Source organism: Bidens hawaiensis, unplaced genomic scaffold, assembly GCF_021521415.1.
Source record: "Bidens hawaiensis isolate Kalapana, Puna unplaced genomic scaffold, B.hawaiensis_p1.1 tig00004282_1, whole genome shotgun sequence".
Taxonomy (NCBI): domain Eukaryota; kingdom Viridiplantae; phylum Streptophyta; class Magnoliopsida; order Asterales; family Asteraceae; genus Bidens; species Bidens hawaiensis.
The window spans coordinates 656,063-728,151 of NW_027491257.1; the positions used below are offsets into that span (position 1 = coordinate 656,063).

General features: G+C 36.1%; 4 protein-coding genes and 3 pseudogenes across 7 annotated transcripts; 6 read left to right on the forward strand and 1 right to left on the reverse strand.

The window, feature by feature from the left end:
• The first annotated feature begins 3,732 nt into the window (after positions 1 to 3,732).
• LOC143626000 (disease resistance protein Roq1-like) lies at positions 3,733 to 4,872 on the forward strand. Its single transcript, XM_077096201.1, has 2 exons — positions 3,733 to 3,791; positions 3,943 to 4,872. Exons 1-2 carry the CDS (start codon positions 3,754 to 3,756, stop codon positions 4,802 to 4,804), a joined length of 900 nt encoding a protein of 299 aa, XP_076952316.1. The 5' UTR covers positions 3,733 to 3,753; the 3' UTR covers positions 4,805 to 4,872.
• A 6,782-nt stretch (positions 4,873 to 11,654) lies between these two features.
• LOC143626050 (cysteine-rich receptor-like protein kinase 44 pseudogene) lies at positions 11,655 to 12,011 on the forward strand (annotated as a pseudogene).
• A 5,311-nt stretch (positions 12,012 to 17,322) lies between these two features.
• On the forward strand, positions 17,323 to 17,850 carry LOC143626051 (toll/interleukin-1 receptor-like protein pseudogene; annotated as a pseudogene).
• Positions 17,851 to 20,644: 2,794 nt separating this feature from the next.
• LOC143626052 (TMV resistance protein N-like) lies at positions 20,645 to 21,202 on the forward strand. The gene has a single exon (XM_077096234.1). It carries the CDS (start codon positions 20,645 to 20,647, stop codon positions 21,200 to 21,202), a length of 558 nt encoding a protein of 185 aa, XP_076952349.1.
• Positions 21,203 to 25,180: 3,978 nt separating this feature from the next.
• On the forward strand, positions 25,181 to 35,634 carry LOC143626105 (toll/interleukin-1 receptor-like protein). 2 transcript variants are annotated; one of them, XM_077096271.1, is made up of 4 exons: positions 25,181 to 26,293; positions 26,374 to 26,441; positions 26,775 to 27,254; positions 35,557 to 35,634. In XM_077096271.1, the coding sequence occupies exons 1-4, from the start codon at positions 26,246 to 26,248 to the stop codon at positions 35,615 to 35,617; spliced, it is 657 nt and encodes a 218-aa protein (XP_076952386.1). In that variant the 5' UTR covers positions 25,181 to 26,245; the 3' UTR covers positions 35,618 to 35,634. Both variants share the same exon structure in this region; 1 of them encodes a protein (XP_076952386.1).
• Positions 35,635 to 56,787: 21,153 nt separating this feature from the next.
• On the forward strand, positions 56,788 to 58,024 carry LOC143626053 (receptor-like protein kinase ANXUR2 pseudogene; annotated as a pseudogene). The gene is made up of 2 exons (XR_013152365.1): positions 56,788 to 57,842; positions 57,947 to 58,024. The product of XR_013152365.1 is annotated as a receptor-like protein kinase ANXUR2 pseudogene (transcript).
• A 5,817-nt stretch (positions 58,025 to 63,841) lies between these two features.
• Positions 63,842 to 68,889, reverse strand: LOC143626103 (uncharacterized). 2 transcript variants are annotated; one of them, XM_077096268.1, is made up of 5 exons: positions 68,731 to 68,889; positions 68,236 to 68,285; positions 66,702 to 66,940; positions 66,005 to 66,641; positions 63,842 to 65,493 (listed from the first exon to the last, which is right to left on the reverse strand). In XM_077096268.1, exons 3-5 carry the CDS (start codon positions 66,936 to 66,938, stop codon positions 63,869 to 63,871), a joined length of 2,499 nt encoding a protein of 832 aa, XP_076952383.1. In that variant the 5' UTR covers positions 66,939 to 66,940; positions 68,236 to 68,285; positions 68,731 to 68,889; the 3' UTR covers positions 63,842 to 63,868. The 2 variants fall into 2 exon arrangements, with proteins under 2 accessions (XP_076952383.1, XP_076952384.1); XM_077096269.1 differs by lacking the exons at positions 68,236 to 68,285; positions 68,731 to 68,889 and adding an exon at positions 68,082 to 68,169.
• Between the last annotated feature and the right edge of the window lie 3,200 nt (positions 68,890 to 72,089).

A 72,089-nucleotide genomic window follows, 5' to 3' on the forward strand; every position in this document is an offset into this window, starting at 1 on the left:
ACGTTAAATACAAAATAAAGCCTTGTTGACTATTTATTTAGCTAATAGAATATATATATCATTGCTCTTCAGCTTCAAAACCATCATCATCATCATCATCATCATCATCATCATCATCATCATCATCATCATCATCATCATCATCATCATCATCTCTTTTAAGCTTTCAATTGCTGTTAGCATTTTTTTTGTTTCAGATTTACATCATATTTAAATAAAAGCATTAATGTCTACCAAACGAGAAGCGGATCTCTTGCAGATTCCTTTTCAAGAACTATCGGATGCAACTAACAAATTTTCGTATGAGAATGTCGTTGCAGAGGGTGGATTCGGGAAAGTCTACAAAGGCGAATCTGTGAAGTATGGCAAAACCGCCATAAAGATGTTGGATCCTCGGCTAGGTCAAGGAGATCACGAATTTAGAACAGAGATTGCTTTACTTTCGGTTTATAAACATGAAAACATTGTCTCCTTATTGGATTCTGCGATGAAGATGGCCAGAAGATACTTGTTTACAAGTATGAAAGCAATGGCAGCCTCGACGATCATTTAAAGCGGAAAGATCTAACGTGGATCCAACGACTTCATATTTGCCTAGATGCTGGTCGTGGATTACAGTATCTTCATGACGATGTTGAACCTCATCATAGAATTCTCCACCGTGACATCAAAAGTTCCAACATTCTTTTGGATGAAAACTTGAAAGCCAAAATTGCTGATTTTGGATTGTCCAAAATAGGCCCTGCAAATATGGAGTCTACATTTCTTATCTCAAATGTTTGCGGCACACTTGGATATGTTGATCCAGAATACTATCATACCGGTTATCTTACACAAAAATTGGATGTTTACTCTTTTGGGATTGTATTGTTTGAAGTTCTATGTGGAAGGCTTTCACGGGTTGTAGCCTATAACGACGAGCGTCAATTTCTAACTAATTTGGTCAAAATACAATGGGGAAGGAAAAGATTTGAGGAGATCATTTTCTCGGATCTACAGAAACAGATAAACACAGCTTCCTTCCTTACGTTTTCAAGCATTGCCTACCAATGTTTAATGAGCGTAAATGAACGCCCAACAATGAAGAAGGTCGTGGAACAGCTGCAGAAAGCTCTGGATAATCAAGTAGTAGGTTGCTCTATTTTTAATTTTGTGTTAATTAGCTTTAAAGCCTTTACTAATCACTTTTTATTATAACAAATTCAACTTAAAAAATTCCCTAAGACTAACCTCCGGAATGGAATCCTTTTGTCTGGTTGTATGTCATAGGCATCAAGTGGTCGGTGGTCGGATTATCTCGACTTTGCTGCTCATCACCAAGGACAATCTGCAGGGTATTTTCTGAATCTGATTTAGATATTTATTAATAAGTAGATTTATAAGTTTTGAACAAAGGAAGTTTATTAATAGAAAATAAAAGTATCTAATTACAATAGAGAGGCATGTAAGCGGGACAACAAGCTGCGCCGCCATCCCCTTTTGAATGACAAAGTGTAAATGAAAATCTAACTTATATATTAAAGCAAAACCAATTTGTCCACTTGTCCACCTAATGTTCCACGTCATTCACTTTCTGTGCTTATAATTTCCACTTAATTAATCAATTAATTTTAATCCTAATGCTAATTAACATTTGAACCAATATATAACACAACCATTGGTCAAACTTAACATTTAAAGTTTTGAATTTATAACTTAACATTTACTTTCATTTTATTACATCTAATCTAATCTAAGTAATATATTAAACCAAAACCATTTTGTCCACCTGTCATTCTCCTAAGGTGTCCACCTGATGTTCCATGTCATCCACTTTCCGTGCTTATAATTTCCACATAATTAATCAATTAATTTTAATCTTAATGCTAATCTTCTTACTATACTATTAAAGCAAAACAAGATATCCACATTTTCTTCAAATAGGACGTCCACATAAGCTTACAAGGTTTCCATCTATAAAATTGCCACATAATTCACTAATTAATATTTTCTAGAATCATAACCTCACTAATTAATGTTTTCTAGAATCATAACCAACTATTTCCTTTCAAATGATTTAAAAACCGATTTTGACTACAATTAATTATTTATAACTAATTTTTGCTACCTTTTTTATTATGACTATTACTTTAGCAATTCAATGATTTGTATATTTATACAATTTCTCATTCATACCATTTATATATATATTTTTCCTACATCTTGTGGTTTTACAGAGAACAATGTAAATAATTCTTATGATAGCTACATGTATGTAACATCGTTTTTTCTGTTACATGTAATATATGTTGTAACATCGTTTCTTATGTAACATCGTTTCTTATGATAGCAAAGTATAAAATGAAAACCCACTTGAGTTGTGAAAACTCACAAAAACCCTATGTAACATCATTTTTTTTGTTACATATAATATATGTTGTAACATTTAATACAAAATATCGAAACATAAAAAAAAAATTGTTTTGCTATTTTTTAACATGTAATATAGCAAAAGAAACACACCACTATCCTAGTATGAATATATGTAATATATATATATATATATATATATAGCAAATAATTGGATTGCTATTTTTTTGATTACATGTAATATATATATATATATATATATATATATATATATATATATATATATGACGTTTGAAAATTTTTCCATCCGTGTGTAACACGGGCCACTATCCTAATATGAATATATGATATTTGAAAAATATATATGTTAAGTGCACCCTTTCCATCTTAGCAAGGAAACTTAACATCGATTTAATATGTATTATTATATGATTTCCGGTTTATTGTTAAAATCCAAACCACTTAAATGTTTATATTTTTATTTGGAAAATACTAGGCAAAGGTATTCATTATGTGAATTTTTATTCTCATTAACTTCTAAACTCTTATGTCTATGCTCGGATGACTTGCAGTGTTGGACGCTTATATTGCGCTCTAGAAGTTTGTCTTGTTGCATTTCAGTTGTTGAAGGATTTATTTTATTTAGATGTGAACTGAAAATAAATAATACAGTATTGATGCATATTTAGCAGTATAATATAGTTATAAGTTACGATAACATTTTATTATTTTTTTAACAATAAATGCTACTTCTGCTCTACTTAAGACCAATAATTCTAAATTCATCTATTGCCAAGGCTTCAACTCGGGCCTCCCCTTTAAGAGAGATGTCTCTCTACCAGGCTAGCTAGCACTATTGACAACATTTTACTATTGATACATTTGTCACATCATTTTGAACCTCGTTTAAATGCATTTCTATGATACTAATTCCAGTCTACTCAACAGATCAATGGTGTCCTCTTCTCAGTCCACTCCTTCATCTTCTGGTTCGTTATGGTTCGCTGATGTCTCTATTAGTTCTAGACCAGAGATGACCAACAAGACATTTGCAGATCAACTCAACGATGCTCTTGAACGTCAACAAATCATCACCTACGAGTCCTATGGAACAAATCCTGTGGGTCCTGAGGAATCCAGTGAAGAAATTCTTGAAAACTCCAGGATAGTCATCATCGTATTCACAAAAAACTATGTTGATTCTTCTGGCTGCTTGATGAACTTATGTTTATTATGGAAAATTATAAGACTGATACCAGAGGGTCAATTGTTATACCTATTTTCCATGGGGTGGAACCCTCGGAAGTAAGATCACAAACAGGTTATTATGGAAAAGCTCTTGCCAAGCATAAGTTGAACGACAAGATAAAGAAGAAAGTTAACTCTTGGAGAAACGCACTTGCGATGGCAGCTAGCCTTTCTGGATGGGACGTGACGAATGGGTAATTTTCTTCTTTCGTTTTCTTTGAATACGTGTATATAAGATGTCTGTAATCTACAATGCAATTATATGTGTACAAAGTATTATACCTTGTTTTGAATGCTATTACGGTACTTCATGGCGTATATGCTTCTTTTTTACGCAATGTGCAGGAGCACGATGGAACACATACAAAAAATTGTTGCCTGGATTTCAAGTGAATTGCTTGGCTTAATGCAACATTCCAAACCGAGTGCTGAAACAGGCCTAATCGGTATAGATGCCCGCACGCAAGAGTTGAAATCACTTCTAGAAGTTGGTACAGTTGGTGTTCTCAAGGTTGGAATAAGTGGGATGTGGGGTAGCGGTAAGTCTACTCTCGTATCTTCCGTTTATGATAAAATAAGTTATAAGTTCGAAGGTTGCTGCTTTGTCAAAAATGTTAGAGACAGATCAAGGATGCATGGCTTGAAAATGTTACAAGAAGAAATTCTCTCTGATGTTCTGAAAGTAGAAGTGACGTTAACGAGCCTCGAACAAGGAATGGACATGATAGAGAGAAGATTAAGTCAAAACAGTGTTCTAATCGTCCTTGATGATGTAGACCACGCTGAACACCTGGAGATGCTAGTTGGATCAGACAACTGGTTTGGTGATGGAAGTCGAATAATATTCACCACTAGAAACCAAGATCTGGCGATTGCTCGCAGTTCTCTTGTGCATAATGTGAGGATGTTAGATGTTGAAGAGGCTATCGAACTCTTCAGTAGGCGCGCGTTTGGGAAAAGTGCACCTGCACAAGGTTTCGAGGATGTTTCACAAAAAATGGTTTCTAAATTTGGTGGGAATCCATCAGCACTTATACGTTTGGGTTCTTTTCTACACGGAAAAGACATGAATGAGTGGATGAGTATTTTGGATCGACTAGAAGGTAGACCAGATAATGAGATTCTGGAAGAGTTTAGAACTCCTGATGATGGACTAGCAAGAAAATTTTTTCCTCGGTTTCTTACTGAAGGCGCTGGATCAGTTTAGGTGTGAAGCTTGTGGTGTTCAGTTATTAATTAGATGTATGTGATATCCCACAATATGTTTGGGAAAGAAGTTTGTAGTGAACTGAGTCTAATAATATGGAGATGATTCCATGGCTGAAAACTCAATGTTATTTGTAGTGGAGACTTGTATTTATTCAATTATGGATCACATTTAAGGTTGTTTGTGTTGTATTTTTTACTTTGAAACATGTGTTTTAGTTGGTTTTTATGTTTTCTCTTGGAAAATTAATTTTACCCCTTAAATGGTTATTTAAATCCTACTACTGATGCACAAAGATTGGGGTAGCTAACTTTGGAACATCAATTTGACCAAGGTCAAACTCTGAGTGAAACACGGTTATTGAATGCAAAACTAGCTGATCAAAATCATTAAACAAAACAACCTTATATAGGCAACAATTACAACGGAAATAAATGACTTAGAGTCAAAATCCTAACAAACTTAAGGATAGACTTGGTAAACATGAACATGCTAAACAAAACACAAAAAATGCATAAGACTCGGACATATTATTGACTCTCCATGTAGCTTCCACGTTCACCAATGGCTTGCTTCAACGGTCACTTCTGTTTTGAATCATTCTCAACATCCTCTAGTGATTCAAACCTCCTTACTCCCAATGTTTCTCCTAGATAACAAAATTGATCACCTCTTAGTGCCTTTGTTAACGGATCTGCAAGTTTTTCTTGAGTGTGACATGATTTCAAGTCACTTGATTAGCTTCCTCCCGATTTTTAATATAGTGATACTTGGTATTACTGTTCGTTTAACGTTAAATGAATGAACACAAACAAGCTCCGTTTAAGTGTTCGTTTACAGGTCCACCAGTGGTTATAGTATTACTGTTTTCTGGACAAAAGGGTTCCAGGTCGACCCAGTCCGGCCCATTTTAAGTGCTTACGATCTGCACTTATGATTCAGGTATCGTCTGGTAAGAATGGCATTTTGACTCTTTTAGTCAAACTATGAGCATTAATCATTGTTTGAAATTGTTAATTTTCAGGAGTTTGAGCCCTTAATCCAGAAACCGTATGGTATTGTGTATTTTCACTCGGTCGCATCTTTGCAAGTGTGAGTTCTTATTTCATATAATATATTGGACTATTTAACTTGTGAATATCCATGTCGAATAAGTTTGAATGGTAGTGCAGTAACTTTAAAAAAAAATTATATTTATATACGTATTTAAAATATACGCCTCTTTATAGCAGCTACGCATTAAAAGTACTCAAGAGTTTACATATGAAGCCGCAAAAGGTTGTGAGCTCCGCTCATCTGGTTGACAGAACCTAAGGAAAAATGGTGTTTGAATTTGGTTTGTCGAAGGAGCTAGTTTGATGTGGTTTTTCGAAGCAGGGAAGTTTGATGGTACGATGTGGAGTCTCACGACACCGATCAAGGGGATAACTAGGTGTTGTAAACTGGAAACGAGGACCACTGGATAGAGTAATGGACTTGCCCAATTGAAGTGATGGTCGTTTCACGTTACGATCAATTCTAATTAGAATGCAGCGGTCTGTGTAGGCTGATGCGGATGTGCAACCATAGAAAATTATAACAAAACCTTTGGACCACAACTTTTTAAAAAATTGTACACACCTGGTTTCAATGTCATATTCCTGAAGTGTATAGCAATGGACAAATTCCACAACTTGGATTAGGCAAAGACCAAGAAGTTATTGTATTCACATGCATATAATTTGGCATTTTCAAAGTAATTGGTGGACATCATAATTTCCTTTACATTTCAATAATTAGATAAAAGTCTTGCACTACTAGAAAATACACCTTTAATGATGCGCAATGCGGTCATTAAAGGGGTATATGACACGCAGAAGCTTGTCAAGGAAGGCCATGTCATAAAAAGAAGATGACACGTATTTGTGTGTCATCTGTTTATGACACGCATTTATGACACACGTTTATGGCATACATTTTTGACATATTTTTTTGACATGCATTGTCATGGTTTTAAGTGCTTAAAAATATATTTTTTTTTATTGAATTACCATTTTCACATTAAATGACTGACGTCTCATAATACAAATAATATACATACATAGCAAAAATAAATCCATTTCATAGAATATTTTATAAAATACAAATTGCAAACATTCCTTAATGCCGATACAAAATTTCACCAAAAATTGAAGTTTGCCACTAAAAACGACCATTCTTCACGATTTTCATCCATATCAGCATCTATGTACTCTTCTTTCCTTCTCCTAACCTGAGAAAATTTTGGATTAGGGAAAACAATTAGAACTATAACTAAATAAAAGTCTAACTACTTGATTTTAATTTTTAAGCCTCAATCCCACAAGATGATATGTAGACTATTGTTAGAATTTTTCAAAATGTTTGGGTTGAAAGTTGAAGCTTAACATGTTTGACCTCTAAAGTCAAAGTACCACTATTTTCACATACAATACAATAAAAGCTTTGTAGAATACACAAGTTTATTTTGTGGACTTTTGAGGTCAAACCTACATAGAATCAAAGGCATTTCATCGAAAGCCTAGCAAGCACAACCAAAACACATAAAATCAAAGCAATTAGAAGCCAAAAAAAAAAATGAAAGAAACATCACTTACTGTTAGCAACCTCAAGGAAGCAACCAAATTACCGGCAAACAAACATAAAAAACAAACTATCCCCGGCCCGCTTTACCTAAAATAGAAGAAATTTAGAATTAGGTCGATCTACGCTGAAAAGTATAATATAAACCTACATGTCTTTTACCTGAAAATCAGGCATCACTGAAGGTCTTAAAAGTTGTTTCTTCAAAACAATCCAAAAGCATCTTTGCGTTGAACTCATTACCAAATCCACCTACACTGACTTGTGTGACAATCAGCTCTTTATCATTTCTTTCTGAACCCATTTTCTTGAAGAAATTTGAGAGAAGATTTAATTTTTAGTTTAATACCACACCTGCAACTGACTTGTACCAAACCCACAACAATTAATCGAACCTAGTGCTATAAACGAGCCAAGCTACTCAAGATTGGACTGATATGAAAAGCACAAAACCAGCCTAGCTTTATCGAGATCGAGCCGAGCTTGAGCCTCAAATAAAGTTTGTTTAGCTATCGGGCCCGAGCGCGAGCCTTGTATGGGAAGATCATTTAAGCTCGTCAAGCCTTAAAAACCTTTTGTGTTTTGAAGTTTTACATCATTTGAACTTCTATGTATTAATTTCACATGCACAGTCGAGCTCAAGCTGAGCTTTGACTCGTTTAAGGTACTACAAGAACTCGAGCCGAGCTCAGGCTCATTTCAGGTTTCCTCAATATATATATATATATATAAACTAATTAATAAATAATAATTTAGTCGATTCCGAGCCGAGCTCGAGCTTTAAACAATAACTCACAAACTAAGCTCGAGCTTTAAAACAAGAGTTCGAAACGAGTTGAGTTCGAGCCTACTATCAAAAGCCACGTGTAAAGAAACATGGAACTGTTAACCAAGTCAAACACAATGTCAAAGAACAGGCAATACAAGAATGAAACTTGTAATATTGAGATGATATAACTTACAAAGGATTAAGCTGTGATGTTCTGCAACCTGCACAAAGTAAAATGAATGCAACCTACTGGATCTCACTTAACCTGTGGAAAGTTATTGTAGATTGTAATACAATATTAACATAAAAAATGAATAACATCATAATTGAATTGAATATCAAAATGTTCAACTGATGCTCAAAGCCAATATTAAATAAACTAATTTTCTGTTATCAACAACAGTTTTAACTACTTAATAAAAGTATAAGGCATTCAAGAACAACATCATCAAAAATCATGAAATAGTCTAATTAAACATACCTCCTTAGAACCAAAAGATTACAAAATTCATATTCATAATATCAAATATACAAAATTTGGGATCAAACCACTTGTGCATTTGAGCAAACACCTGAGTTTTTCCTATCTTCCTCTGCAATTACACAAAACTAAAATACAATTAGCCAAAATCACAAGATCACAACATTTCAAATCGAATATGATTTCGACAAAACTAACCTAAATCACCTAGCTCAGTTGTTTAGTATGAAATTAACACATAGACTGACAGAAGTCCAAAAGAGCTCAAATTAAAAAAAAAATACTGGAGGCTTGATAACTAAACGAGTTTATTTGAGCCTCAAGTTTGACAAGGCTCCGCTTGTTTCGATCTTTTTATCAAACCGATACCAAGCTTTGGCTCTGCAATGTCTAATCAGCTGGATTTAGCAACAATTACAAACTGATTAGGTATTTCACATCTATGTTGTACATATCATCAATATATAGACAGCAACCAAATAAAATACCTAAATCAGAATTGACTATCTCATTTGGGAAAATGATATATTCACATAATTTCTTAAAATTTCAACAAATTAACCTACATCAACTAGCTAAATGATGATTAGAAGATGCAAAATTAATCTAATTGCGTATGTAAAACCTAAACAATAAAATTAGGGCGTCTTACAAACACACGGTTATTCATGTTCAAATTTACAGCTACGTGAAATCGAAAAAGGAATTAAACGATGATCGGATGATTAACAAGAAATCGGATCTTGTGATCATGACGAATTAAAACCATATGTACACAAACTATGTCAACAAAATCAATCTAAGGTTGAAACAGAAACGAAATCGACGATTCAATTGTAGAAATCGATGAATTGATTACCTTCCATGACAAATAAATCAACGATTTAGTTGAAGACGATTGGGGATCAATCTGATCGAAAGAATAGCCTTTGTTCCTCTAGTATTGGGGATAGATCTGAAGGAATCACCCGTTTTTGTTCTTCTTGATGCTGAACTCTGGCCTAGACTTATTGGCAATGCGGCGTTGTTTAAAAATTATAAGATGACATCCTTGAAGATGACACGCAAATATGCGTATCCCGTGCAATCTTTTTCTCTTTGTTGACGATAAAATGATGACACGCATGAATGCATGTCATCGTTTCTTCATATTTTTATAAAAGATGACGCTTTTTTATGACACGCGTTTTTATACGTCATAAAATCAGCGTGTGTCATTAAAGGTATATTTTCTAGTAGTGTTGGTAAACTGATGTCCTTACAAAGGTGGTGGGTATCTACTTAAACACAAAGAATCAATCAATGAGCCTCCAATCTAGACTTAAAACTATAGACATTTTAATTTGCTAAAAAAATAAACCATTCTTTTTTAATCTTTACTAATTACATAAATTATTCTTATGTTTAGATTTTGTCACAAATTTTATATTCTTTTAATGGTTGAACGATAAACGGTCTATAAAATCAACTAAGTATTCCTTAATCACTTTCTATGAGAAGAGGAGTTCCTATATTCTATGAAATAGTGTAACTTTTTTCTTCAATATCATTATAAAAGGTTTCGGATTCTCTAGGATCCCACAAATCTAAACTTTTTTTATATCAAAAAAGGAATTCACTAGAAAAAAAATACTACGGATGCAAGATATAATAGAGGATTGAATACTTTCTTTTTTTCCGTTTTTTCATCTGTCAATTGTTAATGAAGGAATTTTCGTCTTTTTTTTACCATGCATGGCTACTCTTATAATGTACTTAAACAATTAACAAAAACTCGCAATAAATGTAAATCAAATGTCAAATGTTTATAAATGAATATTTCATTCAATAATTAAAAAAGCGTACTTCTAGTATCCTTCGTCTCCCCAAACCTATTACATGAACTTGTTTGTTTAGCTGTAACTAATTTTCGGGAATTGGAGGTCTTCGGAATTCAATCAACCACTGTATACCACAACAGAAATTTTGGAACCTAGGTCGATTCCCAAAAGGTGGTCTTGAAACTCTCACGTGTGTCAATGTTTACCTTCTGGTATTTGATATTTTGTGGGCAAATTGGAAATAAATAATCCTAACTTTTGTGTATTTGCCGAAAATAATCCCAACTTTAAAAATCACTAATAGTGGTCCCAACTTTCAACTATTTTTGTCTCAATGGATATTCGTTAAAAAACACTTAACGCTTTCAAGTTTTTTCCGAGTTTCAAACCGATGTTTTAGGGATTTTGATCGGAAGAACGATACGATTCAACTGATGTAAAACTTATCATAAATCGGGGATCCAAGCGACGAAACAATGTTTCAATTAGGGTGTTTGAATTTCCAATTAACAAAAATCAAGTCATCTGGATCACCGTTTCGTGATAGGTTTTACATCAGTCGAATCGTATCGTTCTTCCGATCAAAAGCCCTAAAGCATCGGTTTGAAACTTGAAAAAAAAAAAACTTAACAGCGTTATGTGTTTTTTAACGGAAGTCCATAGAGATAAAAATAGTTGAAAGATGAGACCGCTGATAGTGAATTTTAAAATTAAGATTATTATCGACCAATACACAAAAATTAGGATTATTTATTTCTAATTTGCCTATTTTGTGCGAGTGATGTCTTGGTAAGTTTTGTCAATAACAAGTTTGTAATATTACAAATGTCATGCATGTTCTCTGACTGAAGTCACCATCAAATGACTATATAGTGTGGAAAGCATTTGAACCAACCAATTCATATCCATACAACCAGATTGTTTTTGTCTTATTAGTTTAAAGTTTTATGAAATAACATTGTAATAGACCAATCTAGTATATTCCAAAACGCGTTAAGGGTTATATGATAAATGTTTGATATGAATTTATGATTTATATCTATATAAAACCCGTTCATCTAATTTATTCTACCTCACCCCCATATTAAGAAAGAGTGCCCTCTCTCTTCATATTCAAAACCATCATCATCAGCTTCTTCCAAGACTTTTAAGTTTTACATCATATTTGATTCAAAGGTCATGTCTTCCATTGAAGATGTGGAGCACTTGCAAATTCCTCTCCAAGAATTATTAGATGCAACTAACGGATTCTCCAAACAGAATCTCATTGCGAAGGGTGGATTTGGGATGGTCTATAAAGGCGTATCTGTAAAACATGGAAACATAGCCATAAAGAAGTTGGATCCTTGGCAAGGTCAAGGAGATCATGAATTTAGAACAGAGATTGCTTTGCTTTCGGTTTACAAACATGAAAACATTGTCTCCCTTCTCGGATTTTGCGATGAAGGTGGAGCGAAGATGCTTGTTTATAAGTATGAAAGCAATGGCAGTCTCGACAAACATTTAAAGCGGACATATCTTACCTGGATCCAATGAAAAAAAATTTGCCTGGATGCTGCTTGTGGGCTACAATATCTTCATGATGATGTGGAACCTCAACGTAGAATTCTCCACCGTGACGTTAAGAGCTCGAACATTCTTTTGGATGAAAACTGGAAAGCGAAAATATCTGATTTTGGGTTGTCTAAAATGGGTCCAGCAAATATGCAGTCTACCTTTCTTATCTCCAGTGCTTGTGGCACAATTGGATATATTGATCAAGACTACTTGAATACCGGCTATCTTACACATAAATCTGACGTTTACTCTTTTGGGGTTGTATTGTTTGAAGTTATGTGTGGAAGGCTAACACGTGAAACAAAGTACAAGGATAAGCGTGAATTTTTAACTACTTTGGTCAAAATACATTGGGGAAAGAAAACATTGGATGAGATCATATATGCCAATCTACAGAATCAGATAGACAGGGCTTCCTTTCTTACGTTTTCAAGCATTGCGTACCAGTGTTTGATGAATGGAAATGAACGCCCAACAATGAAGAAGGTCGTGGAGCAACTGTATAAAGCTCTAGAAAATCAACTAGTAAGTTGCTGCAGTCATAAGGGTTTACATTTCTCTTTCTTATTTCTTCGTTATTATTATTATTATTTTCTTTTATTTTAGCGTTAAACCCTATATTAGTTACCTTTTATTATTATTTACAACTTCAGTTTTTCCTTACTTGATCCTATTTATTAACAACAGATTCAGATTAAAAAGTCCATTTGCCTCGGATGCTTCATGAGTCAATCCGCTCTTAGGATTGGTTTACTAAAAGCTAAATTGAGCTTACAAGAGCCCATTATTTGTACAAATAAAATAATTATATATGATAATTGTACGTACTAAATTTTTTATGCATATCACTACAATAAAAATAGTCAAATGATACATATTAAGTCATTCATATAATGTTATAGCTATATACAAAAATAATAAATAAGTAATAAATAATAAATAAGTCGAGCTCGAGCTTGAAACTTTTCTTACGAGCGAATCAAGTTTTAGATGTATAACTCAAAACGACTAAGGTGTTTTACTATTTATAACCACCCTCATCTTAGAAGTAGAGAGGAAAGTCAAAATAGATATTTTTTTTATTAGGAGATGTTTGGATGAGCTTCTAAAACTTTTTTGTTTGCAGTTTGCTTGCTGAAAAACAAAAGGTATTTTGCAAAGATCCTCCAAAAGCTTCAAATTAAAGATTTTTAAAAATGGCTTTTGTTTTTTAAATAGCAAATAAGCAAATTTAAAAGTTCATCCAACACCCCCTTAATTTCAACTTTTGTCTTGTAGCTTTAATAGATTTATAAAGTTTGATTTGAGTTTTAAACAATCCGAATGTGCTTTAAACAATAATTTGTTAATTAGCCCTAACAAAAGTTTTTGGATGCATGACTGATAGGCACCAAGGGGTTCATATGAGGGTGACTTTGCTGCTGATCATCTCCGAGGACAATCAGGGTATTTTCAGAAACTGATCTATTTCGGTCTCACTTCATGCCTAATATATTTATTATAATGCGGATTTATAAAGGGTGTTGCTAAACATACTCTCTCCCTTCTACTTTTACTAAACGTATCTCATCCTTCAGTTTCACATTAATAAGATTTATACCTTTTTGTTTAGTTTTTGTCATTTTGTTATATTTTATTTATTATCATTAGTTTAAAAAGGTTTTTTAATTATCTTTTTAAAGAAACTTTATATATATATATATATATATATATTATAAATCATTTTTAATTATTTTAAACAACCAGAAAACATTTATTTCTTCTTTAAACCATTTTTTTTCTTTTAGATTTTTTTATAAAGTGTTTTTTTATAAATAACTATATGGATAGTTAACATTGAAAAAAAGTCATATTAGTTTTTAACAAATAAAAAAATAAATAAATAACATGACTTTATCCATAAGTGTGGTTCCGTACTTAAGTGCCATATATGAATTCTCATACACATGAACCTAAAGAGAAAAATTCAAATGATTTTGATTTATTATTATTATTATTATTATTATTATTATTATTATTTTGTGTGGGGGAAGAGACATATGATAAGAAAAATATACAATAAGTTATTTTATCGTTTCTATGTCATTATTCTTTAAAAATATTTCATAAAAAAAAAAAGAAGAAACTAACTAGAGAAATATAATCAAAACGATTTTTCAACTTTTTTAAGAATGTATTTTTAAGTTTTTTTATAGTTAATTTTTTTATTTAGTTTTAAAAGCATTTTTTAATAAATTAAAAACTTTAAAGTTTTTAATTTAATATTTTAAAGTAGACTATAAAATTGGAAACAATGTTAGAGGTGAGTAATATGTCAAATAAATTGTCAAATGAAAAGGAAATAGGGAAGGGGATAAGACAAGTAGAAGAGACAGTACGTTTAGCCTAACTCATTTATAAATATTGGTCAAGTTATTTTAGAAAGGGGAAATAAAAATAGGAAGAATGAGAAGGATTTGTGGCCATACAAAAAACCTCTAAAAAAGTAACTAAAAATTAATTTAAAAAAATCATAACTCAAAATATAAATCAAAAACAAAAAAAATAAAAAAAAAAACTAAAATGTTTCATTCGTCCCCCTTGTTAAAAAAAAGAGACACAATGTTAAGGCTAAGAGATCATTGTATATTTTTATCTATCATTATGTTTTTACTTGTTTTCATCATTAATTGTGTCTTTTTCTTTTTTTTTACAATGTGTCTTTTTTCCTTAATACTATGTTATTTTACTCAATATTCAGCATTGTGTTATATTTTGCGATTTATTTATCATTGTGTTTTGTTTATTTTCGTCATTTTGTCTTTTTTGTTTGACGTTGTGTCTTTTGTTTTTCGTTTTTTTAAAGAGAAGACAGATGAAATATTTATAGTTTTTTTTACTTTTTCATTTTTTAGTTATATTTTGAAATATAATTTTTTTAGTATTTTTATTGAAAATTTTTTAAGAGGCTTATTTTAGATCACAAATCATTTTCAAATTTCTCATTTTTGTCTCCCTTTGTATTTTTCTTATATATATATATATATATAGAAAATGGTTCAAATAAGAATAAAGAGTTTCCTAGGAATTGTAAGAGTTAATATATTTTTGACATTACATATAGTAAAAGAATAATTTTAAGAAACTATTTTGGTTATAATGGTGAAAGAGTAATTATAGGAAACTATGTCAGTTTTTAGTAATTTTAAATCTCAACCCTTGGATTCCCTAATCTAATGGCCCATAATTATTCTTTCCATTCCTAGAAAACATTGTCTTTTTACAATAACCTATCCCTATATATATATATATATATATATATATATATAGGGTGGAGTTATTGTAAGAATACATTGTTTTCTAGGAATGGTAAGAATAAGTCTCAACCAATAGATTAACTCATCTAATGGATGAGATTAGAAGTTACCAAAAACCGAAATAGTTTCCTAGAATTACTCTTTCACCATTATAACCGACATAGTTTTCTAAAATTATTCTTTTAACGTATGTTTTAATGTCAAAAATCTATTGGTTCTCACCATTCCTAAGAAACTTTTTATTCTTATTTAAACCCTTTCCTATATATATATATATATATATATATATATATATATATATATATATATATATATATATATATATAATAACTTACAGATTCTAAATACCAATATGGCTTTGCTAACCATACATTAACGATATTTAAAAAAAATGTATATTCAATGCACCATTTTCATGTTGCCCAGAATGTTACATTCTATTATAGGGTCATTATTGGATCAACCAGATGAGTATGCACATGACAGCATGTGCAAGGACAAAGAAACACACACTTATTAGATGTCGCTACAAAGATGGGTATTTATACCCTTACAATTGACGTTTAAATAACCGTTTTAACTAACCTACCGAGCGTGAATTAATATCTAAACAACGTATTTTTTCTAACAAATGGTGGCCCAACAATTTTAGTGTCCTAAAGCGAATACAAAATCCGGGGCCCTATTTTTTTAAAAATGGGTTCGTACTTTTTAGATTTTTTATTTATTTCACTTCACACGTATTTATATATATAAATTAAATACAAAACCAAAATAGTTACATTTCCTTTTAGACACTATGTTTTATAGCATAACCAACTACATGACAATTTCGTATTTGTCTCTTTAAAGAAATAAAACAAAATATAAATCTGTTGAAATACGACGTTAAAATAACTTGATTAAAAGATATTGAAAAACATCTTGTGGACAAAACCACATTCAAGCTTTAGGGCCTTAAAATTTGATGGGCCTAAAACTCAAGCTTTAGTTAGTAATACATACGGGCTGGCCCTGTAGGTTCAATGCAAAAGTAAAATATTATGTAAAAAGTCAAAAGATATATGTTAGGATTCAAGGCCGGCCCGTATGTATTACTAACTAAAGTTTGGGCTTTAGGCCCACCAAATTTTAAGACCCCAATTTAAAAAATTATATATATAAATGATATATCCTATATATAAATGATTTAAGTTGATTGCAAAAAGAAGCAAAATTGATTTGTTGTAGTGGTCGAATTCCATACTTCTGCTATGGGCACCGAGGGATCGAAACTAATCCCTATTTTTACATTTATTTTTTTGGGATCTAAACCTTAAGTGGCCGATATTTACAAATCCAGTTACATTTATTTTTCAAAAGAAAAGGATTAGTTAAATAATTTTAATTAATACTTCAAATAATTTTCGACTTTTTAGATAAAAAGTTAACTTACAATAACCTGAGTATATGTAATAATTCTCAGTTACAGCCAATTTTTTTTCAAGTTTAGTATATTAAATTTCAACATGAGTTTAGTATATTAAATTTCTAACATTGTATTAACCATTACGCTCTTTGTTAAACAAAATTAGGATGGTATATGGGCATTATAGTCGTAAATGCTCATGTTGAAAATATTCAATGGATATGGTTTTGTTCGGAAGATGTTTTTCAATATCTTTTAATCAAGTTATTTTAACGACGTATTTCAATAGATTTATATTTTGTTTTATTTCTTTAAAGAGACAAATACGAAATTTTCATGTAGTTGTGTCTAAAAAGAAATGTAACTATTTGGGTTTTGTATTTAATATAAATACGTGTGAAGTGAAAGAAATAAAAAATCTAAATAAGTACGAACCCATGTTTAAAAAAATAGGCCCCCGGATTTTTTATTCGCTTTAGGCCACTAAAATTGTTGGGCCGCAACCTATATGACTTTACAAGTTACTAATCTATGTCTAACATTCTATACTACCAAGGAAACTTGCACAGACTTCTTATATACATTAATGAATTCCAAACAACTCCACAGGTTATTGCAGGCATCCTCTTCTCAGTCCAGTCATGCATATTCTTCTAAGTCGTGGAAGTATGATGTCTTTATTAGTTTTAGAAGAGAAGATACCCGCAGGCAATTTGTAGATCATCTATACTCAGCTCTTGAACAGAAAGGAATCGACACTTACAAGGACAATAAGCTACTTGCTAAGGGAAACCTCATTAGCGCAGCCCTCGCTAAAGCTATTGAAGATTCACATATAGTCATTGTTGTATTCTCCCGAAATTATGCTAGTTCTTCTTGGTGCTTGAATGAACTTGAATCTTTTATGGAAAACAAGGATAAGACAGGAAAACTCGTTCTCCCTGTATTTTATGGCGTGGAGCCATCGGAAGTGAGAACACAAACAAGGCATTATGGAGAAGCATTTTCCCGACATGAGTTTGAAAATAGGAACAAAGTTGAATCTTGGAGAAAAGCACTTATGAAGGCAGCTAATCTTTCTGAATGGGTACCTCAACACATGGCCAATGGGTAATTTCCTTCTTTCATTTCTTCAAATAAATGGTGGTTTTCGTTGGAAATTTGTTGAAAACCCATTTTCCAACGACATTCCGCTACAAAAAGTCGAGTGGGAAAAACACATTAGAAAAATCATTTCCAACAACTTTTCTTACAAAATTACTATAAAAGCATGTTGTTAAAACAATTTTCCAACAAAACCTATTTTTTTTAATATTTCTAACACAAATAATTATATATGTAACTTTTTCAATATTTTTTCAATGAAAATAATAAACATAATTAATAAATGTATTTTTTTTTGTCGGAATTTGTTTGAGAGATAGCAACAATTTTCGAACCAAAAATCGTATTGCTACTAATTTCTTGCAATACTGTAGCAAAATCAGGGCTAATTCTTTTTATTGTACATTTGCCTGAAATTTGTTGGAATTATATATTATGAATTTGTACGAAATTTTCATAGAAAAATGAGTTGTTTTCTAGTAGTGATATATGCATACACAAACTAGTCTATAACCAGTGTTGTAGAAATCGTTAGCCAGGCGGTGGGATAGGGACTAGTGATTAATCGGACCGGACTTTAATGTATAATTTCAGTTATATATATATATATATATATATATATATATATATATATATATAAGAGAACCATTGGCAAATTAAGAACTTTGAGAACCATTTTGGACCACTAAAAAACCTTCTAAAAAAATATTAAAAAAATTATAAAACAAACAAAACCGAAAATTTTAAAAAAGTAAAAAAACCAAAATTCTTATATTTCATTCCGGTTTCATTAAAAAAACCGATTTTTTTTTTCTTTTAAATTCGTATTATACCTATACACATATGTATACTTTCATTTAATCTCTAGTTACGTAATATACAAATATGTACATTATCATTTACCTTAAATTATACATATGTGTATAGAAAAAAACATGTGTGTACATATTATACATATATATGTACATTATCATTTACCTATATATATGTGTATAGGAAAAAACATGTGTGTACATATATGTACATATTATACATATATGTATGTGTATAATTTAGCTAAACCGAGAATTTTTTTTACGGTTTTTTTTAGAAACCGGGATGATAAATAGGAACTTTGGTTTTTTAACTTTTTTTATTTTTGTGTTTTTTTTTGTTTTATGATTTTTTTTATTTTTGGGTTTTTTTGTGGTCCAAAATGGTTCTCATAGTTCCCAATTCCCAAAAAGTTCTCACATGATCCTGATCCTATATATATATGCACACATATTTTTATATGTAATTTTCAGTTTTATATATACAAATACACATTTTGGCCGGAAATTGGCTGAAATCTCATTGGAAACCGCTAAATTTGGCTGAAATCTCTTCAAAAACCACCATTTTGGCCGAAACCTCGCCCGAGAACTCTAAATAAGTCTGATTAATCGAGATTTTGGCCGAATTTGACCATTGACCGATTAATTGGTCGACTATCCCAAATCTAATCTACTAACTAGTAATTAATCGAAAATTAATCAGCGCCTAGCCGAGATTTTTGCAACACTGTTTATAACAATAATATTATCTTATTTTGTCATTTGCTACTTTGAGACCCGTGTACTACACAAGTAATTCATAAAAATACATATTAATAAATAATCAATATACAATAAGTTGTATCATTATCAAACACTATTAATACACAGTTGTAGTCTTTACAACAATTTTAAAGTAAACATACACTTTTATTTCATTAAAGGTTTTTGGTCTTTAACAAATTAAATAAACCGAAAAGTAAGAAAATACCATTAGACTTTTTTTGTCAATGCACTTTCTTAGAGAAGTTATAAATAAAGAAGGTTTTAGTTTATAGAAGTATACTTTATTATTTGAATTTATCATAAGAGAACTCAAACCGTAAACCACGCAAGTTTGTTATTGACTTAATTATACCATCAAAAACATAACCGTGCGATCGTGCATAATGCTACCACTTAAAGTTAAAAATTTTATATATGACACATGGTATACATACTGTTTATAGAGTAAATGAATATATCTTGAATAGTATTTTTTTTAATAAAATAAGCGATAATTATAAATTTTAAATATTAAAAAAAAAGAAAGTAAATATTAAATTAACAATTTTTAAAAGCATGAAATTTAAGCATGGTAAATATTATTATATTATCATAAATTTATTAAAAAAGGCTGAGGCTTAGTATGAGAGTGATAAGTGACAAAATTTGTAGCCTTTTATTAGGGAAAAAAAATTTAGTATTTGCCATGGCAAGTGATCATTATAAAGCATTTACGTTATTATTATTATTATTATTATTATTATTATTATTATTTTGTCAAGTTCCGTTCTAATGAACAATCTAGGATGCATTTTGTTTTTATGTGAAGGTGCTTCTAAGCTTTGAGTGAAAGTGAAGCGCTGAAGTGTATGCTAAAGTACTTCATGGTATATATGTTAAATTTGTGTGAGGAACTAATTATCTCATTTATACAATGTGCAGGCATGAAGCACAAATCATCAAAGAAATTTGTGATTACATTTTACAACAATTGCTTAAAAATCGATTACACGTGCTGAAGCAAATGCTGGTCAAGTAAGTACCAACATAGACCTAATTGGCCTAACGAACCGCATGCAAGAGTTGAAATCATTTCTAAAAGTCGGCTCAGGTGATGTTCAGATGGTTGGAATATGTGGAATGTGGGGTAGTGGTAAGTCTACTCTCGCATCTTTTTTTTATGAAAATATATGTCATGAATTCGAAGGATGCTGCTTTGTTGAAAATGTTAGAGCCAAATCAAGAATGTATGGCTTGAAAACATTACAGGAGAAAATTCTTTCAAATGTTCTGAAATCAGAAGTGATCTTAGCGAGCATTGAACATGGAATATACATGATGGAGAAAAGATTACGTCAAAATAGTGTTCTAGTTGTCCTTGATGATGTAGACCACACTGACTTCCTAAAGATGTTTGCTGGATCCAAAAACTGGTTTGGTAAGGGGAGTCGAATAATATTCACCACTAGAAACCAAGATCTGGTGAATGCTCACGGTGCTGCCCCATATTATGTGCAGATGTTAAATGATAGAGAGGGTATTGAACTCTTCAGTATGCATGCATTCGGGGAACGTAAACCTGCACAAGGGTTTAAGGAGGCTTCACATAATATCGTTTCTAAATTTGGTGGGCATCCATCAGCACTTATATGTTTAGGCTCTTATCTGCGCGGCAAAGACATGAGTGAGTGGATGAGTATCTTAAACAGACTTGAAGCTATCTCAGTTGCTGAAACTCTTAAAAAGTTCAAAATACGTGATGATGGAGTGGAGAGAAATATTTCTGACCAGCTACCTATTTGAGGGGACAGGAGTCGTGCCATTGCAATCCTTGCGGTCCCAAGTTATTTTCATGTTGTTCTTTTCTTTTTTTTACTTTGTAACATGTTTTTTAGTTGTATAACTTTGAAAATCTGAAAGCTCAATGTAAGTATTGTGTTCTTCTAATTGTTGCATATTAAATCTTGTATGTAGGTTTTGACTAGAATCCATGCATTTGGGTCATACATGATGATGCTTAGAAAAAAAAAGCTTCATATCTTGTTTCATTGAATAAATAGGAACCATTAAATCATTAATTCAACTTCAGTTGATATGAGTAATATATCTTAAATTCTAGGGTTCTTAGTAAATTTGGGGATTTTGACCCATGATGAGTTTTGATAATTTAAAGGTTGAATTCAGTTTAGAGCATTGTTTACTACCTAAATAAATCATGTTATATGCTTTTAAACTAAAAAGGATGGGCTTGAATGAATAAAACATTATAAAAGAATAAAAGTTTAAACATGCACACCATGTTAAAATGGCACAATGAATGAATAGGTAGAAATTGGATAAATTGATACTTTGTGTTTAATGAATCCTTGCCAATATATCAATTGAATGCGAATGGATGTGATTAGATATGAACTCTTGTGTTGAATCATGTACGAACTAGTTGTAATAAATATGTTGGGTATATATCATGGCTTTTATTATAAATTAATTGGTGCAAAATTGTTATGAATTATGCTTCCTAACATGTTGTTGGTTGAAATGAATGTTGCTACCTAGGTTGAAGTTTGGAGGCGGACGAGTCAGTGTAACAATTCGAGTCCAAGTAAATCCTACGGGCTAAGGTAAGTGTATCTTACAATCACGCGTGTATTAAACGTGTATATGACAAATCAATGATCGATTATTGTTTAGTAATCCGAGTGTAAAGTTGATAGTTGGTGAGAAAAACAATAACGCTGCAAGACTATTCATTTTCCAAGCATGTATATTAATGAAATTAAGTAAAAAAAAAAGACTAAATTTCTTTTTCGCTTTAGTCTTTAGGCCTCCAAAAAGTTTGAACCGCCCTGATCATGAAATCAATATTAGTTCTCAAGCTAGATTTGGCATTTATTTATTTCAATGGGAAATTGTGACGTATGTGTTTGATGATGAACCAACTGCTTAAATTGGATGGAAGAATATATGTACCGTTGACATGACTCATGGTCTAACCAGACTTTTTAACTAGTCAAAGTCTTAAATACCTTTCAACATTGACTAATTTGGACGGCATCGATACTCAAACAGAAGCTCCAAGAAGACTTGACTGATGAAATGGTTAGTTTGTCACGACAGTTAAAGATAGTGCTTTCATGATGAATCACACCATAATGTGAAGTTTTTAATATTCACTGTTAATATTCTTTTGTTAAAAAAAGTCGTTACAAGTGAACAGGATTTCAATTGAAATATTTGGTTTGTTAAATATGCTGTTGAAGTACGTTTGATGGATAATGATGGATGTTTTATCTTTAAACTAGGACTGGCAAACGTGTCGGGGCAGTACCGGCACAATTGGTTCAGCACGAGTAATGCTACTGTTTAGCATAGTATTTGACGTGTAACGGTGCCGATTATGTGCGATGCCGATTACACACATTCCTATTTGATGAAATGAAAGGTTGGCCCTGACACATTCGGTCCTCAGACAGTTGGCAAGCCAAAGTCAATACACCAAAATGTTCTAAAATGGTGGCAAAGCAATGATGGTTGGGAGAAGATCTAATATGATTGAATGGGGGTGATTACGACAGCAGGGTTGAATAGCTCAAAAACGATGAAGAGTTAATAGTACTTAGATTCTTGTTTCCGAGAGTGTCAAGGTGGCATAAAGCCGCAAAAACTTGTGAGTTCCACTCACTAGGATGACAGAACCTAAAGGAGGATGATGTTCGAATTTTGTTTGTCAAAGAAGCAAGTTTGCTGTGGTTTGACAAAGATGAGAGTTCGACTGGTGAATATGGAGTTTCACAGCACTGATCGAAAGGATAATTTGGTGTTGTAAAATGGAAGCCATAGATCACCGGAAAAAGTAATGGATCATCGACTTATCCAAGGGAAGGGTCGCGTGGAATTGATTCAGGTGGTGAATTAATGGTCGTTGCATATTGGGATCAATTCTTATAAGAATGGAACGATCTGTGTATATATTTTTTTTCTTTTTTTAATTACAATAAAATTCTACCTTTATTTTGCACGGGCAAAGATTTAAACATACAATTTTACATTTGTGAGGACAGATAACATACCACTAAACAAATAGGTCATGAGTAATCGTATATGTATCTAAGAATCCAAAGTAAAGTATTGTTCAAAACCGGTAGGCGTGCTGCTGCGGATGCGCAACCATAGAAAATTATAACAAAACTATGGACCACAACTTTTAATAATTTTTATTTGGATCAGGCACCAACCAAGAAGTTTTCATATTCACTCACCTTACAAAGTTGGTGGGCCTCTAAAACACGGAATCAAATAATGAGCCTCCAATCTAGACTTAACACTATGGAAATTTAGTTTGCTAGAGTAAAATACACTTTTCATTCTTTAATATACAAAAATAAACCTTTTATTTTTAATCTTCACTAATTACATAAATTTTCTTATGTTTAGGGTTTGTCACACATTTTATATTCTTTTGATGGGTGAATGTAAGTGTATATCTTAATTAAATAAACCAAGTATTCCTTGATCATTTCTTATAAGAAGAGTTTCTTGAATTCTATGATTCTTTTTTTAAAGTATTTTTTCCTTCAATATCATTAAAAAAAAGGTTCAGATTTTTTTAGGGTCCCACCAGGACAAAATAGTATGGATATGCAAGATATAATAGATGATTGAATGCATATTTTGTGCCAAATTGTAGTAAGTTGTTGATCCATCATTGGCATTTTCTGTCGGTGATCTCTTGGTAAATTCTGTTAGTAGTCAGTCGGTACATCCATTACCCATGCTATGTTTTCGGACGGAACCCACCCAGGACTGACTCAAAGAATGTGGAGGCCTAAATCGAAATAAGATTTTGTGTTATTTTCATCACAATTGTTAAGAAAAAAAAGAATTGCTTATTCATATTCAGAATGTAGGAAGCATATGAAAGGTTATTGACTTTTTGTTGCTCTTTTGATTGTCTTGATAAATGTAATACTTTGTTTCAATAAGCTATAGTTTATAGTTGATTATTGCATATGAACGCATTTAAACGTTGAATACAAAAAGTGGTGGCAAGAGTCTCATGTTTAGAAATATTTAATCAAGTTTCAGATAGTGGTTTATTCACTCTCAATATGACTAGCAATTTTCACAATTTGATGTATAGTTTGGAAAAAAAAAGCCCGGTTTCAGACCCTATCCGGTGTACCAGGAACTGGTTCTACCCGGCCCGTGGGTACAAACTATGTTTCGGTTTCTTATAAAAATTTTACCCGGAACCGACTTGACCCGCTCCCGTTGTAAATTGTTGCCGCTGCATCGTGTGGGTTCCTACTAGTAGATGGTTGAATGCATATTTTTTGCCAATTTTTTATTAGTAAATTGATCCATCATTTACATTTTCTCTCGGTGATCTCTTGGTAAATTCTGTTAGTAGCCGGTCGGTACATCCATTACCCATGCTATGTTTTTAGACAGAACCCATCCAGGCCCGGCTCAAAAAATGTGGAGGCCTAAATCGAAACAAGATTTTGTGGCCTTTTCATCACAATTGTTAAGAAAAAAATTGCTTATTACAAGTTTTGAGCTCATGACCTATACTTTAGTAACAACTAAGCCTACCACCACATCAATTTATTATTTTGAGTTTACTATTACCCATTATAATATATCCATATATAAAGTTTTTTGGACTTGGATGCCTTAATTAAGTGCGGGTCTAAAGTCCTAACTTATTTTCAATGTCTCACGAGCCACCCGTGAACCCACCATCACCGGAAGACTTTGATGGATTTGTCTGTTATTAAAAGCCGTCTATATAGTGTGGAAACCATTTGAACCAATAAATTATATCTAAACAACCAGATTGTTTTTGACTTCTATCTATATAAAGCATGTTCATCTAATTTATTCTACCTCACCCCCTATTAAGAAAAGGTGCCATCTCCTTCTAAGCCTTTTAAATCATCTCCCTCTTTCCTGTTCTAGATTTGCATCACATTCGATTCAAAGCTCATGTCTTCCGTCGAAGAAGTACTGAACTGTATGCAGATTCCTCTCAAAGATTTAGCAAAAGCAACTAATGGATTTTCCAATGGGAACATCATTGGAAGTGGTGAATTCGGGATTGTCTATAAAGGCGTATCTGGTAAACATGGCAACATCGCCATAAAGATGTTGTATCCTCAGTATGGCCAACAAGAAGAAGAATTTAGAACTGAGATTTCGTTACTTTCTGTTTATAAACATGAAAACATCGTCCCACTTCTCGGATTTTGTTATGAAGATGAGCAGAGGTTACTTGTTTATGAGTATGAATGCAACGGCAGTCTCGACAAATATTTAAGCAGCGCTGATCTAACATGGATCCAACGGCTTCGGATTTGCCTAGATGCTGCTCGTGGGTTACAGTACCTTCATGATGGTACTGGATCTCACCAAAGAATTCTCCACCGTGACATTAAGAGCTCCAACATTCTTTTGGACGAGAACTGGAAAGCTAAAATCTCTGATTTTGGGTTACACAAATTGAATCCGGGGATGATGTCTACCTTTTTTTTCTCGAATATTGCTAGTGGCACAATCGGATATGTTGATCCAGCCTACGAAGAAACTGGTCTTCTCACAAAAGAATCTGACGTTTACTCTTTTGGGGTTGTATTGTTTGAAGTTTTGTGTGGAAGGCTCGCACGAGTTAGAGAGTCCGACGACGGGCATCAGTTTTCAGCTAGTTTGATCAAAAAGCATTGGGAAAGGAAAACATTAGATGAGATCATTCATCCTGATCTAAAGAAACAGATAGATAAAGCATCCTTACTAACGTTTGCAACCATTTCCTACCAATGCTTGATGAGCCAACGTTAACGCCCAACAATGGAGAAGGTCGTGGAACAACTAGAGAAAGCTCTTGATAAGCAACTAGTAAGTTGTGGCAGTTAAATTAAGAAACATCAGTATGCCAGATCTAATCTAGAATCCTAATGTTTGGTTGTTTGTGATAGGCAACAAGTGGTTTACGGCGGAATGATGATATTGCCTGCGCTGCTCATGATCACCAAGGACAATCAGGGTATTTTTTTTATATAAATTAATTTCATTTCATGCTCAAAAATATAAATAGCATGGTTTTGCTAAATAACCATATAACAAGCATACCCAATAATATAATATGGAATACTGATCGAAAACATTATCATATATCATTTTCATATAACTTTCAGCTTACTATATTAAAATCCTCGCCAATGACCGCAATTACAACATATCAGTTATAAGTAATCTTGCTAATGTATTGCAGGGTAAAATTTTAGTAACTATAAATTGCAACTGGTTTGTACATATTGTCTTCAACCTCATTTACATTTACTGCATTTTTGTTAATCAATTCCAAACAACTCAACAGGTTATCGCAGACATCCTCTACGTCTCCATCGTGGAAGTATGATGTATTTATTAGCTTTAGAGGAGAAGATACGCGCAAGACATTTGTAGATCATCTCTTCTTCACTCTACAAGATCGCCAAATCTTAACTTACAAGGATGATGAGCTACTTCCCAGGGGAGAACTCATTGGCCCATCCCTCTTTAAGGCTATTCAAGAATCGAGGATAGCCATCATTGTATTCTCACAAAATTATGCTAATTCTTCTTGGTGCTTGGATGAGCTTGCATTTATTATGAAAAATAGGGACGAGAGAAGGCAAACCGTTATACCCATATTTTATGACGTGGAACCCTCAGAACCGAGAAAACAAACAAGGTATTACGGAGAAGCGCTTGCCCGACATGAGTTGGAAAACAGGAACAAAGTTGAATCTTGGAGAGAAGCACTTGTGAAGGCTGGTAACCTTTCTGGATGGGACCTTCGGACCGTGGCCAATGGGTAATTTTCTTCTTCATTTCTTCAAATATATATACACATAAGATATTAATTATAACAATAATCTTTTCTTCTTTCATTATTTATTAGAAGAAAAATTATGTATTTGCAATGGTAACTATACTAGCAATATTTCTTTTCTTTCACAAATCCTTGAGCTAAAAAAAATTGTTGGAAGTTAGGCACACAAACACTAAAAATGATATCAACTAATACTGACATTTTTTTATCTATAATTCCTGGCAAACTAATTACATACAGCTAACAATCAATTTATATTAAATAACTACCTAAACATATAATATGACTCAAATTAAGTACTCCTACTTTCAGACTTGCAAACTAATAAGATTTTTCAGCTTGAAGACCCATTTCAATCCAATCGCTTGGTGATTAATTGGGTGGCAACTTGACCAAATGCCAGGTCTTGTTTCTTTCTATGTATTCAAGCTCGATTTGCATTCCTTTCTTCCCCTCTCTGTCATGGCAGGCCTCTTTGTATGATGTTGGTTCCTCGTCAACCAACAATAGTTCTTGATCATAAAGGTCTCGTACCTCTTCATCATTCATCTTGTCATCTTTTGATAAGTTCCTTGAATTAACCGAAACCTTTAAAGAGGGTGCGATAAAAACCACCAGACAACAGTTGGGTGGTTGCATCTCTTGTTGAACTTGTCATAGCGTTAATCGACTTCGGTTGTTCCCTAAGATTACATGCATATTCAAATAAGATGATTTGTGATTAGATGGCTGCGGCGTCATAGAGCTTCATTTCTTGGACCGCATCCCAGGCCGTTGTCTCTTTTCATCAAACACAACATCACAGGATACTAAAAGTTTTCTTTGATTAGGGTTATACAAGCGATAACCTTGGGCACCAGCTTCAACGCCCGAATACACCACTGCACAACTCCTAGCACTTAACTTTTTTATCTGGTTTGACACTTTATCCACGTGAGCAACACAACCAAACACTTTCAAGTGATGAAGTGTTGGTTTGCTCCCTTGTTGCCCAGAATCAAAGATTTGCACACAAATTGTACAAGAACTTGAAAGATTATATTACTTGAATGTATGAATGTTGATTACAAATGAGAAATAACGATTCCTATTTATACTAGACGGAAACGCCGGTTACACACCGGTAACTGCCACTCAAACCGTCGCACCCCTTCACCGGAAGTCACCATCTCACGGTCTGTCTTCTTGTTCCCGTCAATCAGCACAGGGAAGGTTAATATCTATGATACTTGTCATAATAAGCCCTTGTACTCCTAACTTATTACACCTTAATATAAAACATAGTTTCAATATATATAATTCTAGTCCCTAGACTTATAAAAGAGATTAATTTCACATTCACCCCCTTAATCTTTTTTATCTTCTTGATGTAAGTCTTGAACTCCGAGCATCTGCCTCATGGTGATAAACTTGATCCTTGCGAGCGCTTTTGTTAGTATATCCGCCCTTTGTAGTTCACCGCTGATATGCTCCACATTGATGTGTTCATTCGCCACACACTCTCTGATGAAATGATAGCATGTATCTATGTGCTTGCAAGGCCATGAAAGACTGGATTCTTTATGAGTGCTATGGCAAAACTGTTATCTACCTTTAACGTGATCTTCTCTTCTTTCAATCCAGTGATTTCACTTAGCAATCTTTTCAGCCATAATGCTTGACATGCTGCCGCAGTAGCCGCCATGAATTCTGATTCACATGATGACAATGCCACCGTCTGTTGCTTCTGAGTGCTCCAGGTTATCGGTGATTCTCCAAAGTAAAACACCAAGCCAGTAGTTCCTTTTCCTTCATCTGTGTTAACGCCATAACTACTATCGCTATAACATGTGATCTTGCAGCTTCCTTGCTTCCCATAGACTATTCCATGCTCCTTGGTTCCTTTGATGTAACGCAGCACTTGCTTTATTGCTTTCAAGTGATGCTCCTTTGGTTCTTGTATGAATCTACTAAGTAATCCGACTGAATAACTGAGATCTGGCCTTGTATGCAGAAGATACCTGAGACATCCTATCAGACTTCTGTATTGTGTAGCATATACCAGATTTCCTCCTTCAGTCTTTGTCAACTTCGTACCGGGATCCACAGGAATCTTTGTGTCATTGCTATCCACCATGTTTGACTCCTTCAGTATCTTGTTTATATACCCCGTCTGCTTGATTTTTATTTCACCCCCTGTCTGAGTGACTTCTATGCCGAGATAGTATGCCAATAATCCTAGATCGCTCATATCAAATTTTTCTTCCATCTGGGGATTTGAACTTCTTTATTTCCTGCTTCGGCGTACCTGTCACTATTATATCACCTACATAAACTCCGATGATTAAGTGGATGTCTTGGTCCTTCTTGTGTAAACTGCTTGCTCCGGTGTACACTTCTTGAAATTTAGTGACTTCAGTGTTTGATCTAAGTTCATATTCCATGCTCGCGGGTGCTTGTCGTAGCCCATACAACACTTTTGAGAGCTTGTATACCTTTCCTTCATTTCCTGGCTTTATGAACCCTTCAGGTTGTTGAACGTAAACCTCTTCCTTGAGTTCTCCATGCAGAAATGCTGATTTTACATCTAGATGATGTACCTCCTAGCCTTGATAGGCTGCCAAGGCTAAGATTAACCGAACAGTTTCGATACGTGCAACTGGTGCAAATACTTCATCGAAATCTATACCATGTTCTTGAATGTAACCTTTTGCTACTAGCCTAGCCTTGTATTTCACAATGTTTCCCTTAGCATCTTTCTTCGTCTTAAACACCCACTTCAGACTAATCGCTTTATGACCACTTGGCAAAGTAGTCAACATCCAAGTGTTGTTCTTGTTGATTGAATCCAATTCAACCTTCATTGCTTCAATCCATCTTTCATCGGTAGATGCTTCCTTGTAATTACGTGGTTCTTCCTCCACCATCATAAGCTCTTCCAACTCATCCATGTTTAATCGTCTTGATGGTGCATCCTCTTGCACTTGTGATATGCTCCTAAAACCTCGTTTAGGGGTATGATCAAACTCATGATGTGAACTCCTGGTCGTCTCATGAACCTCTTCCTCTTTATCTGATATAGGTTCACAGGAGTATCTTGGAGGGGTAACAGGAGAGTTTTGATTGCCAACTTCTCCTTCGTGATTGTCTTCGTGAATCTCGGGATTTACCGGTACTATTTGAACTTCATCAAACCCTTCATTGATAAAACTTGTCCATTGCTTTTCTGACGTACCCTTCTCTTTGATATAGCTATCCCAATTCCAAGATTTCTTCTCCACAAACTTAACATCATGACTTATACAAATCTTATCTTTTGCCGGATCATATAACCTATATGCCTTTGATCCTTCCTCCACACCTAAATAGACCATAGGCGTGCTTATATCATCTAATTTCTTCAAGTGAGATGATATTACCTTGGCATATACCGTGCAACCAAAAATCTCAAGTCTCCTAGATTCGGCTTCCTTCCAGTTAGTGCTTCGTACGGTTGATGCTAGACTATCTCTATCTAGTAAAAAACAATTAAATCTAGTGTCATAATCACATAAGCAAGCTAGGGTAAGTAGGGTGTCGAACCACGAGGAGTATGTGGTCAGTGTAAAGTGAAATCGATTCCTAACATTATGAAGTCAACTATTTAAAAGTCAAAGTGCTGATCACACTAGCAAATGAATTGAGTTTTATAAGAATCAAACAAGTAATCAAGTAATTAATCAATCAAACAAAGCAAATCACACCCGGGAATTCAAGTAAGTAAACTGACAGTAATCTCATGCACATAACATATTAACTATCAATGATCAACTACAGACTGACTAACCGGTTAAACTTTAGGCATCCACTCTCGCTAACACACAGCACTGGTTATCACACAGTCCCTGCCAGTGTGACTCAACTAAGGGCAAACGTATGCTTTCTCACAATTAACAGGTCAAAACAATCCTATAAGCAATTATCATAACAACTGGCAAACAAATCGTTCTGATCGAAATAAACCTACACCGACTGATTGCACAATAATATTAGACATCAATACTCATAGATTAACCAAAGATAATCACAATTAGTTGTTCTAGTACATAAGAAATAAACTGAAAGTTACAAACTATACTTCCTGGGTATGACTCGAAGGGTCTAGCCGCGTCTTAGCATCTCTAGGGCTTCGATTATGATGTTGTGGAACATATCTATGGCCTTGAGATGATTGGGAATGATGGTAGACCTTCTTGCTACTCTCAAAATCGCCTGGAAACTGAATGATCGCATCTAGGGTCGTCAAAACGAAATAAAACATCAAACCCTAACTTTCCCGACTACGGGGACTATCGTGTATCGCGATGGCCATATGCCCATTACATCGTGCTACGGGATGGAAGATAACCTCATATTTGGATTCCTCTCTTTGAGAAACCTAAAATTCATATATTATGAGTTCCGTAACTCATTTTCTAGCCCAGGATATGCTCGTTTTACTTCTTGGTCGCTTTTTGTGAACCCATCTTGTTTAGTTTTAGCATCGGCTTTAGGTTTCTCATCCAAACTCTTTCCGAATCCTTCTAACACTTCCCAAGACTTCAAGTTATGCTCCGGTCATCCCAAGATATCATTCCATGCTCGTACAAGTCTCCAATTTAGCATCTTTAACGATCAATGACCTGAAATACAAAAGCACGTATGAAGTACCAAAGTTCTAACAATATACTAAACAAAAATACATAATTAACACACTAATATATATACAAAATACCCGAACATCAACGGTGTTTTGCCCAATAGAGCTTTTGTAGGAACTCTATTTAGTATGAATATTGCGTGCCTAACTGCTTCTCCCCGGAATTCTGAGGCATCTTCATTGCCTTAAGCATGCTTCGAGTAGTAGATAACATTGTCCTGTTTCTTAGTTCAACTACTCCATTTTGTTGTGGCGAGTAAGGTGCTGTTAATTGTCTTGCAATGCCGTTTCCTTTGCAGTACTGATTGAATTCAGTTGACGTGAATTCTCCTCCTCTATCAGTCCTCAGCATCCTTAACTTGGTTCGTAATTCTGACTCCACCTTTTCCTTGAATTCTTTAAATAACTCAAATGCTTGATCCTTCGAGACTAAGAAGTAAACCCACATGTAACGAGTACAGTCGTCTACAAGTAGGAATATATACCTTTTTCCCGAATGTATTGATGGGGATATAGGACCACAAAGATCTCCATAGACCAAGTCTAAAGGTTTTTAAGACCTGAACTTAGCCTTATTTGGAAATGGATCTCTACTGTGTTTTCCTATAACACAAGCATCATAAATCTGACTTGCGTGCTTGACTTCTGGAATTCCTTGAACCATCTTATTTCGAGTCATATTTTTGATTGAATCAAAGTTTAAATGACCCAATCTTGCGTGCCACATCCATGCTTCGTTATCCATGTTTGCTAGAAGACATACGGGTGTTCCTATCTTCAATGTGACGTTGTATAACCTGTTCTTAGATAGTTCTACTCTGAATAACAGGTTCCTCCCGTGATCATATATTAACAGACGATTTCCTTCCATGACCACTTTACACCCGATTTCTGTTAGTTGCCCTAGGCTCAATATATTATTCTTCAGATTGGAATGTAGTACATGTCAGATATGATCCTTTGTTCTTAATTCTTGCATCCCAACAATATAAAGCCTCTTCCCTTGATCTCTACGTGTGATCCGTCTCCAAATCGAACACGACCACTGATTGCTTCATCAATCTCCATGAAGTGACTCCTCACTCCGGTCATGTGATTACTAGCACCGTTGTCTAAATACCATAGACTTTCCACTGTTGACATGTGCTTTTTGGGTTGGACTTCACCCTTATTCAACAGGACTTTTTCACTGTCATCCACAGTGATTGCCATTAACAGTGTTGGTTCTTTATCTTCTTGCACCAAGTTTGACTGTGCTTCACTAACATTCCTTTGTGGGCATTCCCATTTAAAGTGTCCAAACTTCTCACATTTGTGACATCTGACCTTGCTCTTGTCAAACTTCCTCCAATTCTTGTTCGTCTTAGGACTGCCTAAAGAGCCTTCTTCCTTAGGATTTTGCCTATCCTTCCATTTCCCCTTCGATGGGTTAAACTTTCCTCATCTACAATTTTCAAATCGCTTATCTCGGCCTGAGTTGTTGTCGTGGCGTGTGTACAACAATCTGTCTTGACCGTCTTCAGGGCCTTTTTTCTTGAGCTTTATCCGCTCTTCATAAGTTTTCAATTTCCCGATGATTTCGTCGATTGAAACTTTATCTATGTCGGTACTCTGTTCTATTGATGCAACAATCTGGATAAACCGATCTGGCACGGATTCTAAGAGTTTCCGTACAAGCATGGGTTCATCCAAGGATTTTCCCAATTCACTTGCCTTAGTAGCATACGTGTTAATCCTCTCCATGAAGGTGTCTATTGACTCGTCCTCCTTCATTTGCATCATTTGGAACTCCACCACTAATAATTGTAAACGAGCCTTCTGTACTCGTTCAACACCGACATGTCTCTTCCTCAACGCTTCCCACACTTCTCTTGCTGTTCTGCAACTTGCCACTTGCAGAATGACAGCCTCTGGTATCTCTTGATACAGGTACGCAATTGTTGCCTTGTCCTTTTGAACATCTAGTCACGTACCTTCAGTAGGTTCAATCGTTTCCCATAATCCGTTTGCCTCAAGAATTATCTTGATTCGAATTGCCCAATGTATAGTTTGTAGACTTTAAAATTGGGCATTGATAATGGGTTAACGATCCTACCCCTTTGTGTGTTACTACTGCGTTGTTATCCGGATGTGACTCCGAATCTGACATCCTCTCAAATCGTATAACTTTCACTTTGACTGACTAAAGTTTTCACAATCCCCGTATAGACAAACCTAATGGTTCTATATACTAAAAATACAATAATTCAATAATATAATTTGCAAATCTAAATTTTGTATTAACCGAAACTCGCGAATCTTATTCCTTCAGTCACCCTCGATTATTCCTTAATCAAAACTCGTTTTCTTAAAAATGTGTTATATGTACTGACAAACCGTATCAGCCCTTGTATATCTTTCTTCGGTTTAGTCCTTCAATGTGTTCGTCTTTAGCCCGGAAGCACAAATACCACTATGCCTCCTTATTTTTTGAATTTTGAAACTGGAATTCACCACCACTACTATTCCTAAGCGTGCACAACGTTGGTTTTTTTCTTGTGCCAAAACCTTTCAATCTACTGCCGGAAACCACCGACACCAATACGCGGTTCAAGATCTGCCCGAAACGGCCCCTGCCAGAAAATCGTTTTTGCCGGAAAAACGTGATTTCCAGTAGCAGCTGCTGCCGATGTTCTTTCTTCTCCGAAACTTCGATATATCGATGGAGAACACCGGTTCTTGGTTCGTTGTTCAATTCCGCCCGGAAAAAATTTCGCCGGAAAAACGCAATGCGCCGGAATCTGCACTTTTGTGCCGGAAACCTGCTGCGTCACCAGAAACTGCTGCTGCACTTTTTATTTCGGCCGGAAACAAGAAAACCCCAAAGCTCTTATGCCAATTGTTGCCCCGAATCAAAGATTTGCACACAAATTGAACAAGAACTTGAAAGATTATATTACTTGAATGTATGAATGTTGATTACAAATGAGAAATAACGATTCCTATTTATACTAGACCGAAACGCCGGTTACACCGGTAACTGCCACTCGAACCGTCGCACCCCTTCACCGGAAGTCACCATCTCACGGTCTGTCTTCTTGTTCCCGTCAATCAGTACAGGGAAGGTTAATATCTATGATACTTGTCACAATAAGCTCTTGTACTCCTAACTTATTGCACCTTAATATAAAACATAGTTTCAATATATATAATTCTAGTCCCTAGACTTATAAAAGAGATTAATTTCACATCCCTTTCCAGCCTTCATACAGCATCTTACTTGTCACTGCTTTAGTCATGATTCGTTTAGCAAATACACTGTATGTCAAATCGCTTCACCCCAAAACAATTCTGGTACTTGCATTGCTTTCAACAAAGATCTTGTCACGCAGAGGATTGTTTTGTTGCTAAGCTCCATAACTCTGTTATGTTGTGGAGTGTATGCATGGGCAGCTAGTTGAAGCTTGATTTCCACCTGTTGACAGAACTGAACTGATTAGAATTGAACTCACCACCACGGTCAATTTGTAGCGTCTTTTATAGGAGCTTTCTTTCTCAACATGCACTGAAGTTTATGTTAAGCACTTCATGGAATATATGCTTTTTTGTGTGCATATGAGCTTACTATCTCATTTATGAAATGCACAGGCATGAAGCAAAAGCCATCAGAAAAATTTGTGATGACATCTCACAGAAATTGCTTAATTGATGACATGTACTGAAGCACGTGCTAAAGTAAGTGCCAACATACATCATGAATTCGGAGGTTGCTGCTTTGCCAAAAATGAGTTGAATCAAGAATGCATGGCTTAAAACCATTGCAAGAGAAAATTTTCTCAAATGTTCTGAAATCAAAAGTGATGTTAAAGAGCAATGAACAAGGAATATATGAGATGGAGAGAAGATTATCTCAGAACAGTGTATTAATTGTCCTTGATGATGTAGATCACATTGACCACCTAAAGATGTTAGTTGGATCCATAAACTGTTTGGTAATGGGAGCGAGTAATAATCACCACTAGCACCCAAGATCTGTTGAATGCTTCAATGATTATGGTTTATAAGTTTGAGTCTCTTGGATAGACTTATATGTATCCCAGTTGATGAGATTCTGAAAAAACTTGAAACTCCTGATGATGGAATAGCTAGAAATGTTATTCCTCGGTTTTCTTACTTGAGGGACTCTTCTCTAGGTAACTCAATGATGGACTGGCTAGACACATATAAGAGCGTTGATGATTTGGGTCCTGCTCAAAAGGTTCATGGAAAGATAATCAAAGGCGGGCTAGAGTCGGATCATGTAGTTCATGTACGGTTCAATTTGTGTTATTTAAGAATAATGAGTCATAGTTAGGATGAGTAATGTAAAATTGTAAATTACATGTATGATGAAGCATTGTGTTTGAATTATGTACTGTTTTGATTTAATGCCTGAAAGAGTTGTTTATTGGACTTAAGTCATTTGATCATATGTATCAATGCATTTTCGTTATGGTCATCCAAGTAAAGGTTTACAATTGTTTAAAGAAATGGTAATAGACTGGAAAGAACAAGATAGTGTGACTCTGCTCAGTATATCAGAGGCATGTGCAAATTGGATTCAAGACTAAAGTGGAAACCGATTCACGTGATTATGCAACGATAAGAAGGATTGAAAACAATGATCATTTTACATCATCATAGACTGCTATGTTCACATGCTACAATACCATCAAGTGGCATAAAAACTTTGCAATAAAATGCAAGAATCTAAAACAGAATAAAATGCAATCACCATCATACCAGGTAAGAATGCGGTAAAAGTAGATATATACCCAGAAGTTCATGTACCTCCTGACTATATGTATAGAATTATATATTTTTCACTGGAAGAGGATAAAAAATCACAAATAATAGTACAACCAGAATATTAATATCCATCCCTACCAAAACAGCTCATTATCTTCATGTTTCACTTTCAACTACACAAAGTAACTGACAAATCATTCAAAGACAAACTAAATGTAGTACAATTATTGATTCTTTATCCTTTAAAGTTTCACCCCCTAAAATATGTATACATACATCATACATGTACATATATGCCAAACCAATTAATTGTGACATGCTTATTTAAGAATTCTTGATTATCCACTCTTAGGCTCTCCAAATATTAGATTTTAACTCAAATCATACAAGGAATAAATAGTGTTGGAAACAATGAAAACACGAGGGCGGTTCAATGACAATTTGTTACGGACTGAAACCATTGCCAATTATGGGACTTGTCCCGTGTCGGTTTTATGGAAAACTGATGTAGGGTTTATAAGCCAAATGGGTTCCCTCACCCACCAGACTAGTCTTTTGGGTTGAGCTCTTCTGTTTGGCTTGTAACATGATACAACTTATAACCTTAATTTGAGCAAAATTAGGATTTTAACATTAAGAACCCTTGTAGCCCAACTTTTGGCAAGCTGTTCATGAATATATAGTGAATTCTAATGATATAAACATAAACTATGATTTATATACAAGAGCCTCAAATTTCTCTACTTATAGTTTATCACTCTTTTGAGTTTAATGATTTCTAATTAGTTCGTATTATTCTGTTTCCAACCCGTTTAACAACACATAAATACTGAGAATTAAGTTCTTAGACTCATAACCAAACAGAACTCCACATCCAAATATCTTTACTTGGAGATTATTGAAGGGATGATCAAGAAGCATTTTCAACTCCAATTAAGGATGGAATTCGTTTTATCGTTTGTTTGTTTGTTTGGTTGGTTGTTTGTTTGCTTTTTGATTTTTGTTTTTTTTTTCATTCTTTCTTCTCGTTTGCTCTCAATACCTAAGCACCTTGAGAGAATGAGTGTTAAATAGGTGGTGTTTGTGGGTTGGCAGGTTCAACACGATATGATCCCGAAAATTTGAGAAGAACCCGAACATGATCCGATGCTGGAAATCGGATTGGACACACGTGATCAACAGGAACCGCGTATTCACGGATTGACCCGACGTTGTGTCAGAAATTCACACAATCGCACCCATACGTAAGATTGACCAACATTTCATTAGAAAGAACTCAATAATGTACTTGACACATCTTCGTTATGTTCTTTCAACTGATGTTTAGATTGTTGACATTCTCACCAAGGAACTCTGTACTACCAGGTTACTACTATTCGTCCCAAGCTACACAACAATAGTATATTCTTTTATTCGAACCGCATAGAATCTCACATTCAAACCTACCCTTTTGAGACTATGATCAAGGTCGACTCATCTACCGCTGTGAGATGGTACCCTCCCTGATGCGCGGGAAGCGCATGAAATCCGAAAACCCTCTCCCCATGTCGGTTCGAACCCTGAATTAACGCCATGATTCGTCCCTTCACCCATTTGTCCTTCAAACTGGCCCCATATATTAGATGACATATCTCAAATATATATAAACGAAAATTTTAAAAGATATATGGTTACTTCCTACATTCTCTCAAGCCACGTGATTGTTTTATTTGTAAATTGTGGTTTCTCATGCATTTGATCTAGATTCATGGGTATTGGTCTCACCAAACCCAAATAGCTCTTAAACGGGGGTTATAACATCTCATTAAATTGAAAATTAATCTTACCAGATATGTGATATATGAGATGAAAATCCTATAAAATAGGGATATACTAAAAATTAATATCTGAGTTTTTTTTTTTAAAAGATATCATTTATAATTAAGAAACAATTTTATAGTAAAAAAGTAAGCGGTTCATGGGTCTCACCGAACCCAGGTTGCTTTTAAATCGGATTATAACTTCTCATTTTGTGAAACCATTTCATAATCAAATCCTAAAATCTTACAATAAATAAAATTAAAATTCACAAAAGTATATAAATATTATAAACGAATAATGTAAAACAACCCCGTAATACGAGAGACAAAAAAACTAGTGTGATCTATATATGTATCGATATTAATATATTTAAATTTAAATATTTTAATTATCACATTTAACTTTTGAGATAATTTAAAAAAAATATCTTTTTGAATTATTTTCTAACTAGCCAGGTGCCCGTGCGATACAGCGATGTACGCGCAAAGGCGGTCGGTGTTAATACGTTTGTAACCTCGCAACGGTACGTGCGTAACCCGACGGTGGTATGCATTTAACATGGCATCGGATATGTGGCCGGCGCCAGTAAGTGCGCCACACAACGTCTATACGCGAGCAATCCGGTATGTATAAACAGTGTCATCCGTTTTGAAGGACTTGTTCCGACCCGAAAACGTTTCAAACCCGAAGCCCGTTTTGACGTGAATCTTTTCGATATAAACCCATCCTGACATGAACTAACCCTTTTTTGTATTAACCTGTTCCAACCCTAACCCGTTCCGACACCATTAGCCAAGCCTGCCCGACCCGTTGACGGTAATAACTTGTAATCACGTAACATATTAGTTATTTTAAAATTAATAAACTATGACAATACTATACTCAAATTAAAGAGAATAAAATACTCGAGTTTAAACCTCCTGACTATATGTATAGAATTATATATTTTTCACTGGATGAAGAAACACTAAGTGACCCGGGGCAGATTATGGATAATCTGGGGGTTAAGTAATGTTTCCCACGAGGATGAGGTCCTGCAGAGAAGGTTGTTCTTCAGGGGACCTGCAAAACAGACACCGTAAGCTCGTCACTGAGAAGGGGGGGTTCCTCCTTGTGACCACCCTCCGGCGTGAGAATCAGACCAGATTGCTCTGAATATAAGTGTATATTAAGAGATTGCTAGATAAGAGTGAGATATCAGATCCTGTCCTTACCATTCCAAGGTGTTGGAGTATTTATAGCCGAAGGTAGGTTTCCTAGAAGGTACAGCCGGCTGAATAGTATTCCTGTTCCACCAACAGTGGACTACGCACAGGCCATGCTGGTTGGTGGATAGGCTACGGCCGACAGTAACAAGGTCGGCTGTACACTGTTCCTTTACTGCCGGCTACGCACTGTTCAACCAACTGTAGGCTGCGCACGTCCCATCGTAAGGGTTGGTGAGTAGGCAGCGGCTAATAGTGACAAACAATACTAGAGGGTGCTCCTCCTCGTACTGTTGTCGGTGAGCTGTCACCCTGTGATTGGTTCATGGGCTGTTCTGGTCAAATCGTCTGTTCTGCCCATACCTTAGTAGGTATAGTACAAAAGATCTTCCAGAAGCATACGGGCTGGCTCATTTAGGCGGGAGTATTCCCGCCTTGCTCATTCCTTCATGTGACTACTGAAGTAGCTAGTGCCTTGTGCGTGTAGCCTTGCTGTTAGTGCGGGTAGCCTTCCCTGATGGCTTGTATCCGCAACTGCGGGAACAGGCGGGGTACTTCACCATTGGGAGGCTTTCCCTGCGGGTACAGCTGGCGTACTGCGCGTAAGGTTTTCTCTGAGCATGGTGGGTCCTGCGGGAGCAGTTGGTCGTTGCGCAGACGTCCCTGTTCAAGGTGAGTCTTGCGGGTCCAACTGGGCTCTGCTGGGACCTACCTCTTCAAGTCCCCCCAGTCCAATGTTCTTCTCATGAATTATCAATAAGTGAGGTGAACTTTTGGACTTAGCAAGGGGTTTTGAAAAGGGTTTTTAGTTTTTAGGTTTTCCGTGGGGATTCTTCCCAAGGTTTTCCTGATGTCACGCAGAAATTCCCGACTTTTCTGCTTGATCTTTGGGTATGAAGCGGGTAGGTTTGTAACCTCCTCGCAAGTCAGGAGCGTTGAGTCCCACTTGTGTGGTTTCTCCATGGGGTTTTGGTAGTTTTCAACATATTGATCAATTATGCTAAAACCACCAATTCCATCTTGGAGTTTCAAACAATATAGTTCTCGACGTTCCCGTCATGCGGGGATGTTATTCCCGTTTCCGCAAGCATGGCCCAGAAGATCCTTCTTGGTTTGAATTCCCTGCAGAGTGCTAAGTATGTGAAGGGTTTTGCCTTGACACTGTACCCGCACTCGTCTTACGGTTACTTTACTTCCAAGGTATTCCTGGCGTCAATTCCCTGCGGGTGCTAAGTATGTGAAGGGTTTTGCCTTGACACTGTACCCGCACCCGTCTTATGGTTACTTGGTTGCCAAGGTAAGGGGTATTATCCCGCTTACTTTTGAATCTTTTTGAAATTTTTTGAAATTCAAAGAGTTGGTGAAAGGATAAGAACAGTCCAAACCTCTGAAACGTCGTGCGACGGTTTCTTCTGACTGTGTCAGGACGTGCAGGAAGTTATGGTGACGTGACAGTACATGGTCATTCCAGACGCCTTTTCAGGCGCGTGGGCGCGATTTTTCGGGCGCGTGGCCGCGAAATTAAAGGTACGCGTCCTTTCAACAACTGTTGCCAGCTTGCTTTTTGCCACGTGTCATAGTTTCATTGCACCTTCGATTTCTATCTCTTCCGCATTAATTTCATTGCATTAATTGCGATTAGTATATAAAGGGGGAGAGGGTTCTTTGCAATTCACACTTTCACTTCTCTCTTCATCTTTAACGATTTCCGGCGAATACTCACCTTTTCAGTCGAGCATTCTCTTGAAATCGTTTTCTTTCATCTGCAAGATGTCTTCTCACGATGTCGAAGCTACAGCCGATGACAAGAGTACTGCTGGCGAGTGCCAGTGTGCTCTGCCTGTCGATCTGTATCAGTACGTCGTCAGGAAGTTCATGCTCGAGTCTCTCGAGCCTGAGTTTCCTGAACCCCATCAGACGGTGTACGATGCCCCCAGAGGCAAGATCGGGGTATATGCTGCATTCTTTGTTTATGGGAATCTTAGGTTCCCATTGACAAAGTTTGTGTACCGTGTCCTGGAGAGGCACGGTGTGCACCTGACCGAGGTGCACCCGATGGCGATTGCCAAGATTCGGCACTTCGAGTGGGTGTGCCGGATTCTCGGCATTGAGCCCTATGTTGACCGCCTGATGACCTTCTACTCTTGGAGGTGCATCCAGGGGTGGTATACCCTGATAACCCGGATCAAGGGTTTGAAGATTTGCGCAACCGAGCGCAATCTTCGTTCGTGGAAGCGGGAGTTCTTCTACATCTCCGCTCATGCCATCCCCCTTGCCATGAAATTCAAGAATGGGCAAGCACTTCCCAGCCTTCACGCCTCCAACTACCAGGAGGCGGAATGGTTCTCGAAGATATCCCGAGTCCAATCTCCGGTTTACCGGTTTGCGGAGTCCGGGATGGTGATGCTGGGGATGAGCCGGGTGTGGAAGGATGCGGATGCGCAAAAGATCCCAATCGTCCTTGAATACGGTTCGAACTCTGTTCCTTACGGTATGCTCTGTTTCTTTTTGTTAATTTAGAATCTCTTCTAACTTCTTTCCTGTTTATTTCAGAGGGGAACGACTTGCAGTCGCTCATGTACCCGCGGGAAGCTGACGGTCCCGCTCGGATGGGTACTCGCGCTCTAGACGAGAACGAGTTGCCCATCCTAGAACAAACGGCGGATCGGTTCGTGGAGGTCTACCCGCTAGGCCACGAGATCCTGAGCGCCAGGCGGCCAGGTAAGGCGCTATTCAACCCTCGACCCCTCAATGTTGAAACCTCTGCTGGAATTCCTCTAATCGTATGTTCTGATGAGGAATCCGCAGATGGTCCTCTGTTGGTGCGGAAGAAGAAGGCTGCCGGCGGAAAGGGGAAGGAGAAGGTGGCCTCCACTGCCGATCCGGTGCCTCGGTCTGATTCGGAGACCGAGAGCGAAGAGGTGGCGGGGAATCCCGGTGGTGATAAGACCACCGCTCCGGAGGCTGCGACGATTGTTACCTCCGGAGGGCCCAGGATGACAATGGTGACCGGCGTGAAGAGGCCGGCTTCATCGGGTTCATCCCCGCCCGTCCGCACTTTCAGGCTCAAGAAAACCCGTAAGTACAAACTTCCTTTATCTTTAACTTCATAGTCTTCCATCATTAATACTTATCTTCTTTGTGCAAGCGTGGATGTTGACGCATTCCAGGGTGGAGCGCAGAGTACCCCTCCGCCTATGACGGTAGGCTTGGTCAGCCTACCTGAGGCGACGACCCAGGCGCCTGCGCCTGCTTCCGCTGGTTCAGTTGCTCACTCCTTTGAGGCGACTGTTCCAGCTGTGATGACGTCACCGCCGGCTGTGAGTGCCATTTTTACCGCATCTTTCACCGAGCCGGCGGTTACTTTTGCTGCGGACTCCGCAGCGGCGACCGCGGCGGACTTCACCATGCCTCCTCCGTCATCGGCCTCGACGGCCTATCCTTCAGGTATGCATGGGGCTTCTCGCCAACCTCTGCCTCCTTCCCATCTACCTGACCTCTTGGACGGATTTCCCTTGGGTTCAGGTGACGGGTTTGGCGGCTATCGGCCTGTTATTGACCCTACAGGTGCGTAGGGTTCTCTTGGCCTATTATTATATATATATATTTTTTTTTATATCATCTTTTCCTAACTGCTTTTTGTTTTTTGCAGTGTCGGATTCCAATGAGGTGTATGTTCCACGATGGAACATCCGCCGAGGAACAACCCTTCGCACCCCTGTGGAGTGCGTGGATTGGGCTCGTCACGCAGCTCCCAGTGGTGCGTTGGGGGAAGCCATGGCTAGCTACCAGGAGGGTAGGCTAACCAATGAGCTTCGGGTTCTCCTGGCCCGGATGCAGCCGCGCGTCGAGCTGCTTTGTCGTGAAAACGACAAGTTAAAAGCAGCTCGCATTCAAGAGGTGGCTCAGGCGCGGGCTGTCCGGGAGGAGAATAGGAGGCTCTCCGCCGCGGCTGCAGAGAAGGAGAAGGCGTTCAAGGCCCTTGAAGTTGAGGTTCAGGCCCGTCTCGAGGCCCGTTCCAAGGCTGCCCAAGCTGTTAACGAACAGCTTCGGCTGGCTAAGGAAACTGCTAGGAACGCAACTGAAAGGGCCACCAAGGCTGAAGCTGTTGCTGAGCCTCTACGCCTCGAGAATGAGGAACTTAAAGCTAAATTAGAGGCGCTTCAACATGCTCATGATGCCTTGGCGATGGAGGACGCGAAGAAGCTCCAAGAGATCCTGGACCAGAGGGGCGTGCTTGACCACACTGAGAGGAAGCTAAAGGGCGTCGAAGAGGCTGCTGCAAAGGAAGTGTTGCTTGCCAACCTTAATAAAAGTGAAGCCGAACGCGCCTGTACCCAAGCTCAGGCTGCCCTCCAAGAAGCTCTGGTTGCCAAGGAATGGCTTCTTCGAGAAGCGTTGTCTCAGGTAAGGTTTTCATGTCTTTACGCTTTTCTTTGTAAATAGAAAAGGTTCTGATACTTGTATTTTTTCTTTGTAGGTTGTGCATCGGGTCTTCTCAGAGACGTCTTATGACGATGCTATGAGCGCAGCCCTCAACGCTTCTCATGAGGATGGGGAAAAGGCCGGCTTCCTGCTTGGTCTAGGGTTCGTTAAGAAAGGCATCCCGCCTTCCAACTTCCCTTTGTATGATGTGGATACTGAAGCTGTTTATGACCAAGCAGTGAACCAGTATGCCGCCTTCCCGCATCCGGTGGTGGAGAAGGTGAACGAAGTCGCTGCTGCTGATGATGGGCTAGCTATCCTTAAAGCTTTCCTTGAACCACCACGCTCTACTGATGGAGCGGGTCCAAGTGGAAGTGGTCCTGAAGCTTGATTCTGAAGATCCCTTTCCACCATTAGCGTAGATTTTTGCTTTTGTATAGCTATCTTTGTAATATTTAAATTTGATGGAATAAAGATTGTGTTAGTTCTTTGCCTTGTTTATTTTACGCATGTTTTGATCTAACTTAGCAATTTCTTTAGTACTTAGATAAGTTAACTTTTTAACGTGGCAAATTATAAGTTTGTTTCGCTTCCTCTTTCATGATTGTGCGGGTATGACCGTCACTTACACTTAGTAGGATGGCTTAACTTTACTTATATCTGACCTGCGTGGAAGTTTTCCTCATCTTTTCCTTTGAAATTTTCTAAGTGTTCAGAATAAGTTAACCTTTGGACGTGGTAGATGATAGGTTGAAGTTTTGCCTCCTTGTTCGTGATTGTGCGTGTAAGACCGTCACTTGCACTTACAAGGATGGCTAAACTTTACTTACGTCTGACCTGCGTGTAGGTTTTCCTTAAAACTTGAAATTTTTACCGTGTGTTTATGCGGGTTTTGCCGCCTTCCACACGTAACGACTTACTTCTTCCCCTATTTATGCGGTGAATACCGGCACATCAGTGTGGGAAGTTCATAAGTATAAAGGTAAGGCTATTAACACATTGTGAAAGGAGAATCATTTCCATTAGAAGTGGCTCAAGGCCTTTTCTTTACAAGTTTGGAATTGATCTACATATAACATTTGCGTAATTGAGCTCCATTCCATGTTCTTGGGATGGGAGTGCCATCGAGCCTTTCGAGCCGGTACGCGCCCTTTCCCAGAACTTCTTTGATAAGGTATGGCCCTTCCCAGACCGGGGCCAGTTTTCCTGGGCGTTCTTGGTTCGAAGCCTCGTTGGTACGCAGTATGTAGTCTCCTACATTGAAGTTGCAGAGTTTTACCCGCGTGTTGTAGTACTTTTGCATTTGTCGCTTGTAGTTCTCTTCACGCACTGCGGCTAAGTCTCTGCGTTCCTCGGTTAGCATAAGATCTAACCGTCTTCCCGCATCATTGTCTTCTGGCTGAATCAAGACCCTTGGTGAGGGTAAACCAATTTCGACCGGGACCATGGCTTCAGTGCCATAAGTGAGGCTGAACGGGGTTTCTCCCGTACTGGCCTTTTTCAGCGTTCTGTTTGCCCAAAGGACATGCGGAAGCTCGTCCACCCAGCCGGATCTGTGTTCCAAGAGTCTTTTCTTTATGCCTTCAACGATGCTCTTATTTGCTCTTTCCACCTCACCATTACCTTGCGGGTGTGCCACTGAGGTAAAGGTGTGGGTGATTTGAAGTTCTTTCAGCCACTGTTGTAGCTTCTTGTCAGCAAAGTTGGTGCCGTTATCGCTCACCAAATTCTGTGGAAGTCCAAAACGACAAATAATAAATTCCCAAATAAATTTTTTGATATGTTTCGCGGTTGTTTGGGCTAAGGGTTTTGCTTCTATCCACTTGGTGAAGTAGTCGATGGCTACCACTAGGAACTGAACATTTCCTGCTGCTATAGGAAATGGGCCTGTCACATCGATGGCCCACTTCTGAAATGGCCATGAAGAGGTGACTGGAACAAGTTCATTCTTCGGGCGGTGCGTGTTGGGTTCGTAAAGCTGGCAAGACCTGCATTTTCTGATGTATGCCAGCGCATCCGTATGCATCCCCGGCCAAAAGTATCCCGCGTTGTTTAGCTTAGCTACAACAGCGCGGGGACATGCGTGTACTCCACAGATGCCTTCGTGTACTTCCCTTAGGAGGTAGTCAGCATCTTGGTTGTCCACGCATCTTAAGAGTGGGCCAAGAAAGTTACGTCTGTAAAGGATGTCATCGATGAGTTGAAAATTCAGTGCTTTACAGCGTAGTTTTCTTGTCTGTGTTTTTGACTCTGGTAGTGTACCTGCCGCAAGGTATTTTATTATTGGTGTCATCCATGTTTCTGTGCCGGTTTGGATGACACAAATTTCCTTGTGCGGGACCGAAGGTGTCTCGAGGAGTTCAATGCGGATGTCCTTTCCTAAGTGGGTGAAGGCTAACGATGCAAGCTTGCTTAACGCATCCGCAGATTTGTTTTCACTTCGCTTGACGTGTATGACTTTGCAGTCGTTGAAATCGCGCATAAGGGATTTTGCTTGTGCGAGGTACAGGGCCATTGTGTCGTTCACGGCCGTGTACGTCCCGTTGATTTGATTGGCTACTAACATGGAATCCACGTGGGCTTCCAAGTGTTTCACTCCCATCTTACGCGCAATTCTCAGCCTAGCCAAGAATGCCTCATACTCGGCTTCGTTATTCGTACTTGGAAAATCCAGTCGAATAGCGTAAGTGTATTCTTGGCCTGCTGGGTTGGTTAGTTTCAGCCCTGCGCCTGAACCCTCGTTACTGGCTGCTCCATCAGTGTAGAGTCGCCAGACATCATTGATGTCTTGTGCTGGAGAGGGTTGAGCCTCTTCCTGGCACTCTTTTTCCCGCGATGCAGGCACTTCTGCAATAAAGTCGGCCAAAACCTGGCCTTTTATGGCTGGTCTTGGCTTATACTTTATCGCGTACTCCCCCAACTCAATTGCCCATTTTGCTAGGCGTCCCGATAACTCGGGTTTGCCTAGAACGTTTGCAAGTTTGAAGTTGGAGAGAATGGTGATTGGGTGACCCTGGAAATATCCTCTTAACATGCGTGAAGCGTGTATAAGTGCTAAGACTAATTTTTCGAGGGTAGAGTACCGGGTTTCTACGTCTGTTAGGATACGGATGACATAATAGATTGGCATCTGGATGCCTTTTCGCTCTACTAGCAGGACTGCCCCGGTTGCTCTATCTGTTGCGGAAAGGTATAGGATTAACTCCTCTCCCGCTTTTGGTGCTGTGAGCGTTGGGAGTTCGATCAAGCGTGACCGAATCTCCTGAAAAGCTGCTTCCGCTTCTGGTATCCAGCGGAAGTGCGTTTTCTTTAAACAGTTTCTCAACGTTGACACGAATGGAAACGACTTATCCGCGTGGTTTGCCAAAAAGCAATTAGGTGCCACTAGTCGTCCATTCAGTGTCTGAGCCTGTTTGATGGTAGTAGGTGATTCCATTTTGATAATGGCTTCGACCTTTTCAGGGTTCGCTCTGAAGCCATCTTTAGTGACGATGACCCCCAAGAACTTCCCTTCTTCCATTCCAAAGGCACACTTGCTCGGGTTGAGCTTCATGTTTATCTTCCTGAGCGTGTTGAAAGTTTCTTCGATGTCTTTCAACATCGCTTCTGGGTCAGGGCTTTTGATGACCAAGTCATCCATGTAGACTTCCAAGTTCCTCCCAATTTGGGCATGAAACTGGTTGTCCATCAGGCGTTGGTATGTGGACCCGGCATTCTTAAGTCCGAATGGCATCATTTGGTAACAAAATGTGCCATCGGGCGTCCGAAAAGCGGTTTTGTCCTGATCATCAACGGCCATGTGGATTTGATGGTACCCCTTATACGCGTCCAGGAAGCATTTAAGGCGGAACGGTGCCAACGAATCCACCTTAAGATCAATTTCGGGTAACGGATAACAATCTTTGGGGCATGCTTTGTTCAAGTCCTTGAAATCTATGCACATGCGCCATTGTTTGTTATTCTTCGGTACCATAACGGGATTTGCAACCCAAGTTTGATATCTACTAACGCGTACGATGCCTGCGTCAAGGAGTTCCTTGACTTGGGTTCTACACGCGTTAGTTTGTTCTGGCCCCATTACTCTGCGCTTTTGTACGATTGGCGTAACAGCCGGATCGCATTTGAGCTTATGCTCTGCCTTACTTCGGGGTACACCAGTCATGTCAGCTGGTGTCCACGCGAAGATGTCAGCGTTTTTTTGTAATAAGCGCTTGAGTAAGGTGCGTGTGGGATCAACAACTGTTGGGCCAATGGAAACGGCCTGGTCAGGGTATTTGCCGTTGAAGGCCCATCTTTCTGGTTCGGTGATGATTGGTTTAGCCATCTTTGGTTTGGGTTTAGATGAGACAGATGCGATGCATACCTGGGGAATGCCGGTGATCATCGCTACACCCTCAGCTGTTGGCCATCCCATCATGCCGTGGACTGAGGATACCACGGCGTTGAATCTTGCCATCCCGTCTCTTCCGAAGAGAATGTCGTATGTGTGGTGTGGCTTCCTCATTACGACAAAATCCACGTCTTCTGTGCGTGAGTGATTCCCGTCCGTAAGAGTGACGGGGAAAGATAGGATACCCAGGGGGGTGTTTGTGCTGCCATCGAACCCTTCCATCGAGGCGCAGATCGTTTCCAGGCGTTCCTTGTCTTCGTCATCTAACTTGTCGAAGAACTGCCTGTACATCACCGTTGACGAGGCGCCGTTGTCAGCAAGAGTGCGAGAAGTGATGTAGTGCCCCAGCTGGCTTTTGATGACGATAGGGCCTTCTTTGCTGGGTCCTCCTGGCACTCGCGGGAAGCGCACCTCAGCTTCCTTCCACGCACATGGTTCCGTCGTTCGCCTTTTTCTTCCTCTGATCTTACCATGAACCATGTTGATGCTGATGTCAACGGGCTTTCGTCCGTTGCCTCAGTACCGGTTGTCGTTCCTTCCTCCCTTCTTGATTGATGCCACCAGGTGTGCCAGTCTTCCATCCTTGACGAATGCTTCAACAATATCCTTCAAGGATGTACACTCTTCCGTACTATGACCTTTTGTCCCGTGGAAGTCACAGGATTTACTCTGATCCGCATTAGGTCGCTGCCGGATCATTGGATCTTTTGGCCATGGTAGCTTTTCATTGGCAAATAACAGTACAACCAATGTAATAATATCCATCCCTACCAAAACAGCCCATTATCTTCATGTTTTACTTTCCGAATACACAAAGTAACTGACAAATCATTCAAAGACAAACTAAATGTAGTACAATTATTGATTCTTTAACCTTTAAAGTTTCACCCCTGAAAATATGTATACAGACATCATACATGTACATATATGCCAAACCAATTAATTGTGACATGCTTATTTAAGAATTCTTGATTATTCACTCTTAGGCTCTCTAAATATTAGATTTTAACTCAAATCATCTATGTTATACCGAGCAGAGATTATACAAGGAATAAATAGTGTTGGAAGCAATGAAAACACGAGGGCGGTTCAATGACAATTTGTTACGGACTGAAACCATTGCCAATTAAGGGACTTGTCCCGTGTCGGTTTTATGGAAAACTGATGTAGGGTTTATAAGCCAAATGGGTTCCCTCACCCACCAGACTAGTCTTTTGGGTTGAGTTCTTCTGTTTGGCTTGTAACATGATACAACTTATAACCTTAATTTGAGCAAAATTAGGATTTTAACATTAAGAACCCTTGTAGCCCAACTTTTGGCAAGCTGTTCATGAATATATAGTGAATTCTAATGATATAAACATAAACTATGATTTATATACAAGAGCCTCAAATTTCTCTACTTATAGTTTATCACTCTTTTGAGTTTAATGATTTCTAATTAGTTCGTATTATTCTGTTTCCAACCCGTTTAACAGCACATAAATACTGAGAATTAAGTTCTTAGACTCATAACCAAACAGAACTCCACATCCAAATATCTTTACTTGGAGATTATTGAAGGGATGATCAAGAAGCATTTTCAACTCCAATTAAGGATGGAATTCGTTTTATCGTTTGTTTGTTTGGTTGGTTGGTTGTTTGTTTGCTTTTTGATTTTTGTTTTTTTTTTTTTCATTCTTTCTTCTCGTTTGCTCTCAATACCTAAGCACCTTGAGAGAATGAGTGTTAAATAGGTGGTGTTTGTGGGTTGGCAGGTTCAACACGATATGATCCCGAAAATTTGAGAAGAACCCGAACATGATCCGATGCTGGAAATCGGATTGGACACACGTGATCAACAGGAACCGCGTATTCACGGATTGACCCGACGTTGTGTCAGAAATTCACACAATCGCACCCATACGTAAGATTGACCAACATTTCATTAGAAAGAACTCAATAATGTACTTGACACATCTTCGTTATGTTCTTTCAACTGATGTTTAGATTGTTGACATTCTCACCAAGGAACTCTGTACTACCAGGTTACTACTATTCGTCCCAAGCTACACAACAATAGTATATTCTTTTATTCGAACCGCATAGAATCTCACATTCAAACCTACCCTTTTGAGACTATGATCAAGGTCGACTCATCTACCGCTGTGAGATGGTACCCTCCCTGATGCGCGGGAAGCGCATGAAATCCGAAAACCCTCTCCCCATGTCGGTTCGAACCCTGAATTAACGCCATGATTCGTCCCTTCACCCATTTGTCCTTCAAACTGGCCCCATATATTAGATGACATATCTCAAATATATATAAACGAAAATTTTAAAAGATATATGGTTACTTCCTACATTCTCTCAAGCCACGTGATTGTTTTATTTGTAAATTGTGGTTTCTCATGCATTTGATCTAGATTCATGGGTATTGGTCTCACCAAACCCAAATAGCTCTTAAACGGGGGTTATAACATCTCATTAAATTGAAAATTAATCTTACCAGATATGTGATATATGAGATGAAAATCCTATAAAATAGGGATATACTAAAAATTAATATCTGAGTTTTTTTTTTTAAAAGATATCATTTATAATTAAGAAACAATTTTATAGTAAAAAAGTAAGCGGTTCATGGGTCTCACCGAACCCAGGTTGCTTTTAAATCGGATTATAACTTCTCATTTTGTGAAACCATTTCATAATCAAATCCTAAAATCTTACAATAAATAAAATTAAAATTCACAAAAGTATATAAATATTATAAACGAATAATGTAAAACAACCCCGTAATACGAGAGACAAAAAAACTAGTGTGATCTATATATGTATCGATATTAATATATTTAAATTTAAATATTTTAATTATCACATTTAACTTTTGAGATAATTTAAAAAAAATATCTTTTTGAATTATTTTCTAACTAGCCAGGTGCCCGTGCGATGCAGCGATGTACGCGCAAAGGCGGTCGATGTTAATACGTTTGTAACCTCGCAACGGTACGTGCGTAACCCGACGGTGGTATGCATTTAACATGGCATCGGATATGTGGCCGGCGCCAGTAAGTGCGCCACACAACGTCTATACGCGAGCAATCCGGTATGTATAAACAGTGTCATCCGTTTTGAAGGACTTGTTCCGACCCGAAAACGTTTCAAACCCGAAGCCCGTTTTGACGTGAATCTTTTCGATATAAACCCATCCTGACATGAACTAACCCTTTTTTGTATTAACCTGTTCCAACCCTAACCCGTTCCGACACCATTAGCCAAGCCTGCCCGACCCGTTGACGGTAATAACTTGTAATCACGTAACATATTAGTTATTTTAAAATTAATAAACTATGACAATACTATACTCAAATTAAAGAGAATAAAATGCTCGAGTTTAAACCTCCTGACTATATGTATAGAATTATATATTTTTCACTGGAAGAGGATAAAAAAATCACAAATAACAGTACAACCAATGTAGTAATATCCATCCCTACCAAAACAGCCCATTATCTTCATGTTTCACTTTCCGAATACACAAAGTAACTGACAAATCATTCAAAGACAAACTAAATGTAGTACAATTATTGATTCTTTAACCTTTAAAGTTTCACCCCTGAAAATATGTATACAGACATCATACATGTACATATATGCCAAACCAATTAATTGTGACATGCTTATTTAAGAATTCTTGATTATTCACTCTTAGGCTCTCTAAATATTAGATTTTAACTCAAATCATCTATGTTATACCGAGCAGAGATTATACAAGGAATAAATAGTGTTGGAAGCAATGAAAACACGAGGGCGGTTCAATGACAATTTGTTACGGACTGAAACCATTGCCAATTATGGGACTTGTCCCGTGTCGGTTTTATGGAAAACTGATGTAGGTTTTATAAGCCAAATGGGTTCCCTCACCCACCAGACTAGTCTTTTGGGTTGAGTTCTTCTGTTTGGCTTGTAACATGATACAACTTATAACCTTAATTTGAGCAAAATTAGGATTTTAACATTAAGAACCCTTGTAGCCCAACTTTTGGCAAGCTGTTCATGAATATATAGTGAATTCTAATGATATAAACATAAACTATGATTTATATACAAGAGCCTCAAATTTCTCTACTTATAGTTTATCACTCTTTTGAGTTTAATGATTTCTAATTAGTTCGTATTATTCTGTTTCCAACCCGTTTAACAACACATAAATTCTGAGAATTAAGTTCTTAGACTCATAACCAAACAGAACTCCACATCCAAATATCTTTACTTGGAGATTATTGAAGGGATGATCAAGAAGCATTTTCAACTCCAATTAAGGATGGAATTCGTTTTATCGTTTGTTTGTTTGGTTGGTTGGTTGTTTGTTTGCTTTTTGATTTTTGTTTTTTTTTTCATTCTTTCTTCTCGTTTGCTCTCAATACCTAAGCACCTTGAGAGAATGAGTGTTAAATAGGTGGTGTTTGTGGGTTGGCAGGTTCAACACGATATGATCCCGAAAATTTGAGAAGAACCCGAACATGATCCGATGCTGGAAATCGGATTGGACACACGTGATCAACAGGAACCGCGTATTCACGGATTGACCCGACGTTGTGTCAGAAATTCACACAATCGCACCCATACGTAAGATTGACCAACATTTCATTAGAAAGAACTCAATAATGTACTTGACACATCTTCGTTATGTTCTTTCAACTGATGTTTAGATTGTTGACATTCTCACCAAGGAACTCTGTACTACCAGGTTACTACTATTCGTCCCAAGCTACACAACAATAGTATATTCTTTTATTCGAACCGCATAGAATCTCACATTCAAACCTACCCTTTCGAGACTATGATCAAGGTCGACTCCTCGGCGGCTGTGAGATAAAGTGGGATTTTGAGGAAACTACCTCCAAAATTAAGAGCATTCCCAATGGATTCCCTAAATTATGTGAGAGGGTTCTTCATTTTTTAGACATGGATAAAAATGGTTGTGAAAGGAGGAGAGAGAAAATGTTAGTGTTCATGGTTAAATTTGGAGAGGCGCACTGCTCATCTCTATAATTTTTTAATATTTTTGAAAGTGGTTGTGAGTGAATGAGAGAGAAAAGATAATGATAAAAATATAAAAAATATTATTTAATTGAAAATGAGAGAAAAAATAGTGTTTAGTGTAATTATAAAGATAGATATAGAGAATTGAATAGGAATGGTCTAAGGTGGGAATCCTTTTGATTTTCAAAATAAACCAAATATTGAGGGTAAGGTTTTTTACAGGATTGAAATTTGGGAGGGAATTCAAATTTTTGGCTAATCTTTTTTTAGAGATTTCAGGAAATTTAAGAGAAAATTTGATTTTTTTTATATATCAAAAGAAACAATTTTAAGAAACATAATAACGATAATTATAAGTATTATAATAAAAACTCATTGAAAATGCAAGAATTGATATTAAATTATATTTTTATTTTAAATATATATTGACAAATTATATAATGTTTGGGTGTTTTCTAAGTATTTTTTTTAACACTTAAAACAATGGAAAAACAAAATGCAACAACTAGCTTGTGGGGTTTGCATATTTCACATCCTAATTCTTACAACATGTGCTTTGTTATGTGAAATGTGATGGCGGGTTAAAGTGGCGTTAAATTATAAGGTTATATTAATTAATAATTAAAAAGATGTAAATTGCGTCCACTCATGTGTCCCTCCACATCGGCCCTAGCGCCATGGTTTTGTGGTGTTGACCTTAGGTAAGGGTTATCCCCTAATCAAAGACGGGTTTATTCCGATTTGGTGAATTTAATCGGCAGCTCATTTGAAGGATTTGTTGAACATTAAAAAGACATCATTTCCCCACATTGACCAACTCTTGCCCTTGATCAACACTCATTGGCCATAAATGATTTATTACTGACTCTACTTTGGCCATCGTTTCTTGAAGCGACTAGCTATTGATCCTAATTGATGATTACCATCCCTATTACAGATAACAATGAACCATGAATCTGATAGAAATACCATAAACAATTTCCGTCACTTATATAAATTCAACCTTTTTTACTTTCTCTTCTAACTGTATTATAAATTGGCGATTGTATTTTCAACCAAAACAATTTTGATAGTTAAATTAATAGGTTGTCGTCCTTATTTGGTAACATTTGCAGATGTTAACCAAATTCCTCCTAGTTGATCGTAAAGGGTTATTATTGACAATTATCAACCCCAATTACCCATATTGACCCAATTAAACATTAATTAACCTTAATTAACAATCATAGATCTTTACTAACTATCATTTACCCCAAATAACTGTAATTTACCTATTTACAGATTGTCCTTGTTAATCAAAATTAACATTAATTAACACTAGTGGATCATAATTGATCAATATTGACACTAATTACTCTTTTATTTTGTTTAGAACGATTTCTTGTATTTAGGCTACCGCACTCTCCAAATTTATAGAGCTCCAATGCCCCACTCTGGCCAGACTATTTTGTATTAACCGGGCCCACACTGGCTTCAGAGTTTGACTTGGACGTTCCCCTAAGAAACCATACCACTAGGCCACAAGTGGAGGATGACACTAATTACTCTTAATCAACCTTGAATGACTATCATAGACTATTAACGATTAATATTAACTCTCGGTAACACTAAGTCCTAGTTGCATATAGCTAAATGCTAATTTTCCTTAATCTTCTCTAATTGATCCTAAGTAACACCAATTTTCCTTAGTGTCCCATGCTTTTCAATAGTCGATCTTCACTAACTTTTATTGGCCATCATTGGTAAATACTGGTCTTCATTAACATTAATCGATCTTTTATCATCTTTATTGATCCCAACTAACGGTTACTCCCCTAATTAACTTTATTTACCCCCACCTAATCATAATTGACTCAAATTATTGGCCCTAATTGATCAATAAGGACACTAATTAACACCACGTACTTGACCCTAATTTACACTAATAAGCATAGGATCCAAATATATCATATTATGATCATTTTCTATTTTCTAAACTGATTTTAAGATTTTGTTTTGATTTTTTGAAAATTATATATGAGATCATTCTTGTGACTAAATCCATTTTATATTATTATTATTATTATTATTATTATTATTATTATTATTATTATTATTATTATTATTATTATTATAAATTGACTGTTTTGCGATCTAATTTATTTAATGTTTAATAAATATAATTTGCATAACAATTATTCGTTTTTAATTATTTTCATAATTGACCGTTGCCGATCTAAAAATACCCGATTGCTCAGTTTCCGACCGCTTTAACTTATTTAATATTGTGACTCACTTTATTTTAGTCGCTAATATAGTGACCGGGCAATTTCTGTTGGAAAATTGAGATCGTTTTTTTGACCAAATTAATTTTTTAGTTTTTCTACCTTTTGAACTAGCGACCACTTTTGCAATCGTATCAATTTCGGTTGCTACATTTGCGACCGATTAAAAACTGAAAAATTTTGGTTGCTAATCTTGTGACCTACTTAATTTTGGTCGCTAATTTAGCGACCGAACAATGTCGGTTGGTAAATTTGCAACCGTTTTTCCGACCAAAATAATTTTTTATTTAATTAAGTTTTCTATTTTTAAACTAGCGACCACTTTTGCAACCGAAACAATTTCGGTCACAACATTTACGATAGATTAACGACCGAAAAAATTTGGTTGCTAACTTTGCAACCGTTTTTGTTTTGGTCGCTAAATTTGCAACCGATTTTGTCTTAGTCGCTAACTTTACGACCGCTTTTGTTTCTGTCACAAATACGGTCGCTAACTTTGTGACCATTCTGGTTGGTCGCAAATTTCGGTCACTTTTGCCCATTCGTGTTGTAGTATATTTAGTAAATTAACAAAATTTGATTGGATTTTAATCTTTTAATTGCTACATATTACCCTTCTTTTAAAGATTTTATGAGTCTACCCTATATTTTTAAAATTCTATATAATAAAAGTGTTACCTCTTAAAATTCTATGCATTGTCAACCATTCGAAAGCTCCTTTTAATCTGTTAATTGCTACATATTACCCTTCTTTGAAAGATATTTTACTTATTTAATAAAATATAAAAATAAAAAAAGGGTACATGCATGTATTTAAATCAAGTGCTTCAAGATTATTTTACTTATTTAATAAATGTTTGGCATAAACAAAGTACAAGCTGACCATATATCAATACAACACTTGGTAGTTGTACGGTCAAGTCGTATAATTGAATCACTATATAATAATTGTTTGGTGTGAGTGGAACAAGTTGGCAACTCGTTAATATATTTTACTAGCATCCAAACTCCTATTAAAGACTGTCATCTCTATCTTATGATTCAAAGCCATCATCAGCTCCTTTTAATCTTTTAATTGCTACATATTACCCTTCTTTTCCCATACTTACATAATATATATTTGAATAGAAGGCCATGTCTTTTATTGAAGAAGTGAAGCACATGAAGATTCCTCTCCAAGAATTATCAGATGCAACTAATGCATTTTCCGAGCGAAATATCATTGCAAGAGGTGGATTCGGGATGGTCTATAAAGGCGTATCTGTAAAACATGGCACCATCGCCATAAAGATGTTGGATCCTCGGCAAGGGCAAGGAGACCATGAATTTAAAACCGAGATTGCCTTACTTTCGGTTTATAAACATGAAAACATCGTCTCACTTCTTGGGTTTTGCGATGAAAATGGCAAGAAGATACTTGTTTATAAGCATGAAAGCAAGGGGAGTCTCGACAAATATATAAAGAAGGCAGATCTAACATGGGTCCAACGACTTCAGATATGCTTAGATGCTGCCCGTGGGTTACAATATCTTCATGATGATGTTGAACCTCAACAGAGAATTCTCCACCGAGACATCAAGAGCTCAAACATTCTTTTGGACGAGAATTGGAAAGCTAAAGTCTCAGATTTTGGATTGTCAAGAATGGGCCCCGCGAATATGGCGTCTACCTTTGTTATCTCCAATGCTTGTGGCACGCCTGGATATATTGATCCAGACTACTTGAATACTGGTTATCTTACACAAAAATCCGATGTATACTCTTTTGGGGTTGTCTTGTTTGAAGTTCTTTGTGGGAGGTTCACATATGAAGCAACGCTCCACGATGAGCGTAAATATCTAACTACTTTGGTCAAAATACATTGGGGAAGGAAAACATTGGATGAGATCATTTTTTCCAATCTACGAAAAGAGATTAACGGAGCTTCCTTACTTACGTTTTCAAGCGTTGCCTATCAATGTTTGATGAGCGGAAATGAGCGTCCAACAATGAAGAAGGTCGTGGAACAACTACAGAAAGCTCTTGATGATCAACTAGTAAGTTGTTACAAACATCAATCTTTTTCTTTTATTGTTTTTCCTGCATAGGATCTATTGATCTAATAACAACTTAAAATGAAATACATTTCGTATTGTCATAGGCACCAAGTGGTTCCTTGTCGAATGATGATGATTTGGCTGCTCGTCACCGAAGAGAATTAGGGTATTTAAATTTCTAAATCTGATTTATTTAAGTTTCTGCTTCATGCTTAAAATAATTATTAATTATTAAAATTGAAGTTTAAGGGTAAAATTTTAATAATTATCTTTCATTTGGTGTATAATAGTTATATGGAAATGCTATATACACTGCATCTGAATTAATCCCATACCATTACCAAACGGCCGTTTGAGAATTTCTAATTAAAACGACTGTTTTGACTTCATACTTCTCAAACGACTGTTTGAGTAATTATCAGAAAATGGGGTGGCATGGGAATAACTTGATCCTAATTATATTCTTATCCAATAAAAGAGAAGACAGTGAATTCTAATTTACGCCATTTCATTTATTTATTTATTTATTTATTGAAGTACAAAGTATCATACTAATTCTAAAAAGTTCATCAGGTTATCGGCATCCTCTACACTAAAGTATGATGTCTTTATTAGTTCTAGAGAAGAAGATTCATTTGTAAATCATCTCTACTCCGAACTTATGAACCGTCAAATACTCACTTCACTTCCTCACGGAGAAACCATCCGTCCATCCTTCTTTAAGGTTCTTCAAGAATCACGGATTGTCGTCATCCTTTTCTCGCTAAATTATGCTAGTTCTGCTTGGTGCTTGAATGAACTCGCAATTATTATGAAAAATAGGCATGAGAGAGGGCAAATTGTTATACCTGTGTTCTATGGTGTGGAACCATCAGAAGTGATGTTACAAACAACAAAATATAGTAAATCACTTGCCATGCATGAGTTGAACAACAAAGTTGAATCTTGGAAAGAGGCGGTTGTGGAGGCAACTAACCTTTGTGGGTGGAACGCTGACTGGTAATTTTCTTCTTTCATTTTCATAAGGGATAATGACCAAAATGTTCATTTAAACGGTCAAAGTCATGAAAACGCCCATTTGACCATCTTATTCCCAAAATGCCCACCCCCTAAATCTCCTCAAATCGACGGCTTTTAATCATTACGTACCAGATGTGATTTTTAACTAAGCCAATATTTCCACTTGTAAAGTACTCGTCGGAAGCTAAAAAAGTACTTGTCATAAGCCAAAAAAAAATCTCGTAAGACGCCTAAAAAATCATGTCAGCTCCAATGATTTAAAATAAAAAAAACTATCGACCCGACTGTTTTATTACAAGTGACATGATCATGTTGGTTGAAAATCTCAATTGCTAAAATTTGAAAAGTGTGCAGGTCGACGAGATTAAGGGTGGCCATTATAAGAAAAGGCTGATCAAATGGACATTTTTTCACTTTCCCTTTTTATCAATGCATATAAACAAGAATACAATATGCTTGTAATTAATCTACCAGTCAATTAAAATTATACCCACACTGATCTATAATAACAATCCTAACTCACTTCATAATTTACTAATACAAACTATTATTTAATTGTCTAATATTCTTAGCTATATGATAAGTACTTCATGGCATCCATGTTCTTCTTTTGTGCATATTAATTAGCTAATTATCCCATTTATGCAACGTGCAGGCATGAATCCAAACTCATCACAAGAATTTGTGACGACATTTCATATAAATTGCATAGCTTCGATGCAAGTTAAAAGACTTTCGTGAAGGTAGGATCCTTCGAAAATCCAAGGTCCATGGGGAAACTAGACGTGGATAAAGATTTCCCTCAACAAATCACGAGAAACATTTAGGGCCAATACTAAGTTGTTCGAACAACGATGGATATGTCACATATCATCGATGACACATCATTGACGAATTAGCAACGGCATTCACTAACGAATCACTGACAAATTATGCCCAGTGTAGTTATTTATTTATTTATTGAAGTACAAAGTATCATACTAATTCTAAAAAGTTCATCCGGTTATCGGCATCCTCTACACTAAAGTATGATGTCTTTATTAGTTCTAGAGAAGAAGATTCATTTGTAAATCATCTCTACTCCGAACTTATGAACCGTCAAATCCTCACTTCACTTCCTCACGGAGAAACCATCCGTCCATCCTTCTTTAAGGTTCTTCAAGAATCACGGATTGTCGTCATCCTTTTCTCGCTAAATTATGCTAGTTCTGCTTGGTGCTTGAATGAACTCGCAATTATTATGAAAAATAGGCATGAGAGAGGGCAAATTGTTATACCTGTGTTCTATGGTGTGGAACCATCAGAAGTGATGTTACAAACAACAAAATATAGTAAATCACTTGCCATGCATGAGTTGAACAACAAAGTTGAATCTTGGAAAGAGGCGGTTGTGGAGGCAACTAACCTTTGTGGGTGGAACGCTGACTGGTAATTTTCTTCTTTCATTTTCATAAGGGATAATGACCAAAATGTTCATTTAAACGGTCAAAGTCATGAAAACGCCCATTTGACCATCTTATTCCCAAAATACCCACCCCTAAATCTCCTCAAATCGACGGCTTTTAATCATTACGTACCAGATGTGATTTTTAACTAAGCCAATATTTCCACTTGTAAAGTACTCGTCGGAAGCTAAAAAAGTACTTGTCATAAGCCAAAAAAAATCTCGTAAGACGCCTAAAAAATCATGTCAGCTCCAATGATTTAAAATAAAAAAAACTATCGACCCGACTGTTTTATTAAAGTGACATGATCATGTTGGTTGAAAATCTCAATTGCTAAAATTTGAAAAGTGTGCAGGTCGACGAGATTAAGGGTGGCCATTATAAGAAAAGGCTGATCAAATGGACATTTTTTCACTTTCCCTTTTTATCAATGCATATAAACAAGAATACAAGATGCTTGTAATTAATCTACCAGTCAATTAAAATTATACCCACACTGATCTATAATAACAATCCTAACTCACTTCATAATTTACTAATACAAACTATTATTTAATTGTCTAATATTCTTAGCTATATGATAAGTACTTCATGGCATCCATGTTCTTCTTTTGTGCATATTAATTAGCTAATTATCCCATTTATGCAACGTGCAGGCATGAATCCAAACTCATCACAAGAATTTGTGACGACATTTCATATAAATTGCATAGCTTCGATGCAAGTTAAAAGACTTTCGTGAAGGTAGGATCCTTCGAAAATCCAAGGTCCATGGGGAAACTAGACGTGGATAAAGATTTCCCTCAACAAATCACGAGAAACATTTAGGGCCAATACTAAGTTGTTCGAACAACGATGGATATGTCACATATCATCGATGACACATCATTGACGAATTAGCAACGGCATTCACTAACGAATCACTGACAAATTATGCCCAGTGTAGTTATGTTAGGAATACCCCTCTTGCAATGTTCCAAAATAAAAGCGGATCAACTCATTTATAGATAATACTATGATGACTGTAAATTGAACATTCTACTACATGCTTCAAAGTTCAAACAGTTATTAACCTAACTATTGTAATCATTTTCGTTAAATAAGATAGAATTTGGAAAACTTAGCACCACCCTAGCAGCATTTGTATAACGTACTTCTCGCAGTTATTACAAAATGAAAAATAAATCAACAATACAAAATTCCTATATATGTACTACAAATACGAAAAATGTGTCACATACGCGGTTAAAGTTTGAGTTCCAGTATATTACAAATAGTCATCAGAAGAATGATCAAACAAAATAGGTACTTCTTTGTTTTAAGACTCAATGTTTATGTCTCCAAGCTCTTCTTCCTCGTTGCTAGCATTCTCGCTTTTGCAAAGTGGAAGAACAAAATATGAATAGATGAAATTCTCAAGAACAAGTGACCCAATTACTTATGCACCCATGGATCCTAATCTGATGATATCAAAAGCAGGAGAGGAGACGAATGTTGAAGCCACTGGATACCGAAAGATAGTCAGATGCCTTTAGTACTTGCTACAAACCCGACTTGGGGATAAATCACAAGTTGAAGAGAGTATCGTTGCTTAATTTAAATTCAATAGTCAGATGCCTTTAGTCAGAAGCAGAATACATGGCAGCTAGTTCGGTTGCATGCAAAGCGATTTGGCTTGGGGAGCTACTAAGTGAGATAACCAAGAAACCATCGAAGAGAGTATCGTTGCTTAATTTAAATTCAAATGATTATTAAGAAACCAAACTTAATGGGTTATATTAACAAAGCCACCGTTCAATTAAAATTAACAAACTAATATCTCGCATGCAAAATATAAGCGCTATAATACCAATTCAACGAACATATAGAATTAAGATAGTTTAACTGATAAATCACAAGTTGAATAATACGTAACTTAAAGGTTACTATCAATCCAAAATAATTGAACATAACTTAAATCATATAGTTTTCGTTTTATTTATTTTTTTCTCTTGGGCTGATTAGTTTTGTTTCATGGCCCACCATATAACAATTAAATGTAAAGGTTCAGCCCATTTACACAAATAAATTATGCTAACATCCAAGAACAATTCATACTAAGGCCTTGGGCTATACATTTACACCCTTTAACTCCATGTAGGCATCACATCGCATACTTTACCCCATTTCACCCCACCTTATCATATGGAAATTGTTTAACCCCCATTAACCTCCCTTAATTTAATTATGTACAATTAATTCTTAAATTATTAAATGTGTAAATGATTTTAAAGCCCGTTAACATTTTAACAAATCTTGCTTTTTACGCCCCTTAACCCATGAAGGAAGTGGTGTACCATTCGTTAACCCTTGTCAAGTCAGCTTTAACACCATAGACATTAAGGTATACCCTTAGGCATAATAGATTAAATAGAATAGTGAAGCCCATATTAGTTTATTTAAGTTTAATTCATTTAATACTTAATAATATTTTTCACATTTAGTTTAATTGTGTTTGGATTAATTCGTTATTTATTAAAACCTACACTACATATAAAAGCAACTTAATATAATGCATATTATAATATAATAATACGATGCAATTTACAAAAATTAACATGAAAAATCTAGTACCAATCAAAAAATAAATGGTTTGAGTTGTTAGGATAAGTTTAGCTTTTAACATAATCCTATTGTTTAGCTATCCTAATTAGAGTCAAAAACGAGTCTAGGTTTGAGTCTATATATAGCGTTTAGTTATTGTAATCAAAGCTTTCAATTAGTTTTCCTTGGTTATAATACGAGTTTAGGTGTTCGCCAATTTACCAGCATACCAATTCCTTTCTTGATGCATGGTTTGGTTGATATGATACACGACAGCCAGCGTATAGATGAAAGTACTTAGGATTATTGCGAGTAAAAGTAGATATGTAACTCATGACTATACGTATAAAATTATTAACAAAAATACAAATACAAAACCAACTTTAAAAAAATAAAAAACATTTTCACAAATAATAGTACATTTACCACCCAAGTACCAAACACTACCAGAATAATAACATCCATCCCTACCAACATATCCCACTATCTTCATGTTTCACTTTCAACTACACAGTGACTAAACAAATCATCCAAAAGACAAACTAAATGTAATACAATTATTGTTTCTTTTTCCTTTCAAATTTCACCTCATAAAATATGTACACATACATATATGACATGCTTATTTATGAATTCTTGATTATTCACTTAGGCTCTCTTAATATAAGATTTTAACTCAAATCATTTAGGTCACGGCGAGGCCGGTTAATTATTTCTAAGAATACCAAGTTAGCTTAGCGAAACACGACAAACACGAGTCGGGTCGGGTCAAACCGTGCCCGTATATTGGGATATGACAAAGTGACAAAACATGTACAAAGGCAATATCCACAACAAGTTCACTCTCAACAAGCCACAAATAAGCTTTCCCTAAATTGATGTTACCTCCCTCTGTAATTCAGAGTTCATGTAGATATAACAATAGTAATAAAAATAAAAATAATAATAATAATAATAATAATAATAAAATCACCAAAACTACGTTAGCTGGACCGCCGCAGAAGTACCCGCAGCACACCGTTGTCTCCGAGGACGTCTAGTCGTCTTCCCCCACCCCGTTAGGCTTCCTTCCTCCAATCCCACCACTTCCGACAACGGTGGCGGCGGTGATGGTGGCGGGGAGGCGGCAGGAGGCGGTGGCTCCACAACCACCGCCACCGGCTTCCGTCTCCCCCTGGTTCCGTTCCTCCTTGTGGGTCCCACATTCCAAGAATGCCCGGTCGCTTTCATTAGCCCACCAAATATCTGTAAGTCTTCGGTTACCTCGTGTCTTGAGAGAGAAACCAGCCCGGGAAGGATGTCCCTTTGGAAGTCCCTCCTGGGCCTACCTCGTCTAGCTTGGCCTCGTCTCGGTCGGGCCGTGCCCGACGACGGGCCCGCTTCCTCCGGCTCCTGGAAATCAACAGCCAAAGGTGTGGGCATGTAATCTTCTTCTTTAGTCAACTCTTGTTGCAAAGTCAACTCTTCGAACTCATCCAACTCGTTAGGCACAAAGCCCGCGTTTTCCATTACCTGAACAAACCATTTGAGGCGGTCCTTGTCATCAGAATCATCGGAACGTATCGCCGCCTCAGACGTGGAGCCCACTTGATCTTGCTGACTGAATATCCTGGTCATCTCAACTATCGCCTCGGCTGTCACCTTGGCGAGTAACTCATCGTTACATTCATCAAGTTTCGTGATTTCATCTTCTTCGCCAGCCTCGGGAACCGCAGGAGCTTCTAAATCTATCTCCAGTGTTCGTTTAACCGACTTTGGTACTATAACAACGTCTTCAACCTCGGTCAAACAAGAATTCAAGTCAAAATTATTCTTGATTTTATCGTTCTCCGTATCGAGTTTTTTCTCGAGTTTAACCTCAACCGCATCGCTCTGCTTGTTCGCAGGGTCATCCCAAGCAACATTAATATCAAATCCTCTGTTTTCCATTTCGGTTTTTATTTTACCATTTTCACGACGAAGTGACGCTGACGTGGACACAAGTGACGAAGACTCGTTTCTTGAAATGCAAGAATTCCCAAAAACCGGAAACCCAAGAATCTTTCCATTATTAACTTTACCTTTTTCCCGGGAATCATTTTTACCGACATCCAGTTTTGCTTGAAGCCATGGAAGCACGGTTTGGGCCGTTTGGTCACGTTTTCTCGAACTATTGCTGTCATTATTCAAGTCAATGCCTTTATTAGTATCGGTCAAATCTATAAAGTTTGAACCTTTAAAAATCTTTTGTGACCTATCAAGATTATTGTTTTGTCGGTTATCAAACCCGCCAGCTGGCAAACGGGCATATGGATCTCTTGACCCGGATGCCGACCCGTGATAAAATCCATTTGGTGTAAAACATCCGTACATACGCAACTTGTCTCTGTAAGCCACATGAGTTTGTGGAGATGATAAAAAAGGCGGTTGCTTCTGAAATGAAGTCAACTTTTGACTCAAACTACCATTCATATTAATCAAATCTGTTGGATTCATGTATGGGTATGAACTGGATGTACATGAATTTGGAAAAGGCGCAGGGGCAAAACGGTAATTTTCCTGAACTTGGGTTGAAATCTGCGGATAAGTTCCTGGTGTGAAGTTCATATTGCTTCTACTATTCCCTGTTAGAACAATAAAACAAAAAATTAAAATAAATTTAATTCAACAAGAGTGTATAAATAAAATATAATAAATTATGATAATAAAACACAACTAAAAAGCAAAAAATATAATAATTTAAAACTGTGTTTAACATTACTAAAAATTTAAGGACGTCAATTTTGACCCGTTCACGGTTTACCTAAAAGTTCATCAATTCGGTTATGTTTTATTTCTAATGGGCCACATGGATAAAATAAAGATAGAATAATAAAAAATAAATTAAAATAAAATAAAATCGATCAAACGGGATATAATTCTGTCTAAGAATAAAAGAATAAAATTACTATTTTGATGATATAAATTTTGTAATCATGTTTACTACATTAACTTTTTATATAATGTAAAACATATATAACTCATTATCCTACTTTAGCAATTTGTATACAGCTCATATCTTATGAAAAACATGAATACATGAATTATATAGAAAATAAAAAAATAAAAAAATAAATAAATATATATAAACATTACCTGTTTCACGAGTATTCGACAACCAATCTCTCCCATTGCCTTTTCCCTCAACCAATAACGGGTTAAACGCACCATTCTGAGACTTCTCAAATAACTCACGGGTCGGGCCATGAAAAGGTAACCCTTTTGGTTTAGCCATAGGTTCATCAACATTAATAGGTTCATTAAGATCAGCCAGTCCATTTGACCCCCTAAAGCATTGACCCGACGAAGTATCTTTATAACTCGATTCTTCAGAAGCTTGTTTACATTGAACTTCCTCATGTTCTTGGTCGATGTTCTCGTCAGGCATGAGTTCAAGATCAAATAACTTTTTTCGAACTTTTAAAGGTCTACTTTCCGTTATTTCGCAATCCTTTGAACTGTTGTTATTGTTATTATTATTATTATTTCCTTTTGAACAACTTAAAGGAGGATTACTTATATCTGCTCCAAAAAGTGACGGTCTCGCACAAGAGTTGACCAACGGAAAATTTGGTATTTGCCATTTTTGACCATCTTCGTAAGGCTTTTGCGACGGTAACAGGCTTGAAGACGATGACGTGTCGATTGATATCCGTTGTTTATGGTACTCGTTTCTTTTAACCTCTTCCATCATGTCTCTTTGTCTTCTATAAAGACGATGAAGTTCGTAAACCTGAAAAAAAATAAAAGTCAATAACTTTGACTCAAAAGTCAAAAAGTCGACTCTTTTTACCTGATTCTTGAAAATTGCTTCGTGTTCAAGCATTTTTTGCTTTAATGCATCTTTATCACACACTGAATCGGCGTCGGTAACGTTTCTTGGTATAAAACCGTTGTTGTAATAATGGCCATTATTCAAACCTTTTTCTCCATAAAAAAGAGGCCAATTGCTACTGTTTGAATCCTCGTTAGCATCCCTCATGGAGTAATACCCTTCAAAAGAGCTCTTGCAGTGTACCTCTGTTCCCATTCCTGTTGACCAATTATAAAAAGTCAACCTTATTAACATGAACCATATTAACAATAAAGGTTCTTCCTTTATCCAAATTATTGTAATACAGGTCAATTTGGCGTAAAAAATCATAATTTGAAATGATAACATGATTTCAGGTTTTTTTTAGAAGCTTATAAGATATTGTCACAAATTCATATGTAAAAAAAAGAATGCAAAAGTGCATTAATCTTATTTATGATTTAAAGCAGTGAGTCTTGTAATATTAATGCATACAGAAGAAGTACGTACTCGTCGGGACTAATAAGAGGTATGCAATTAATTATTCAACAAACTATTAAATTCAGTTGAATATTCAAACTTAAAGCATGAACTATGTAAATTATAATCAAAACCTTAACCAACGATGCAACATATGAGCGTCGTTAAGCGTCAAACTATTTATTTATAAATCCCTATAACTATAATGAACAATATCTAACAAGTATGCAAAAACTATTACTTCTTACATTAGCTAAATTACATGATTGATCATCCTAAAAACAAAAATAATAGTTGTTTAATCCCTAAAAAAGATAGTCAACTTTACAATCTTTCTTGTCACAAACAAAAGGAGTCATGTTTCAAATTTTAGCATAAAGTCATAAAGATAAATATGATTATGCAGAAGTAATCAAATACAAGATTATGACATATTAGCTTTAATTTACTTTTAATAACAGCAATTAAATGCAGCACTCAATCACATTCAATAGAAAATCAAAATATCTCATTAAACAAAAATTACATAATAAAGCATTAGAGATCCACAATTCTGAAATATAATATGATAAAAAAAAATTTAATAAAGCTCTGTATAACAGGAATATTATTATCCTTCAAATCCCAGGTTAAATTTACACCTAAAACAATCTTGAAGCACAAATTAGCAAGGAAACTTATGAAATATGTAAATTTTTTTCCCTTTTTGCAACTTAAAATCAAAAGGGAATAAAGATTAAAAAATATTAAAGAACAGATCCAGAATATTAATCATCAATCATTATCAAATGCTTAATATTAATCATCAAAATCCCATATCAAAAAAATAAAAAAATTTAAAAAAACCCCAAAAAACCCACCATGAATCTTCAACCTAAAAGATTGTTTGAACAAATTTACCTCAGACCCACATCCTAATTTGGCCTCCACTTCAAGAATTGACCAGTTTCTTGAGCAAGAAATCAAGAATCATGAAACCCAAATTGATAAAAATCCAATCTTTTTAACAGTAAATATTAATCTTGAAGCTAAAAGTATTTTTAATCAAATTTACCTCAGACCCACATCCTAATTTGCCCTCAGCTTCAAGACTTGCCCAGTTTCCTGACCAATAAATCAAGAATCTTGAAACCCAAATTGATAAAAATCCAATCTTGAACAGTAAATATTAATATAATCAAACCCCAACACCCACCAAGAATCTTGAAGCTAAAAGACTTTTTAAACAAATTTACCTCATACCCACATCCTAATTTGTCCTCAGCTCAAGAATTGCCAGTTACTTGACCAAAAAATCAAGAATCTTGAACCCCAAATTCATAAAAATCCAATCTTTTAAAACAGTAATATTAATCTTTTAGCAAATTTACCTCAGACCCACATCCTAATTTACCCTCAGCTTCAAGAATTAACCAGTTTCTTGACCAAAAAAATCAAGAATCTTGAACCCCAAATTCATAAAAATCCAATCTTTAACAGTAAATATTAATCTTTAAACAAATTTACCTCAGACCCACATCCTAATTTGTCCTCAGCTTCAAGAATTGACCAGTTTCTTGAGCAAAAAATCAAGAATCTTGAGCCCCAAATTGATAAAAATTGATAAAAATCCAATCTTTAACAGCAAATAATAATCAAGAAAGATGCCATTGAAGTGGTTAGTGTTAGATCATGAAAAAGATGAAGAAGATTTTGGATCTGCTGGGCCAGTGTCTGGATTTTTAGAGAGAGAAAGTATGGGTTTTTAGAGAGAGATAGAGAGATCCCAGATAATAAGAAATCAATCTTCACACAAACAAAACAAACAAACGACCATCTAAGAACGGTGACATGAAATTTGTCAACATCCGGTCTCCTTTTTATTCTCTGCGTTTTACACACACAAACACACACTCATCTCTAATTCTTTTGGTAAATAAAATAATATGATATAATAATATAATATAAAAATATATAAATAAATTTCAGGAAATGAAAAGAAATCAGCATTTCTAGATTCTCTCTACCTTGCTTTTGGTACAGACATTAATGAAAATTTATTATCATATACTAAAACTGTCAAACATGCATTTATGTGTTCATTATATATTAGTATAAGATTTATATCATACTAACAATTTTTTTTTCTTTTTTTGCCAATGAGCTAATAATGGGATAATAAGAAAGAGACTTGGTGTTTCCGGGCGTTTAGTTTCATATGTACTAGGGTGATTGTTGGAGACTAGACGATTATGTGGTTTTCACTGGTTGGATCATTGAACTGCACAGGTTTTATCTTGCCGTACTATCATGTCTTCGGGCGAATGCTCACAGGCGTTGGTCTTGTGTGAGGGTTTTTCCCAAATCCAAAAAACAAGTGTATCCCGATGCAGTGAATTTAGCTAGTAGCTTATTTAAGGGATTCGTTGGCCGTTAAAAAAAACGATTAAACTTTTAAAATATGATAGAAAGCATTTATTAATAAACTTTTTTTCCTTTTCTATTGTTAAAATTTATGGTTATTGAAGAGGGGTTTATTTCAAATTTCAATTTTTTTAAAATCTTATATAAAACATTTATTAACAAAACTTTTTTTCCTTTTTTATTGTTAAAATTTATGGTTATCGAAGAGGGGTTTATTTCAATTTTCAATTTTCAAAATAATAATATGTTGAGAAGTAGGGAGGGGAGAATATTGCTGGTACCGAACCAGGTATTTGCGATACCAATTCGATACCTATTGTTTGAGGTTTCGAAATCTGTACCCGTACGGTTTCACATGCTATTGGTATTTAACTCATTTTTTTGTCTTTGGTGCAGCCAGTAATGTACCGTACCAAACGTTTTTTATGTTAATACTGCTACCAAGCCGTAGTGAGAAGTGTGAAAATTATATACACAAACCAATTATTATTATATATTAAATCTGTCAAAACATGCATTAATGTGTTCATCATATGAGTATAAGATTTATACCTTATTAGTAATTAATAATTTAATTATTATCTAATTTAAAATATTTATTAAAAAACTCTTTCTTCTGTACTGTAAAAATTTATGATTCTTGAAGAGGGTTTATTTCGAATTTCAAATCAATAATATCAATAATATGTTGATAAGTGTGAAAATCGTATAAACAAAAAGATTTATTATCACATACTAAAACTGAAAAACATGCATTAATGTGCTCATTATATGTTCGGCTTTATACCCAAGTAACAAAAATTTATTTAAAATTTAATTAAAACATTTATTAAAGAACTTTTTCTTTGGTATTGTAAAATTTATGATTAATAATGAGGTATTTATTTCAAATTTCAAACTAATACTATATAATATGTTGAGAAGCCTGAAAATTGATAATTATTATATACTTATACAAAAAATTACACCCTAGTAAAATAATTTATTTAAAATATAATTTAAAACATTTATTAAAAGAAAATTCTTTTGTGTTGTTATAAAATTTATGAATATTGAATAGCGGTATATTTCAAATTTCAAATTAATAATATGTTGAAAATTATGAAAACTATATACACAAAACAGTTATGTTGATTATATTTATATCTTACGTATAAATGTATTATATGATTGTTGCAGTTTTCAATATATATATTCGTTTTGAATAAACGTGTCACATAAATATTACTTTAAATAGCAGTAGATAAAAGATTCATGCTTTTTTTATATTCTATGATTAGGTGCATTTGTTACCAAACAAAGAAATACATGTAGCCCCTAATTTTAAAAGTGTTTTTTCTTTGATATATGAGTTTTATTATTCAAATTTCAACACGGGAAGATAATACCATAATAACCAGGTTTATTAGTTATATACAAAAGTCGTATAAACTTTTTATCTATCCAAAACCCACTCATATATTTTTATTTTTATGAAAAGTTTTAGACCGACTAAAATTAACTGATTTAAATAAAAGAGTTACATGTTGTTACTGCTTAATATATTTCTTTTATATATACTTAAATAAAATGATACTAGTAAATGATAAGTATTTGCCAATTAGCTTTAGCTCAATTGGTATTTGAGGGTGAAGAAACACTAAGTGACCCGGTACAGATTATAGATAATCTGGGGGTTAAGTAATGTTTCCCACGAATGAGGTCTAGCTGAGAAGGCTGTTCTTCAGGAGACCTGCAAAACAAACACCGTAAGCTCGTCACTGAGAAGGGGGGGTTCCTCCTTGTGACCACCCTCCGGCGTGAGAATCAGACTAGGTTGCTCTGAATATAAGTGTATATTAAGAGATTGCTAGATAACTGGATAGCAGATGATCTTACCATTCCAAGATGTTGGAGTATTTATAGCCGAAGGTAGGTTTTCTAGAAGGTACAGCCGGCTGAATAGTATTCCTGTTCAACCAACAGTGGATTACGCACAGGCCATACTGGTTGGTGGGTAGGTTACGGCCAACAGTAACAAAGTCGGCTGCACTATTCCACCAACTGTAGACTATGCACGTCCCACTTACTGTGGATTGTACGCAGGCCATGCTGGTTGGTGAATAGGTTACGGCCAACAGTAACACTATTCCACCAACTGTAGGCTGCGCATGCTCCACAGTAAGGGTTGGTGAGTAGGCAGCGGCTAATAGTGAAACAGTACTAGAGGGTGCTCCTCCTCGCACTGTTGTCGGTGAGCTGTCACCCTGTGATTGGCTCATGGGCTGTTCTGGTCAGATCGTCTGTCCTATCCATACCTTGGTAGGTATGGTACAAAAGATCTTTCAGAATCAGACTGGCTCATTTGGGCGGGATTGTTCCCGCCTTGCTCATTCCTTCACGTGACTGCTGAAGTAGCTAGTGTCTTGTGCGTGTAGCCCTGCTGTCTGCGGGTAGCCTTCCCTGATGGCTTGTATCCGCAACTGCGGGAACAGGCGGGGTACTTCACCATTGGGAGGCTTTCCC

Excerpts from the sequence above, each read along its gene's own strand:
- LOC143626000 (XM_077096201.1), top strand. The coding sequence starts at position 3,754 with ATGGCAGCTAGCCTTTCTGGATGGGACGTGACGAATGG. Across the intron at positions 3,792-3,942 it reads GGATGGGACGTGACGAATGG|GAGCACGATGGAACACATAC; the intron begins GTAATTTTCTTC and ends CGCAATGTGCAG.
- LOC143626052 (XM_077096234.1), top strand. The coding sequence starts at position 20,645 with ATGTATGGCTTGAAAACATTACAGGAGAAAATTCTTTCAAATGTTCTG.
- LOC143626105 (XM_077096271.1), top strand. The coding sequence starts at position 26,246 with ATGGAGAAGGTCGTGGAACAACTAGAGAAAGCTCTTGATAAGCAACTA. Across the intron at positions 26,294-26,373 it reads AAGCTCTTGATAAGCAACTA|GCAACAAGTGGTTTACGGCG; the intron begins GTAAGTTGTGGC and ends TGTTTGTGATAG. Across the intron at positions 26,442-26,774 it reads GATCACCAAGGACAATCAGG|GTTATCGCAGACATCCTCTA; the intron begins GTATTTTTTTTA and ends ACAACTCAACAG.
- LOC143626103 (XM_077096268.1), bottom strand. The coding sequence starts at position 66,938 with ATGGGAACAGAGGTACACTGCAAGAGCTCTTTTGAAGGGTATTACTCC. Across the intron at positions 66,642-66,701 it reads AAGCAATTTTCAAGAATCAG|GTTTACGAACTTCATCGTCT; the intron begins GTAAAAAGAGTC and ends ATTTTTTTTCAG. Across the intron at positions 65,494-66,004 it reads GTCGAATACTCGTGAAACAG|GGAATAGTAGAAGCAATATG; the intron begins GTAATGTTTATA and ends TTGTTCTAACAG.